The sequence below is a fragment of the Papaver somniferum genome, unplaced genomic scaffold, assembly GCF_003573695.1.
Source record: "Papaver somniferum cultivar HN1 unplaced genomic scaffold, ASM357369v1 unplaced-scaffold_125, whole genome shotgun sequence".
Taxonomy (NCBI): domain Eukaryota; kingdom Viridiplantae; phylum Streptophyta; class Magnoliopsida; order Ranunculales; family Papaveraceae; genus Papaver; species Papaver somniferum.
Window position 1 is genome coordinate 2,038,179 of NW_020621603.1, and position 72,089 is coordinate 2,110,267.

The 72,089-nt window shown below is 38.4% G+C and overlaps 3 protein-coding genes and 1 long non-coding RNA gene across 4 annotated transcripts; 2 read left to right on the forward strand and 2 right to left on the reverse strand.

Moving 5' to 3' along the window:
• The first annotated feature begins 23,913 nt into the window (after positions 1 to 23,913).
• On the forward strand, positions 23,914 to 25,348 carry LOC113331621 (metalloendoproteinase 3-MMP-like). The gene has a single exon (XM_026578311.1). The coding sequence runs from the start codon at positions 24,476 to 24,478 to the stop codon at positions 25,106 to 25,108; it is 633 nt and encodes a 210-aa protein (XP_026434096.1). The 5' UTR covers positions 23,914 to 24,475; the 3' UTR covers positions 25,109 to 25,348.
• A 2,000-nt stretch (positions 25,349 to 27,348) lies between these two features.
• Positions 27,349 to 30,191, reverse strand: LOC113331178. Its single transcript, XM_026577921.1, has 2 exons — positions 29,056 to 30,191; positions 27,349 to 27,661 (listed from the first exon to the last, which is right to left on the reverse strand). Exon 1 carries the CDS (start codon positions 30,068 to 30,070, stop codon positions 29,060 to 29,062), a length of 1,011 nt encoding a protein of 336 aa, XP_026433706.1. The 5' UTR covers positions 30,071 to 30,191; the 3' UTR covers positions 27,349 to 27,661; positions 29,056 to 29,059.
• On the forward strand, positions 27,581 to 28,870 carry LOC113331563 (metalloendoproteinase 5-MMP-like). The gene has a single exon (XM_026578258.1). It carries the CDS (start codon positions 27,581 to 27,583, stop codon positions 28,544 to 28,546), a length of 966 nt encoding a protein of 321 aa, XP_026434043.1. The 3' UTR covers positions 28,547 to 28,870.
• Positions 30,192 to 41,477: 11,286 nt separating the features above from the next.
• Positions 41,478 to 43,311, reverse strand: LOC113331237. The gene is made up of 4 exons (XR_003350841.1): positions 43,171 to 43,311; positions 42,220 to 42,398; positions 41,947 to 42,068; positions 41,478 to 41,842 (listed from the first exon to the last, which is right to left on the reverse strand). It is a non-coding gene; the product is annotated as an uncharacterized LOC113331237 (long non-coding RNA).
• Between the last annotated feature and the right edge of the window lie 28,778 nt (positions 43,312 to 72,089).

The window sequence follows — 72,089 nt, forward strand, 5'->3', positions numbered from 1 at the left end:
TATGGAAATGATACTTGTCTGGATGTGGTTTATGTTTGCAGGTACGGAATCACTACCATCATCGTGATACTTGTTTGGATATGATTTATGCTTATAATATCTCGCTTAGTGTAAAATGACTTCACTTCCACGTGGTACGCCGAATTGAAAATCACTTAAATAACTAGTCATATCCGTACTATCAAGTGAAACAGCAATCTTAGAAACTAGTCTTCTCCATATAATACCAACTGCAATAGGTCTAATCATCCCTCCAAGTTTAAGTAAAGGAGCAAGTTGTGCACTAGCAATAAACTTACCAAGTTGTGTAGGGCACTTACCAGCTAATAGGAGATTCACAATAGCAGCAAATAGATACAAGGAGCTCATCTGTTAAAGCTTTTGCAGGACCACTGAGGGCATCGAGCAAGTGTTAAAGCTTTTGCAGGACCACTGAGGGCATCGAGCAAGTGTTGAGCATGAAGACCATCCCTGCCGCAGGCTGTACCTTTAGTAAAGCTCTTAATTCTATTCAAAACCATATCATTACTAGCTATAGCAGCATCTACTTCACAAGTTGCAGAAAGGAAAACTGATGGTGGTGCCGAAGGATGCTTGAGCTGTAAATCAGATAAAGTGGCATCAGTGAAGGAAACAACAGCATTAGATGTAAGAACACGGATGACAACAATATAAGAGCTCTGACTAAGCTTTCGTCTACAAAATCTCAAATTGATCTCATCTTGATTATTCGGTAGATTGATGATGATTTTTTTAACGCATTGATATAGAATTTCTAAAGTTTCATTAGAGGGAGAGCAACATATAATATGAGGAGAGCAAAAATCATAATCGACTTACTAATTAGGTTTATTACAATTTTTTCTTTCCTCGGGTCACATTTTGCCTCCCTGCACTAAAAATCTTCCTAATAAATGCAAACAATCGGTGAGGCTATAGCATTTGCATTTTCAGGTCGGGGCAGTATTTGGACGGGTGAATTGGAACTCGCGAATAATGGGCCAAATTGCTAACTAGGAATTCGTTATGCTATTATAATGGGCCAAATTTCTAACTAGGAATTTGTTATGCTATTAAAATTATAAATATAACTAGGAATTTGTTATGCTATTGTAAATATGAGGAAACGTGTTTGCGTGTATCATGCGTGCATGCATGTGAAGGCATTGTGATCCCATTAAATGTTCATTGTGGGACAGATATTCAAGTCATTTTATAGGGGAGACTTTCTCTAATAACCGAATTGAACATAGTGAGATCTAGAACATGGTATCGAAAATAGCTCCTTGGAAATTCGATATTTTTCTAATCTTGTTTGTGGCACGAAGAAGTCGATCGTGAGTTTTTTGAAGAACAAATTTGATCTCGTAGAGCTTATTTTAGGATGTGAACTCGAATTAAATTCTATCAACACTTCATAATAATTGAAGACTTCTTCAGTAGCTGTGCCGACTCCCCCCATTCTCTAATGAACTCTTCTTCTCGCAAACCAGAACATGCACAAATAGCTGCCTAAAAATGTTGGTTTTGAAATGAGCCTGAACAGTGACACACTGCATTACATCACTTGATGGCTGTGAACGCGTAAATCACGAAGGCATCTATATGTTCACAAACAATGTTCGTACTCTATATACATACTCGCACTGATGAGACAATTGCATTGATTTTTTGGCTCAAAACCTTCGGGTTTATCATAGCCTCATCTAATATCATCACCAGAGGCGTTCACATAGAGGAAGATAAAGAAAACGAAGTATAAAAGTAAAACTCGTGGAGTATCAAATGAATGTAAAGTGCTGAAATGTAAATAAGACTGGGATTTACGTGGTTCAGCACTAAGGCCTACATCCACGGGGTTGTCGTTTCACTATGCATTTGATGATTACAGAGGTAGTCGAATGACTTTGGAGTTTACATAGGTCTGTGAATTATAAAAGGTAAACTTATACTCACAATCCTTCTCTCTCTTTTTTTCCCGATCCCCTCTCTCTTGGTGGAGAGGGGGTATTTATAGGGTTAGAGTGTGGGACCCGTTTCTGAGGGCCGTTGGAACCTTATCTTCTTGTGCTTTGTGTCCATCACGCGGAGGTCTTCGTTCATTGCTTGATCACGCAGAGTCATCCTCGTTCGTTCCACGGGTTGATCGACACGTACACTGCTCAGAGTGTTTAATGCGGGTAGTTGAGACGCATGCTCGTGTCAGACAAGTGTCTTCTGCCCCTGTCACGTCCATGTCAGTCAACCTTCTCTTCACCGTTGATCTTGGCTTCTTTTGGGGATGAGATAAAGTAAATCTTCGGGAGTTATTTGGTGCTCCGCAGTACATCGTGTTTTTGGTACATCTTTTAACTTCTGCCCTTGGATTTATTCGGGCAAAGATCCGACGTCGACGGGATGGGCTTCTTGGCTGTGGGCGTGTGTCATCATGTTTTGATGACTTGGTCCGCATGCTCTCCACGTGTTTGATGATGAAATATGTACACACAATTTGCCCCTTTTCTTCGGGCTTGAGTGTTTAGTGGGAGCATTGAAGAAAACAGACGTTACATATTCCTCCTCTCTCATAATAACTTCTCCTAGATACTTGGGCACGTTTCTTACTCGTGCATTAACTGCTCATTTAATGGGCACGTTTCCCATTCCTCCATTAACTTCCTTCTCTTTCTTTCGAGTATATTAAGGAGAAGAGAGAAAATTAATTTCATTCTCCTTGAAAATTAATTTCATTCTCCCTGTCAGACTTCATCTTTTGTTCTTCAACCACTAAATTCTCGCATTTGTCTTCTTTTTGGATTTTGCTTATGGTGGTAAGGTTTCTTTTCTTCGTTTCTGTTGTATTAAGTTTTGTGTTGATTGTGTTGATTGTAAATTTCATGCTGCTGTCGTACCTTGTTTGTGATGAAGAACATCTTTTGATGCATGTATGCTAGTTTGCCCCTGTTCTTCTTCTCAAGTCGAGGAGGCCATTGTTTCAATTGTATTGATTGAACTGTTAAGTTTAGGGTTTTAGGGTTTTAGGTTATACATGCATGTATGCATGTATGCTATTTTTAGGGTTTCTGGGCTATGTTGAGATGAACTGTTAATTTTGTGGTTTTTTGATCTTTGGTGATGCCCTCGTGTTTGCTTCTAACTTGTTTTTTGTACCTCCTCGCAGGCATGTATGACCGTCCGCGGCTTCCTTATCAAACTCCGGCTTCCAGTCTGACGAGATCCCCTCCGCGTAGAGAGTCTAATACATCTCCACATGGGGGAGATCTCTCTAAATTGTCGCAAATGGATCCCCGCGGTAGTAAAGTTTCGTCTTCTTCTGGGACGAAGACTTCTCCTCCTAGGAAGGGGGATCCATCGAAGGGTCCTTCCGGGTCTCGATACGCTGCCAGCCGTGCTCCTTCTCGTCCTCGTGATGACTCCAGGTGTACGCAGACACCTCCTCGTGATGGCGCCTTCGATATTCCCCCTCTTCGTTCTATAGTGCCCGTGCAGAACCCTCTGCCGCCGCCTCCAGTACTTTATTTCAAAGGGAAGAACTCCAAAGGTGGTGTGCCGAGAGCTGAATCATCTAAAAATCCTTCTTTCAAAAGAAAATATTCCGAAGCTTTTGTTGGTTCGTCCGAGATCGCGGAAGAAGAGGAGGCTGCCCCGGTGATACGCAGCGTTTCGGTTAGCAAGAAGAAAGTCACGTTTAAGCACATTTACCTTGAAGTTTTCAAGGAAAAGCATGAGCTTCAAGCCTTCGAGGTTCGTTTCTATGCCCCTGAGGATGATATTACTTACGAGCTCATCTCGAAGTATCAGTTTGATGAGTTTCACCTGTTGACTACGGTTGGAGCCTTCGAGGCGGGTCTTATGCTGCCGTTGTATAAGTCTGGTGATTCATTTTATTATGACGTGTTGGCTGGTCGCGAAGGCTCGTCCACCAATACTCATAGTCGTTCCATGTCGCAATTGTAGGGGAACTATCTCCGTGCACTGAGGGAATGCTATCTGCGGAGTAAGGGGGAGACGACGATGACATGTTACGTTCCAGATCCCGCTGAGAGGGAGTGGTATACTCCTAAACACTTCAACAGCTCCTTTGGGGATTATGTCAATAGTAGGAACCGTAAACCGTGGAGCGTTAGTCTTCGTAACCTCGCTGCTCCTCGGGGAGAAATTCGTCTCTTAAGTGAGGTGAGTGATGCCAAACTTAAATAAGTTCCAGGCACCGAGGGGTCGGCTCAGCGGAAACTTTTTCCTGCTCGTGAAAGGATCAAGCGTGACCATGATTATGAGTGGCATGCCACTGTCATTGAAATTATTGGTCCTTGGGCGTATGGTTGGATTCCCGGTCCGCGAGGTTGGCGTCCTTCTGAGAGTAGAAGGCCTCGTGATTCTCCTCCTGCTCGTTATGGAGATTTCTGTCCCTGACGTTTAAATTTTGAGGGCATGAACTTTCCTTATGCTCTCGACGTTGTTGATGGAGAAGAGGAAGAGGGTTCTGGTGCTATACTTCCACCGAAGAGTGCCGCTACTACCAAGGTATGGTTATTGCATATTCTGGCCGCGCCCCTCCTTTTTTGAAAATCAAACTGTGTATAAGGAAATAACTCTTTTTGTGGGACGTGTATTGATTTGCAGGTGTCGAAAAAGAAAAAGATTGGGCCCAAGCAGTCTTCTACCATCGTAACGGGTGAGGCTGAGGTTCATGAAGAAGTTACCAGTCCGGTGATCGAAGAGTTTGTCGAGGATGAGGAAATGTCTGATCGGGAAGAACGCACTGATACTTCCCCTCCTGTTGTCGAGGAAGAGGTTGGTGCGGGTTGTGATGGTGTTGATGGGGGAAATAGTACCGTGGTGGCCGAGGGAGGTGTTACCGCAGAAATGTCTGCTCCTGCTGGTGATAACCCTGGTGATCCGGAATTTATCGGAGGAGGTGAGGCTGCGGAAACTCTCCCCACCATTTCTCAAGGGTTCTCCTTTGACAGGATATATTCCTCAAGGGAACTTCTTGATGATTCCCTCGGTTTTCCCGAAGATTTTTCTTTACTTTCCCCCAATGATAATTGGGACGTGCTCGGGGATTTTGGTAAGGAAAATGCTGCTGTTCAGAGTGAGGGTGCGGATGATCCTACTGCCCGTGGTGGTGCCGAGACTTGTGCTGATGGGGAGATGACAGCAAAGGGGAAGTCTTTGGTTGACTCACCTTCCGAGGATTTCCCTCACTCGCTTATGTTTGAGGGTGAGGATGCCATAATGGATTGGCTCAAGAAAAAGAGTCTGCTGTTTGTTCCTCATCCTGCCCCGGTGGTTGCTGGCGAGAAAGATTCTGATGCTTATACTCGTCGGATGATGGAGCTATCTTCTGAGGCGCGTGTTGCCGAGATGTGGGGGAAAAGCTTGAGTGTTCCCGAGGCTACCCTCGTAGCGGACCCTCCATCTTCTGTTGCTGAAATGATGGCCATAGCCTATGGGTACCAATATGGTTTTCCCCAGCAGCGTGTCTTGGAGGTAAGTCCTCGTACATATTTCTTCGTGACACTCGAATCCTTCGGTGTAATAATGTTTGTCGTTTGATGTGTAGATGATGAAGAGTGAGCATTGTAACCATGTGTTGTATCAATTCTTTAAAGCGAAGTCTTTGAAGCTGGAGGCTAAGCTTCGTCACAGGGAAAAGGCATTATCTGCGGCTGAGGTGGAGATAGAAGAACTGAAGAATAGCCTTAAAGAGAAAGAAAGGCTGGGTGAGGCAGAGGCTGGTCTTCGCTCAGAGCTTGCCACCGTTCGCGCTGAGTTAGAGCAAACTCGCGGCAAAGTTTCAGCTTTCACAGGTTTAGTTCTTCTCCATCTTTTATCCCTCGTAATTCCTTTCTACTACTTTGTTGTTCTGTCTGAGTCTCCCCACCCTATCTTCAGTGGGTGGAGTCCCCGAGCTGATATGGCTTCGGAATGAAAGGGAACGACAAAAATCTCGTATCAAATAGTTGGTCGAAAAAATTAAGAGTGAAGCCAAAAAGTGGGACGCTCGGGCTGAGGGATGGCGCGCAAGGCATGTTCAGATGGTTGATATGCAGAATCTGTATAACCATGACCGTATTTTGTTCAATGGTACGCTGCTGTGGACACGTGAGAATCTGCGGGAATCCCGTGAGCGTACTTCGTTGTTAGAGGCTAGAATACATCTTCTGGAAGAGGAATTACGAAAGGCTCGCTCCCTTCCTTTTCCGGGAATTAAGGAGAGTATGTTGTGTCTTGCCACGGAAAGGGACGATGCCAGAGCCGAGGTTGGGGCTCTCAGCAAATCCCTTGCTGCGTCTCGCGCTGAAATATCCTGCCAGGCTGAGTCTGAGAGAAATCTCGAAGTATGTATGTACAGACTATGCAAAGGGGTAACAGAGATAAACAACGAAGTCAACCACCTTCGTCACATGGATTCAATGAAGCAGGTAGAATAGATGCAAGTCAATTTACTCTCACCAACCTTCAACTAGATTATAAGAAATTATTCGAGGAATATGACTATCTTGATGAAGCGCGAGACACGGTTGTTAATGACTATGAAGAGGCTTCGGCTTGTGTCGAAGGTATAACCTTATTTCGTCGAGTGTGATTGTGTCTTTTCTGTGCTAACTCCCTTGTGTTGTCTTTTTCAGTGCTCGAGGGACAACTCCGCGTTGCAAATGAAAAATTTGAAAAGGCTCAAACTTCCTTAGCGCAGCAGGAAGGACAGACTAATTATTTTAAGAGTATGGTGGCATCCCGCGAGGAGGCCGTTGTTGCTGCTTCTAAAGAAGTGAATCGTCTATCCTCGTTGTTATTTCAATCCCACCAGCGAACGACAGTTATTATGCATAAGGCTCGGTGTCAATTGGCGGAGGAGACAAACAAGATGCTGAAGAAGATTGAGCTTGGCCTTAAGACCGAGCATGGCCTCGTCAAGAGCTATCTGCGTCGTCCTGTACCTGCCTCCTTGCCTGGCTCCTCGGGACCCTCTTCTGGTGGGAGCGTCCCTTCAACTCTTCGGAACAACCTTGCTGATAGGGCGGCATCTTCCATGTAGAAACCACGGCATTAGCCTTCAGTTAGATTTTGATAGTATTTTGTAAAAAGAATGTTTTTGATGTGTTTTTTTCTTGAATTGGCCTTGCCGCTTTTTGTAACCAACCTTTATGAAATGGATCCTTCTTTTGATATACCTGCAATATCAGTTTGTTTTTTATTTTAAGCATTGTGAGGAAGGACATTAAAAACAAAAGAAGAATGTTTTAAGTGTTTGGGTGCGATACCGAAGGGAGGTACCTTCGTGATCATCTTGAGACCTGTCACCCCGCTAGCGAACCCTGGGACAGAGGATTCCCAGACGGTGGGGGCCGAGGAAACGTTCTAGGATATGGGGTTAAAATATTTACATACACCCATTCCGTCGACCCGTTGCCTTAAGATTGGTTGGGTATCTATTTCTGCTGGGTGCCTTCCCCCTGGTCTTACACTCGTGGACACTGATGGGGGAGCCCTGAGAGATTGTAGATTAAATACTTTCCCCAATATTGTTGATAAGTTTTGTTTACTTGAAGGTTTCATAAAGCTTGTTTGATTGATAGGTTTAGGCCTGCTACTCCTCGTCCAGAGATAAAAACATGTAGAGCGGTTACGCTGCCTTCTTCTTCTGGTATTCTTCACGCAGATGCAAAGCTGCTTTGCTCCTATGGGTAGTACGGTTTGAGCCACTTAGCATTCCAAGGATGCCGGAGGACCTCTCCTTTCAGATTGCGAAGATAGTAGGAACAGTTTCACGCAATGTCGTGTATTATAAAAGGTCCTCCCCATGTAGGTGCTAACTTTCCCCATTTCTTTTCTCGTTGATACTGTGGGATTGTTCTTAGCACATACTTCCCCTCTACAAAATTTCGAAGCTTTACCTTTTTGTTGTACTCCCTTGCTAGTCTTCGTTGATAATTTTCCATCTTCTGCAATGCTGCTTCCCTGCTTCCTTCCAGGTCGTCCAATCTCTCTAACATCATGTCTGTTGTGAGATTTTTCTCCCATGCTTCGGTCTTTGTGGTTGGCATGAGGATCTCTGTTGGGATGACTGCTTCAGCTCCATAAGTGAGGAGAAACGGGGATTCCCCAGTGGCATATCTTCGTGTTGTCCTGTATGCCCATAACATATTGTGCAACTGTTCACACCATCGCCCCTTATGTTCGTCTAATTGCTTTTTGAGGATAAGGGCGAGGGTCTTGTTAGTGGCTTCCGCTTGTCCGTTGCTTTGAGGGTATATGGGGGTAGATTTGTTCTTCCTTATTGTGAAAGTATCGAAGAGCATGTCTATATTTTTACCCTGTAATTGCTTACCATTATCGGACACGATTTCCGCTGGTATGCCGAACCTTCAAATGATGTTCTGGAATATGAAAGTAAACACATCCACCTCTCTGATCCTGGCTAAGGCTTTAGCTTCCACCCATTTACTGAAGTAGTCCGTGGCTACTATCAAAAACCGTCTTTTCCCTGATCCATCGATGAAAGGCCCAACGATATCTATGCCCCATTTTGCAAATGGCCACGGGCTATCTACATAATTTAACGTTGTTGCTGGCGCGTGTATCTTTTTGGCGAAACGCTGACATTCTTCACATCGTCGGGACATTCTTGCGGCATCCTGTATCATTGTGGCAATTAATATCCTTGCATTTTTGCTTTGTCGGCTAGTGATCTCATGCCGCTATGATTCCCTGCGTCACCATAATGGATGTCGTTTAGAATTCGATGCCCCTCTTTCCTGGACAAGCAACATAGTAACGGTCCTAGGAAGGATTTCTTGTACAGGACCCCATCCCGAAGATCATATCTTCCTACTTTGGAGAGTATTTTCCTAGCTTGTTTATGATCCGCGGGTAAGGTTCCTTCTTCGAGAAACGCATGGATCACCATTCTCCAATCATCTTCGTTGCTGAAATCTTCGTCTTGATTTGCTCTTGACAGGATATCTTCTTCGTCAAAATCGTTATGGATGTCTTCTCCTACCTGGTCTTCGATATTTTCTTCCGTTGTATCTTGATTGGTAGCGAAGGAGAATTGTGATGCAATCGAAGGCTCGTATACCCTTGTTATTTTAATAGCTTCGACGCTTTTGTCCTTCATCATGGATGATATATATGCTAGGGCATCCGCGTGCCTGAGATCCCTTCTTCCTAAGTGCCGGAACTTGATGTTCGGAATTTGTGATGCCAATGTTTGGACCAAGGCCATGTAAGCTGAGAGGGTGTCGTCGTACACATTGTACTCGAGCCCTATTTGTCGTATGACAATCTGCGAATCACTTGTCAGTCTTACATCGATTACCCCCATCTCTATTATTAAACGGAGGGCATGTACGACTGCCTCGTATTCGACGATGTTGTTAGTATGCTCTTTTAATTCTAACCTGAGTGTTGTACGATCCTTTCTCCGGTTGGGGTGGTGATGACAATGCATATTCCTGCTCCTTCCTTATTTTTGGAAACATCGACGAAGACTTCCCTTTGACTCGCGGGTTCGAGGATATACATTGGATCCTTGCTTTCTTCCTCGGCTTCTGGTATTCCCTTAATCTCTTCGTCGTTGTCCAGGGGGAGGTCTGCTAAGAAATCCGCCAAAACTTGGGATTTTCGGGAATGTTGAATTTCATGAATGATGTTGAATTGGTCCAGGTGGGTGTTGCACTTGGCTATTCTGCCTACTTTTCCCGCGCTTTTGAGGACTGCTTCCAGTGGTGCTTTGCATGGGACCCGGATGAAGTGAGTTAGGAAGTAGGTTCTCAGCTTTTGAGTAGCCCATACCAAGGCCAGGATAAGTTGTTCGATCTTCGTGTAGTTCCTTTCCGCAGAATTGGGGGTCTTACTGACATAATAGATAGGTTGTTCTATCTTCGTATTGGTTTTGACCAGCACTGCGCTAACTGCATCTTCTGTCGCTGCTATGTACAATGCCAAAACCTCATCAGGATCAGGCTTCTGCAGGGTTGGAATTGAAGCCAGGTGTTCTTTGATTTTCTGGAAGGCTTCTTCGCATTCTGCGGTCCATTCAAACTTACTCCCTTTTTTGAGAATATTGAAAAAATGTTTGCATTTGTCCGAGGATCGGGCAATAAATCTGCCCAAGGCTGCTATGGACCCATTGAGCTTCTGCACTTCTTTTAAATTCTTCAGGGATGGCATTTCTACTATGGCTTGAATCTTCGCTGGGTCTACCTCAATGCCCCTTTTTGTTACCAGATATCCGAGGAATTTCCCTGAGGTGACACCGAAAGTGCATTTCTCTGGATTTACTTTCATGTGATGCTTCCTCATTGCTTCGAAGATATCTCTCAGATCCTGATGGTGATATTTGCGCAGCTTACTTTTGACGAGCATGTCATCAATGCAGACTTCTAAGATACTACCAATCCATGGCCTGAAGATAGCATCGACCATTCTTTGGTACGTTGCCCCTGCGTTTCGAAGTCCAAAGGGCATTATAGTGTAGCAATAAAGGCCATGTGGGGTGTAGAATGTTGTGTGTAATTGATCTTCTTCTGCCAGGGCTACTTGGTTGTAGCCAGAATATCCATCCATGAATGACAGCTCTTCGTATCCTTCTACTGCTTCAACCAGCTGATCTATGCTTGGCAGGGGATAGCTGTCCTTTGGACATGCCTTGTTGAGGTTAGTAAACTCGATGTGTATCCTAACCCCTCCATTTTTATTAGGAACGACTACCATGTTGGAGATCCATGTAGGGTGCTTTACTTATTTAATGAACCCCGCTTCTAGCAGTTTCCGAAGTTCTTTTTCCACTGCCTTATGGTACTCCGGTGCAACTTTTCTTATTTTCTGCCTGAAAGGTGGCGTGCCTGGTTTGATGCGCAGCTCGTGTTGGATTATTTTCGGGTCAATCCCCGGCATATCTCCTAGCTTCCAGGCGAATACATCTGCGTATTCTTTAAGTAATTTGGTTAAGGAATCTTCTCTTTTTTCGTCCATTATGGTCCCTACTTTGATCATCTTCGGGTTTTCTTCCATTCCTATGTTGATTTCTTTTACGGGCTCTACTGGTGTGAACACCAGCTTCGGATCCCCGAGGACTGGGACGTTCTTTGATTGCTATTTGGTATGTTTCTGTCCTTTGTTGGCTGTTGAAGTACCTGTTTCTGTGTTTAGGACATTATCATCCTTTGTCAAACCCCTCCCTGTGGTTTCCTTGAGGAACAGGTCTATGGCCTTTTCTTTCGCGGCTTCTTTATTTTTAATTTTTCGGGTTTTTCGCTGCTCTTCTTGTTCGTTGTTGATACGATCCTGAGTGGCTTGGCACTCTCTTGCAGAGACCCGATCTCCCTTGATTTCCATCACTCCCTCAGGTGTAGGGAATATGAGATATTGGTAGTAAGTTGTCGCCACTCCCTTGAGTTTATGTAACCACTTTCGTCCAATAATGGCGTTGTAGGGGGATGGGGCGTCAACCACGCTGAATCGTGTTTCTACTTTCATGGGTCCGGCGTTAACCTGCAACACGATGTCTCCCAATGGATTCGTGGGTGCTCCATTGAATCCGTAGATGGTGTAATAACAGGTCATTAGTTGTTCTTCATGGAGCTTCATTCGTTTGAATGCGTCGTAGAATAGAACGTTTACTGAGCTTCCCCCGTCTATGAGGATCTTTTTGAGGTTACATCCAGCCACTGGTAGTGTTAGGACCAGGGGGTCGTTATGGTCTTCCATATCTTCTTCGATATCTTCAGCATCGAAGATAATAGGTGAGTCCATCCACTCTTCGTGCTCGTCCACCTCTACACCATTAATCTTATACAATTCGCAGCGGTCCTCGAACTGCTTCCGTAGCCTCTTTCCTATCTGTGCTGTAAGTGAGGGCCCTGTGGCTTCAGAACACGAGATGGTGTTGATTGTGCGGCTCCCCTCTGGAAGTTGGACTGGCTTGATCCGTTTGGATCTATCCTCGGCGACCTCCTTTCGTATGTAATTTTGGAGTTCGCCAGCATCAATCAGTTTTTGGATCATTATTTTGAGGTTTTTACATTTCTCGGTCTGGTGTCCGTTGAAGCAGTGATATTCACAGTAATCTTTAGAATTCTCGGTTCTTGGGGGTTGTTTTCCCTTAGACCATGGCCACTCCAAATTTTCCCTTCCTTTGATCTCTCGCAAGATCCGAGCATATCTAGCATTGAGCTTCGTGTAAACTTGATCTTCGAATTTTCGATCGTCTTTTCGTCGTTCATCCCTTCGTTCCTTCCTATCTTCGTGAGGACGTTCCACTGAGCTATTCCTTTTGGCCCCATTGGTTTGTTCTGCGGAATTGGTACGGTGAGACCTCTGCGGGTACGCCCTCGGGTTTTCACGCTGGATTTCTTCAAGACGAGCGTGCTTTTCAATAATTATTCGAAGATCTCCTTCTGTATTAGGCACGCTTCCATGAATCTCAACAAATAGTGGACTCATTTGGTCTAATCCCCACTTGTAGCAGTTGATACTTACCACTGGGTCCACACTTCCTATGGCTTGGCAGATCTGTGCCATCTGTTAGTGTATTCCCTCGAGTTTTCCTTGTAGCCAATTGCCAGCGAAAAGAGCTTATCCATTCCGGTGTTAACAGCCTTGTTGTACATGTAAGTTCTTAAGAACTTTTCTGCGAGTTGATCGTAGGAGTGGATGGAGTCCAGCGGCAAATTATCAAACCAAGAAAATGTCGATCCCTTCAGGCTTGATGGGAAGTATCTACAGAGTACGGCGTCGTTCTGACTCCATCTGGCTAAGACACGGTTATAATACCGAATATGTGTAGCGGGATCACTGGATCCGTCATAGCATTCGAAGGTCGGGACAGGGCACTTCAGCGGAATAGGGGTGTTAGCCAGGCGATGAGTTAGGGGCGTGGAGTTAGCCTCTCTCATGACCTCTTCTAACCTTCCCCCGCCTTGTCTAGTTTTTAACTGCCTGATCTCGGCCATCATTTCATCACGCAGCTCTTCCATCGCGCGGTGGTGCCCTACGCTCTTCTGCTCGTCATAGTCTGACTCTCCATCATTATAATCCGGGTCGGATGCGCTACTTCCCCTAGCCGCGTCTCCATTAGCTGCTACGATGACTCTTCGGTCTCGATTAGGTTCTGGTGCCTTTGAATTTGCTTCATCAAGTTGTTGGCTGGTCTTCCTGCTTAGGGAAATCCGGTCTTTTAAATCTTGATTTTCTCTGGCCAGCAGAGCTACGGCATCTGCGTAAACCTGCTGGCTCTTCTTCAATTCTTCAAGATCAGCCATCAATCGATGTGATTGGTTTGACCCCTGATTGGGAGTCCCAGCTCGTGCTACTACATCCATGGTGCCGCCTTCTTCTACGGTTTGAACTAAAGGTGGTAGAGGTTCATCTTCGATTGTTGGCATTTCCAAATCAGTATGAGTGCCCATCTGCGGTGTTAAAGTCGCCGGCACAGTTTGATTCTGATCGTTTGTTGATGGCATTCCGAAGGTTGGCGGGTGCGCGGGTTGATGTGTTCTGGATTCATTCACCCTTTCTTTTGGTTGATGAAATTGATTCGTAGAAAAAATTTTGCTGGCTTCTGCAGCCTTCGGGGCTGCCGCAGCCATACTGTACTTTGTCGCCGCTGCTCTGAGAGTCGCGGCTGCAACGGAGTTAGCGTTCATAGGCGAAGTGATTTCCGCAGTATCCTGCCTCTGACTAGTCATTTTGGCTTTGTCTCCTTTTTGCTTGCTTCGGGTGATGACCGGGGTTGTCCTTGGTGCTTCCTTTGACGAGGCTTTGGATTTTCCTGCTTCCTGCGTCTTTTCCATCGTGGGTCCTTTTGTCGCTTTCTTTCTGCACAAGGGAATTTCAAACAGCGAGAAACAGAAATGTCTGTGCGGATCGGGTTAGTTTGCGAAATACCTTACTCCAAGACAGGGAAAAACTGCCCGAGGGCCACAGAGAAAACTTTTAGGGAGGCTCATTTGATTAAAACATATGAGTTAAAATACATGGGTTAAAGTCTTATTAAAAGTGCGGATTCATTGAAAGTACGTGAAAACGCGAGAAGATCCCTTTGAAAATGCATGTAGATCCTTTGAAAATTTACGAAAACCCACCGAAAAGACAGGTCCGTACGAGATCTAAAAAATGTAAATCCATGGATCTAAGCAATAAATCTTTTAACCAGTTTAAACTGCTTCGATAGATACTGCCGGAGCTATTGAAGATAACGGGTGTGTTTTTGAATATGGTAAAGTTAACAAAAGATAAATATTGTCAGAGCTAATGAAGCATAGCAATCATATGCTAGTTTAAGATGAAATCACAGGATAAGATAAATCTTTTACCGGGACGAAGTCCATGTTTCTAGCGCCAAATTGTGAACATGTAAATACGAAGGCATCTATATCTTCACAAACAATGTTCACACTCTATATACATACTCGCACTGATGAGACAATTGCATTGATTCCTTGGCTCAAAACCTTCGGGTTTATCATAGCCTCATCTAATATCATCACCAGGGGCGTTCACATAGAGGAAGATAAAGAAAACGAAGTATAAAAGTAAAACTCGTGGAGTATCAAATGAATGTAAAGTGCTGAAATGTAAATAAGACTGGGATTTACGTGGTTCAGCACTAAGGCCTACATCCACGGGGTTGTCGTTTCACTATGCATTTGATGATTACAGAGGTAGTCGAATGACTTTGGAGTTTACATAGGTCTGTGAATTGTAAAAGGTAAACTTATACTCACAATCCTTCTCTCTCTCCTTCTCTCTCTTTTTTTCCCGATCCCCTCTCTCTTGGTGGAGAGGGGGTATTTATAGGGTTAGAGTGTGGTACCCGTTTCTGAGGGCCGTTGGAACCTTATCTTCTTGTGCTTTGTGTCCATCACGCGGAGGTCTTCGTTCATTGCTTGATCACGCAGAGTCATCCTCGTTCGTTCCACGGGTTGATCGACACGTACACTGCTCAGAGTGTTTAATGCGGGTAGTTGAGACGCATGCTCGTGTCAGACAAGTGTCTTCTGCCCCTGTCACGTCCATGTCAGTCAACCTTCTCTTCACCGTTGATCTTGGCTTCTTTTGGGGATGAGATAAAGTAACTCTTCGGGAGTTATTTGGTGCTCCGCAATACATCGTGTTTTTGGTACATCTTTTAACTTCTGCCCTTGGATTTGTTCGGGCAAAGATCCGACGTCGACGGGATGGGCTTCTTGGCTGTGGGCGTGTGTCATCATGTTTTGATGACTTGGTCCGCATGCTCTCCACGTGTCTTCCTACATACACGTGTTTGATGATGAAATATGTACACACAATGGCATATCAGTTGAAAATCTCTCCTAGTGCACACAATTTTTACTCGATCTTTACTAAATTAAATAATAATAACAATAATTACTTGTAATATTAACGCTGTCATGTACAAGACCCTTCGAGCAACTAATAATCCCATGTGTTAGTCCCAAGAAATCATCTATAAATTGGGAGAGTATGTCAAGCTTCTCTCATTATCAAACGGAAAAAACAGTTTTATTTCCAAATTCTTGACTTGAAAATGGCAATCGCAGTGCTTGCCATCTCCATGCTTGAATCCACTCAGGTATCAACTACGTACTCTACATTTTTCTATAATTCAATTTCATTTACCTTTTGGCTGTGTTTCACTTCAATCCTTTTGTTAATGTCTTGCAGGTCTCAGCATTAGGACTAGGGGTATGTTCTACCTCTATTTCGCTATAAAAAAATTTGTATTTTAGTTTTAGGTTTTGAATTGTAATTAACTTTTTTATTTATTTTGTGAATCACATTTTAAAAACAATCAGAGTTATCCTGATTTATTAAGGAAATATTACGGACCAGGAACCGTGACACCAGCCCGTAAGTTTTACCTTCTTGCTTTTTAGTTTGGGCAAATTAATAAAGTAACCAACTTCAACACCCCTAATTAATAAACCGGCCGTTTTCTCAAAATGTTTTATAAACTGGCCTTTCCGTTATTTATTTCATACGGTCCCACCAAGATGGTCCAACAAGTTGACTTAGTCAATTTCTATACTTAAAATGACCACCATATCCTTCATCTAACCCTTGTATCTTCTCTTTGGTTTTTACATTGTCGAGAGTCTATTTTGAAAAAAAAATTCTAAAGCCAGGAACGGAGAAGCAGCGACCTTCATCTTCTGATTTTAGTTAGAGTTTGCAACAAATGGGATGAACCACCAGAAGATTTTCTTTGTCTCAACTGTTCTTAGTCTCTCCCTTTCTCTCAATTGTTCTTAGTCTCTCTCTTTCTCTCAACTGTTCGTAATCCTTGTTAATTCAGTTAGTTGTATTTTTTGATAATACTTTAATTGAATTGATTCAGTTTGAGACAATGGGTTTGTGTTAATTCATCATATGCATGTTCGTTTGGATCTAATTTCAACAGTTAGGGTTCTGGATGTTGCATTGGGGATTCCTTAATTAGGGTTCTTCAGAAATTAGGGGATTGCGTTAATTAGGATTTTTAATTTTATCAATTAAATGGGTACTGCTGCCATCATGATTAACAGTGGTTGATAAGAAAATCATTTGGGTTTGAATCAGTAACAATTTGGTTGGATTTTGGATGAGTTTTGTTGCTGGTATGGTAAGCTTTTAATTGGGTATTTGATTTCAATTATTGTTGCAGAGATTTGATTTTCATGCACATAAGAATTGATTAGAGTTTAGTTATGTTGATTTCAAAGGGATTTGATTTCAATTGTTCACTTGTAACAGGGAAGAGATGGGGTCTGCTAAATTAAACAAGGAATAGATGAAGAGGCTCATTTATGTATGTGCATGTGTTGAAGGCATTGATTTTACAGAGAAGTTGCGCTGTTGTTGTTCTAGTGGAGTTGCAGCTGGAGTTGTAGGTGGTTTCTGGGTTGGCAAGAGTTATAGAAATGGAGATGGTGGTTAAGTTACAGATGCAGTTTTGTGGATTCAGCTACATATGAGCATTTGAAGTCAACATGGGGTCTGGTAGCTATGGTTTATACTTTATGAAGATATTAGAGGTGAGGATTTGTTGCAGCTGTTGTTCAAGAGGTGATGTTGCAGGTACTCTGGTGTTGCTGAGTATGGAGAAGGGAAGGAAGATGTGGAAAAATTTACAAATCCCATGGTTGTTTTACACACTCAACATGTATGTAGAAATGCCTACATAATGATGTTCTTCACTTGGTCCGAGTCACTGAGTTGGCTCGAAAACGACTCATGTTATTAACTCGACCTAGTCAATCCATGTGAGGGTCTAACTGTCTTTTACTGAGTAGGATAACTGACACATAAGCATTTAACTGATGTTACCCATTTTATTCAAAAAACGGGACGGAAAAAGTCAGACTCGGCCAGTTTGTAAAACAATTCAAAAAAACGGCCAGTTTCTTAATTATGACCCAAAAAGTTGGTTACTTTATTAAAAAGCCCTTTTAGTTTCAGATCATGGTTCTTTTTTTCTGAAGCAATTATAGTGTTCAATATAGTGCTCATTAATAACTAAGGACTTCAAAAATGCTCGTCACTAGAGTCAGTGTCATTTGACTGATAATATTGTCAGATATCTGACTGATAAACATTCTGTGGTTCCCTTGATGTGGTGCCTGGGTTGCACGGACGATCAATTTCTTGAGCCGTGTCCGCGTCCGACTAGCATCGGACACGGGACGCTGACATGAGCGTGTCCGACGCACCAATTTGCGCGTCCTGCGCACGTCTGGTTTGGACGCATCGATGACGCGTGTCCGACACATTTTTTTTTCATTTTCATTTAAACTTCTTCCTTTATTTTTACTATTATTAACCAAATGAAGAAAGACAAACATTTATATCAATAATTTAGGTCTTTATTAGGATTTTGTAATTAGAAATGACATCACATATACCCTTAGTTGGGCATGTGTTATTCTATGAATGCATTTTGATTGTGCCATGTGTTTAATAGTGACTGATTGTTTGACCTTCGACGTGTATAAACAAACGATATCTTTTGTTCTTTTGAAATTTATACACATGTAGCATCATTTTTTAATTTTTAGAATCGAAATAGTTGACTTTGTTGTATAAATACATGATTATATATATAATAATATATAAATAAAATATGTATATACGTGTCCGCGTCCTAGTTTTTTGAGAATTTTGCAGTGTCCGCGTCCGCGTCGTGTGGTGTCCGCGTCTACGCATCCGCGTCTATGCAACCCAGTGTGGTGCTAACAGAATGTCCTGGGAGATGTGCAACGAGGTGCAGTAAGACCAAGCACCGTTTTGATTTTTGCAATGCGGGTTGCATGAGTTGCTGCAATTCATGCAAGTGTGTGCCCCCAGGTACTACTGGCTACAGAGAGGTCTGCCCTTGCTACGACCTCAAGAAGACTAAGAAGGGAGGACCAGAATGCCCTTAAATATTAAGATTACTCTTATGAGGTGTAAGTGGTAATTTGTGTTTTGACCCATTCAGTGGTGTTGATTTGGTTCATCATCTTTGCATGCTTTCGCATTATTTGATCATCGAGTTTGAATGACCTTCATTATGTAATGGGCTAATGCCGGCCATGTCACTCCTTTGAGTACGTAAATGGTTCTGTAAAATGTATTCTCAAACGAGAGTTAGGAATGAAATTCGTCCCTATTTACATCACGACTATGGCCCAAAAATTTATCAGCGTGATCCAAATTTATTCAGCTATCATTATGACCAAATTTTCATTCAACCATCCAAAAACAAGGAAATTATGCAAGAATGATTTTTTTAGGGATCATGATTTTTTTGAGGGGACCATGATTTTATTAGGCCACCTTCCCTATATGGATAAGGGGTGTCCTAAAACGTTGAAATGACTAACCTGCCCGTAACCTAATTTAATTTAAAACCAACCTAATAACCACTTATATATATAACAACCACCTCTTCCCACCACCACCGCCGATTACCACCACCACCACCTCCGATTATCACCACCACCAACCACTGATTACCACCACCACCACCACCGCCCACCACCGCCGATTACCATCACCACCACCATCTCCGATTATCACCACCACCAACCACCGATTACCACCACCACCACCTCCTCCCACCACCACCGCCACCGCCTATTTAAGAAATGTAACAACATCAATGCAATCACAATTAAGTTCGGTTACATAATAATTTTATCGAGTATAAAAGACGCCAACCGCAATCTGATTCTGCCATAGGACCACTCCGGAGGTATTTTCCAACAAACCCTTCACTTTAATTTGATTTTGATTGCTTCAATCGAATAGAAATCATCAAAATAGGGTTTTAATAGGAGTTACAGAGCCATGTTCGGTAAGGCCGATTTTCCAAAAAACCCTAGTTTACTAACCGAACTTCTTGAAAATGAAGAACACGAAGAACAATTCGGTTCTATTGGATTTAAAACTAAGTCACCGAACTCTCTGTTCGGTTGTTTCGCAAAAAATTTTAAAACTACAAAGTAACCGAACTCCACCCTTAGAACCGAAAAAAAACAAATCCAGCCTAACCGAACTGTGTAGTTGTGGCCACTATGTTGAGTTCCAAAATAACCGAACTTAGCCAATAAAGTTCGGTTTGTTCGCAAAAACTTTTAAAACTACAAAGTAACCGAACTTAGCCAATACACGCTGGAACTTCACTTTTTTGTTTGTTTGTTAAGTTCGGTAACTTCATAATTTTATCGCAGAAACCGAACTTAGGTTCAAGTTAGGTTAGTTGTTAGGTTCAAGTTTGCAAAAGAACCGAACTTTGTAGACTTATATACTCTTATATTACGTAAAGTTCGGTTATATCAAAAGTGCATGCAGTTTGCGAACCAACCGAACTTTGTACACCAAAGTTCGATTAGTTGAGAACCAACCGAACATAACGTTGTAACTCCTAGAAATTATATTATTTGAGAGTTCGGTAACCTGCGTGTTTGGAACAAGTAACCGAACTACACTTTCACATGATTTCGGTTACTTGTTCATCTCACGGGGCAACCGAACTACAGCTTCAGATGAGTTCGGTTACTTGTTCTTCATATAAAGTAACCGAACTGTTCAAAATCCAGTTCAAATCCGGATCATTTTGAAGATTAACAAATATTCTAGGAGAGGATGGAGATGAAGAATCAGATGAGTTTTCATCATTTGAATACTCAAACTTAGTGAATTGGAAAAAAAAATTATTTTCCATGTTTTTCTCCTTCATCTTCTCTAACTCTACTCTCTCAATAATTCTACTCAACTAATAATAAACTCATCTTTTAATTTAATCTCACTAATTGTTTTTAACTAAATTATTCACTAATCATAACCTAAAATTAATTAAGAGGGTAGATTAAGTATTAAATAAATAACTAGATATGGGGTGACCTAAAATTACTTCTAATGCCTTTACCCAAATAAAACCATGGTCCCCAAGAAAACCATGGTCCCCAAAAAATCGTTCTTATGCAATAGCCTCCAGTGTTATTACGTGACCAAGGGGGTCGAGACTCGAGATACTAGTTTCAGGCCCATAATTATTTTGGATTCGAATCTCGAGTCGAGTGTGTCGGACATGCGGTTTTGGGACGGTGACGATCTTTCCAACGGAGCGCAGCAGAGCTCAAGGAAGGTGATCATCAAGACAAGCATCAGCAGCAAGGAACTCGACAAATTTTGGATATGGCAAAAAGCTGGGTTGATGCAGCTTGTGGAAGGGGTATGTCTCAAGTAGAAGGAATATCAGCGATAGAAAAGGATGATTTTTCTGGAGAGGAATGGCAGTATGTTTCAAGAAAAAATAATAGGCATCAGGCGTCATAACTCGGAAAAAGTCGAATGAGAAACGCGCCACCGAAACCGGAAAACTCGGAGAGATCACGGACGATATACAACTTATATCTATTTTTCATCAAATAACACGACACATGCTTGAGAAGAAAAGGCATTCTTTCTTATAGAAAAGAATGCACCAAACATCACCATCTCTACTATTAGGCTTACATCATGTTTGTTTTTTCCTCTATGTAGAGGCTAACCTCTATTAGCCTCTATATAGTGGTGGGTCCCATTTATTTGGTGTTTGTTTTTTTCATTACCTCTACAAAGATAGAGGCAAATCTCTATCTATATAGAGGAAATCAAATAGCACCAATGAGGTGCTATTTTTGAGCCTCTACCTCTATTAAACCTTCAAATGACAAATATATCCTCGAACAAACTTATAATGTCCAAAAATAATTCCTTAATTTAAAATCTAAAATTTTACATGTTTCAAGAAAAGTGATACTTTCGCCCGTTTCAGAAAAAGGGATATTTTCGCGCTGTTTCAGAAAAAAGTGATATTTTGCTCCGTTGCAGGAAAAAGTGACACTTTAGCCCCGTTTCAGAAAAAGTGATACTTCCCCCGTTTCAGAAAAAGTGATACTTTCACGCCGTTTCAGAAAAAGTGATATTTTCGCTCCGTTTCAGAAAAAGTGATATTTTCGCTCCGTTTCAGAAAAAGTGATATTTTTGCTCCGTTTCAGAAAAAGTGATTTTTTCCATGTTTCAGAAAAAGTGATTTTTTCCATGTTTCAGAAAAAGTGATATTTTTTCCATGTTTCAGAAAAAGTGAAATTTTTGCCCCGTTTCAGAAAAAGTGATATTTTCGTTCTGTTTCAGAAAAAGTGATATTTTCGTTCTGTTTCAGAAAAAGTTATGTTTTTGCCCCGTTTCAGAAAAAGTGATTTTTGCCCTGTTTCAGAAAAGGTGATTTTTTTTTTTCCGTTTCAGAAAAAGTGATACTTTCGCCCGTTTCAGATAAAGTGATACTTTCGCCCGTTTCAGATAAAGTGATACTTTTGCCCGTTTCAGATAAAGTGATATTTTTGATCCGTTTCAGAAAAAGTGATATTTTTACCCCGTTTCAGAAAAAAGTTATACTTTCGCTCCGCTTCAGAAAAAGTGAACATCTTTGGTTGTATTTTCTAATACATTTTTTTCCTTTTGGAATTTTTGAACATCTTTGGTTGTAATGGATATTCATGGATTTTTTGAATATTATAAGGATAAAATGAGAAATATATAAAATTGAGTACACAATATAGAGTTGCTAGATAGTGGTCAAACAAACATGATTTTAAGAGAGATTATATAGTGATATTTATATAGATATAAAGGTAAACCTCTATATAGAACACTCTACCTATATAGAGGAAAAAACAAACGTGTTGTTAGTCATACGGGCTAGATGTTTAGCTGCTAGGTTGGCCCATCCACGTCAGCATGGACAACCTTCTAAATCCTGTGAGATGACGAATCTAGCAGCAAAACGCCGATGAGTGCACCGATGGGCGCTCAACGGTACGGCGTTAAATGAAAATTTTCCTTTGACTGAATCAAACAGCGCTTGATCCAGTCAACATCACTGTTTAGTTGTCACTTCTTGCATCTAGGACAAGACGTCATCTACGATTTTAGTTGTCACTTCTTACAACAACCCAAAACAACAGTAGGACAAGACGTCATCTACTGTTAGTTGTCACCTCCCAAAACAACAAGATTAGGTATGGGCCCGCCAAATAATCTTTTACTTTTACACGGACGATCCAAAATTATTTTGAGATGTAATCTCGTGTCCATGTGCGCCACATGTACATAGATATTCAGAGATTGTTCTCATTCTTCAAATTCCATATCTTTGACTTCAATCAAATTCCACATGAACGCCGAACTGTTTAGCTTTGATTCCATGCAATATTCGCACAACGCTGAATTGTTCAGCGTTTATATCACTTTTTGAGCGCTGAACAGTTCAGCATTTCAATTTCGTTGATAGTTAAACTGCGAGCAGTTGCTAGGAGAGAGAAGTAGCCAGATAGAGTGTTAAATTTTTTTTCCCACACTTTTTTCTTGATCTGCAACATTTTTTGGCCAATCTAGCATCTCAATCTAGCCCATAAGAGTTAGTCTTATGCATTACCAAACTACCGACAACAAACTGCCTGTTTCTATTTCAATTGATTAATGAGCAAGTAATTTCTGCTTGCATAAAAGATAATGCACACATACTACATTCACAACTGCATGTATTGGTCCGAGAGAATAGTTATGCTAAATTGAGAAAACTCTAAATACATTTTCACTGAAGATATATTACCAACAAATGGATGGAGGACCTCTGCGCAGTCCTCAACTTGAGAGAAGCATGTAATTCCTGTTAAAAGAAAATGTACAATAGTGCATCTCCAATTTGAATGGAATCCTCTAAGAGGATTATTACACCAAATTGAAAAAAAACTACAAATATCTCCCTTCTGTCAACAAAAGATGATATGCCGTTGGAGGACTTTACACAGTCCTCGACACACAAGAGGGAGACATTACCAAGTGCATAATACTATTGATGTATTAAGCTCATCAAGGTACATTAATATTATAAATAAGAAAACTAGATATACACAACAAACTCTGACAAAGAATCCTCAAGCAAAGCATACTAGCTCATAACCAAATGGGCGATCAACCTAAAAATATCAAAACTAATTATCACAACCATATTGTCAGCAGTTAATGATGGCTGCTCATAAGGGCTGCCAACTGGGGCTGCTAAACCTTCACCCTTTAAATGGACAAAAGGACCCATACAACCACCACGTTCCCCTGCAAATGAAAATCATTCTCTAATTTCTTCCTTCCTTCAGTAGTATAGTCAAAATGCAGTCATCTGAACTTAAATTTTACTGGCTAATTAACACTAACTATACAAATTTTCATTTACCCAGCTTTCAAGCAGATGAATCTCACTTAATTTCTAAATTGTTTCTAATTAGTAATTAGTTAATTGAAATGCTTTAACTAATAACCTTATCTAGTAAATAAATGATTGACAAAGAAGTCGTCTTACCGAAGTCCTTTGACGCCTTGCCTTGTTAAAAGGGTATGAACTTTGAAGAAGTCTATTCGACAAAAAATGGAAGCCCTGAACCACCAAGGACCGTAAACATGTAGATGGGTCGGCTGGTCTCACCGAATTCATAGTTCAGAAGAGGTCTTTCTGAAATCATCTCCATGTTGGAATACATCTCATCTAAGTTCCAAGATTTACCGTTTAACTAGATCAATATTATGGAGATCAATACTATAAATAGAAGAAACAGTTAGGGTACCTCATCATCAAAACCTTCTTCCTTCTTTTACACTTTCATCATTTTGAAGCCACAATGACAAACCACAAAGCTGCCACTTCCCTTCTTCAGATTGTATCCTTTCTTTCTTTCTTCTTGCTAGCCACTTTTCCACACCCAATTCTGTCCACAAAAAGTTCAAAAGGCTTCGAGTTCCTAAAAAATCTAGAGGGATGCCAGAAAGGTCAGACAGTTAAAGGCCTGCGTGAACTCAAACTGTATCTCAAAAAATTTGGGTAGGCAGATGTCCATAAAAACCATAGACAGTATGAAAATTCTGACCGATTTGATGACATTTTAGCTTTGATGCCACGGTGAAACAGATGACTGTACCCAGATGTGGAATCCCGGACATCGTCAAGGGAAAAACTCCCATGAAATCAGGCAAGGAGGGGCATATTAGTGGAGGTAAAAGCAGCTCTCTCCAAACTGCTAAACCATTTATCTTCTTCCCAGGAATCCCTAAGTGGCCACTTTCTAAATCCCACCTCACCTATCGATTCAACTCTAGCATCCTAGTTACTGACACCAAGACTTTGAAAGCTGTCTGCTCAAGTGCTTTTGCAAGATGGGCAGAAGTGTCCCATTTTACATTTTCTGAAGCTGTTCATCCTCATCAGAAGCCTGATATTGTGATTGGATTTCACCGCGGTCATCATGGTGACATGAGCAGCTTTGATGGTGCTGGTGGAGTACTTGCTCATGCTTTTTCACCCAGAGATGGACGGTTTCATTACGATGCAGAAGAGAATTGGAGCACTTATCCGGTTCCAGGGCAATGCACAATGGACCTGGAAACAGTTGTGTTACATGAAATTGGGCATCTTCTAGGGCTTGGCCACAGCACAGAACCAAATGCAGTCATGTTCCCTAGCATCAGAGCTGGATCCCTAAAACGGAAACTGGATGTAGCCGATATTCGAGGTATACGTGCCTTGTATCGTATCCACCCATAATTATGATTACCATACATAGTAAAGATACAAAAGCAAAAGAAGTTTTGCAGATACATAAACTAGGTAAGTATATATGGTGGTGATCAGAGCAAATTCATTGGTCAATACTACTTGTCATGTTATCAATCTTTTACTTAACAGTTTACATAATAAGAGGGATGTACGTGTAAGAAACAACTTTCACAAAGAATTGTTTTATTTGGTTGTATTTCCTAAGAAAAGTAAAGAGAATTTTTAGTATGTTTTGAAATACTTGTTTCACAACTACAAACAGTCAATAATAACATGAACAACTAACCATGCAAAGTTACCGATATATCGAATCAGTAACATCATTCGACTGAAATCAAAATACTTTAAATCTCCATTTAGAACAATCTTTTCTACATTCAAAACAGCTTAGAAGTAAATCAGTTGAAGTCCACCAATTCTACAAACTAAGCAATTCAAAAATTACCTCACTAATGATTTCTAAATCCATTAACCTCAGACGACATGGGAACAATTACTAATTAGACCGCTAAATCAGTTTCCGGGCATAGAAAAATTGTCTACCAGTAACCTTTATTCCAGCATATAAAGGAAGGAAGAAGAATAAGAATATGTTGCAGTAGCAATGAGTCCAACAACAAGAGAAGGAGATATTCATAACAAAAAAGTAACACATAGTATGTTAGATTTCTTTTTTTACATAGATAGATTTCTCGTTTTACTAATCAGGTAGAATTAGTACTTGCCATACATAGAGAATAACTAGGTAGTTATAAGCTTTCACATTTTGCAGGAGTTGATGAAGACCAGTTCACACTAACTCAATTTTCTCTTTGATTTGAAGGGGTAGCAAAATTGGGGATGTAAGGCTATTTCATATTTATGATGTTGAAACTACCATAATAACCTTACCTTGCTCTACTGGGCCGGGTCAAACGATAACCTCACTACAATTGGAGATCTCGTCTCACTTCACATTTGAGACCGAGAAACTCGGCGAGATCACGGCCGAGATACAACTTGAAAAGAAAATACATCCTTACTTATACAAGTGAATGCATCAAACATCACTATCTCTACAACCATTAGGCATTCCCAAACTATTGAGAACAAACTGCATGTTTCTATTTCAATTGATTAATGAGCATGTAATAATCTGGTTGCGTGAAAGATATTGCCCACACACTACATTCACAAATGCATGTATTCCTCTAAGAGAATAGTTAGTTACGCCAAAATGAGAAAACTCCAAATACGTTTTACTAGAAAAATTTTACTAACAAATGGATGGGGGACCTCTATGCAGTCATCGTCTTTAAGTGAGCATATAATTCCTGTTTGAGAAACACAAAATGTACAACACTACCTCTACAATTGCACGTAATCCTCTAAGACAATGATTTACACCATATTGGCAAAACAGCAAATACATTCTCAGTCAAGAAAAGATAATGTACTAACAAAGGGTTGAAGGACTGTGTAAGTTATCCACACAAAAAAGGGAGACATTATCAAGTGCATAATATTACTGATGTATTAAGTTCATCCAGGAACATATATCATTACAAATAAGAAACTAGACATACAGAACAAACTCTGGCAGATAAATTTTACTGAAGGTCAAGCATACTAGCACATAGTGAATTGGGAGAGAACTCCGATTACCCAAAGCCTTTTGTCCCGGAGCAAGTCCAGGGTAGGCTAGAGATCGAAGTGATTCTATCTCATAGAAGTATAGCAGATTTTTACGCCGGCTTGCCAGAGCCTCGCCACAACCCACATAAGTGGCATATCACAACCATATTTTCAACAGTTAATAATGGCTGCTCAAAAAGGATGCCCACTGGGGCTGCTAAACCTTAACCCTTTAAATGGAAAAAAGGACCTACACAACCACCACTTAAATTCAGTTCGGCCAGATATGATATTATTCTCTAATTTCTTCCTTCAGTAGAATACTCAAAATGCAGACATTTAAACTTAATTTTTACTCGCTAATTAAGACTAAGTATATACAAGTTTTGCTTTACTCAGATTTAAAGCAAAGTATTATACTTAATCTCTAGATTGTTTCTAATTAGTTGACCGAAATATGTTAAAAAATAATCTATATATTTCTTAGCTATGATAACTGATTGACAAAGAAATCAATCTACTCAATTTAGTAGTCTCCTTTTCTTAAGACCTTTGATGACTTACCATGCTAAAAGGGTTGGAAGAAGTCTACATGACAAAAGATTGAAGTCCTGAACCACTAAAGACTGTAAACATGCATGATGGGGTCAGTTGGTGTCACTGAATTCATAGGTTTGAAGAGGTCTTTGCAAACATGTTGGAATACATCTCATCTAAGTTCCAAGAATTACCATTTGACTAGATGACTATAATCAAGATCAATACTATAAATATCGGAAATAGTTAGGGTACCTCATCATCAAAACCTTCTTCCTTCGTTTACACTTTCACCATTTTGAAGTCACAATGAGAAACCGCAGAGCTCCCACTTCCCTTCTTCAGATTGTATCTTTTCTTTTCTTGCTAGCCATTTCTCCACTCTCTATTCTGTCCACAAAAAGTTCGAAAGGCTTTGAGTTCTTAAAAAATCTGGAGGGGTGCCAGATAGGTCAGACAGTTAAAGGCCTGCGCGAACTCAAACTGTATCTCAAAAAATTTGGGTATGCAGATGTCCATAAAAACCATACAGAGTATGAAAATTCTGACCAATTTGATGACATTTTAAAAAAAAAAATCACAACTTACCAGCTCTATTATCATCTGAAAGCTACTGGAACCCTAGATGCTGAGACAGTGAAACAAATGACGATACCTAGATGCGGACTCCCAGACAGTGTCAAGGGAAAAACTCCCATGAGATCAGGCAAGAAAGAGCATATTAGTAGAGGTAAAAGCAGCTCTCTCCACACAGTTTCACACTATAGTTATACCTTCTTCCCGGGAATGCCTAAATGGCCACTTTATAAATCCCACCTCACCTATCGATTCAGCTCTAGCATCCCTATTACTGACATCAAGACTTTGAAAGCTTTCTGCTCAAGTGCTTTTGCGAGATGGGCAGAGGTGAGCCATTTTACATTTTCTGAAGCGGTTCATCCTCTTCATAAGGCCGACATTGTGATTGGATTTCACCGTGGTGATCATGGTGATAGGAACAGCTTTGATGGTCCTGGCGGAACAATTGCTCATGCTTTTTCACCAACAAATGGAAGGTTTCATTACGATGTAGAAGAGAACTGGAGCACTTATCCAGCGCGAGGCACTATGGATCTGGAATCAGTTGTTTTACATGAAATTGGGCATCTTCTTGGGCTTGGGCACAGCAGAGAACCAAATGCAATCATCCCAAGAATCCCAGCTGGATTCCTAAAGCGGCAACTGTACGTAGATGATATTCAAGGTATACGTGCCTTGTATCGTCTCCACCCATAACTATGATTTACCATACATAATAAAGATACAAAAGCAAAAGAAATTTTGCAGATAAGTGATGCAACTAGGTAAGTATAAATGGTGTTCATCAGAGCAAACTCATTGTTCAATACTATCTGTCATGTTATCTATCTTCTACTTAACAGTTTACGCGAGAAGGGGGATGGACGTGTATAAGAACCCACTTCCACAGAGAGTAAATTGTTCTATTTGGTTGTACTTCATAAGAGAAAACAAAGAGAATTTGTAATATGCTTCTAAGTACTTGTTTCACAACCACAAACAGTCAATAATAACATAAAACAAACAAAAATCATCTTCCGATATCAGAAGAAGTTTCACTATGCAAAGTCAACAAATACGTTGACTCAGTAACATCATTTAGATTGAAATGAAAATACTTCAAGTCTCCAATTAGTAAATGAACAATCTTTTCTGCATTCAAAACAGATTACAAGTAAATCAGTTCAAGTCCACTCACTCTACAAATTAAGCAATTCAAAAATTACCTCACTAATGATTTCCAAATCCATTAACCTCAGACGACACAGGAACAATACTCGAACTCGTCTTCTGTTGTGCAACATTTTCTTCCAAAATACTCTCTTCATCATCAGAATCTAATGTAAACTGAGTTTGACTACCCAACTGATGTAATTCTGCATTAAGAGGCTTGTAATTTGAATAATCACCACCAGGAAATCCAAACTTATTACCAATAAATGAATAAACCCCAACAATCAAAATCACAAGCAAAGCAAGATGACAATTGAATTGAAGTGTAGCAATTGCTTTCCCTCTATGAGATTCCATATGCCCTTTACATTTCACTGTAAAATTCCCTCTACTTGCTTCATGCAAAGCACACCCATGGACCATTATATCAGTATAAAAGGAAAAACCCATTTGAATAAACCATGTTCCATGAAGAATTAAACCAAACCCACGACCCAAACCTGGTAAATTAGATTTAGGCAAACCCATTTCGAGAAGAGTACTAAGAATACAAATCGTGATAGGAACAAGTAACATATCAAAATACCTATTCTCAATTCCATTTGGATCTTTTCTCTGAACATAAAAGAAAACAAGTTCTTGCCCAAACCCAAATAAACCAATTAGATTCAACAATGATGCAGGTATTGGTAGAAAATTAGTTGAATTACTCAATAAACCTGCAACAGAGTAGAGAAAAAACAATGAAGAGATAGAGAAGATGTCTAGTTGTAGAGAGAATCCAACTTGATCTTTAATATTAAGAGCGTCAGACGATGAGATTACAGAATCAAGAATGAAGAATAATGATAGAAAACCAACAGAAACATATCTAACATTAATGAACATTGAATCTGGTCTTCTGTTCTTTCTTCTTGTTGTTTGTTGATTTGAAGAAGAACGAGGAGGAGAAACAGGAGGAGAAACAAAAGATGATGAGTTTAAGCGAAGGTAAGATGAAAACAAAGCCTCCCAAATACCAATCATCACAAACCCTCCCCCTGCGAAACAGAAGGAAAACAAACCCATTTTTTCCTCTTTCTCTCTGTGAACACACAGAAAAAGGGTTTTCTTTGTTCTTCAAATTTCAGATTTTGATTTTGGTTTTGTTTTTCAGGGTTCAAAACCAAGAGGAGTTTAAGTGAGATTTGATTTGATGAGGTTGACTGGTAGTAAATTCTGTTTGTTTATTTATGTGTGTATGTTATGGGTATTAACTATTAATGACCTTTAGATGATGCGACGGTGAATATTTTTGATCGCTGATTAAAGATAGACGGTTTGGATTATCTAGTGAAGGTATTTGTTGAATTACTGATGTTGATTAATAGTAGACTGTTATCTAGTGCAGCTTCTAATGGATGTAGCCAAATTAGATTTCCGAATAAGACATGAGTTGGTTAACATTGCTGTTTGACATTCCAAATGTCAACGGATCGAGATAAACTCTGACGATTTACATGGTGACAAAAAAATCCACTACAGGGATATCCAAACAAAACAAAAAGTCTGGATTGTTTTTGAAGCTGCTGCTCTGGGCAATTCCAATGGCAATCACCAAACGTGATTTTTTGCCAAGCCAGGTGCATGGTCAAACACGACTTTGCATTATAGGAAAAATATGGAGCGGAGGGAGATGAAATGCGCGGACCAAAATAACTCGTCAGCGGGTGATCAAAATATGCCATGGGCGCACAAGACTTGCGGGCGGATGTAGAGAAATCGTCAACGGGTAAAAGTCTAACGACTCTTTTCTCAACGGCTATAACTTTCTAATGCTATAAAATCCTTCGTTGTATTCATTTTCACTCACGCCACTCCACTCTCTTCTTTCTATTCTTCTAAAAAAATCTTGCTACAAAATGAGCAATCTGGTAAGAGCTGTCGTCAACAGTTGGAGGCATAAAAAAAGATCGAAATCATGAAAAAATACCGAGGCCAGTCACATGTGTAGATTTTAATCAGAATTGTGAAACCAAGTTTGCTTCGCCGAATGTCGTTGCTGCTCCAGGATTAGTTGAAGGTCATGTGTCGATGAATCAAGAGCGATCTGAGAATTATTATAAAATGAGAGGTGGATTTAAAAAATTAAATGTTTAAGCCAGAAAACAGAACAAAAAATTATGAAAATACTGGTAGAAAGGTGGCGGCCGACCATGCACACGTTCCATTTCATATATATTATAATTGGTAAGTCTGTTTAACTAAAACTAATATTTTAAGAAATTATTAAATAATCTAAACTAATTAATTATAGTTGATATTATTCTAGTAAATATGAATTACGCGCCTTGATTATTTGCATTTCATTTGCAAGATTCCAAATGAAGTGGGAGAGCCTGTACCGTTAAACCAAAACGAATGGATGTCAAATGATAAATGGAGGAATCTTCTTACCTCTTTTTTGAAATCACATGTACGTGAAGATCTAAAGATTTGAAAGGAGGTGGAATACATTGTTCGGTGTTGGAGCGTCTCCTTTTATACAAGAAAAACTAAACAGATGAAAATGAATATCCTGAACTCGAAAGAGTGTAAATCTTATGGTTGATGGGTCAGACGTTCTATACAAACTCAACCACTGTTTCTCTTATTGGTTAGCCTGAAGCGTTAGAAGATCTTAAAAAGCACCACATTATGATTTGGGGTCTGCAATTTTAGGAGAAATTTACTGTAGGGTGGATCAAGCGTCCATACGTATACCTAACTTCACTGGTTTACGGGGTTTCAGAGAGGTAAATCTCTAAATTATTGTTTTTAAATCTAAAGGATTTTTATGAACAAAGAAATAGACATGGTCAAATATACTAATTTATGGATTAATTTGCAGTATTGGAGATATACTTATTTTCGTGTTGATAAACCAGTTCTTAAAAACAATACACGTAGAATTCCAATACTTGACATGTCTTACAAGACTAACTGGGTGAAGGACCCTGGTGACAGCGGCTCGGCTTCCAGTTTTTTTCAGAGGTATCAACAGATGACTCGGAGCGACAAGAATCTTGTTGTCTACCCTTACGTTAATTTTGTTGAATCTCAAAATAAGGAGGTACGATCTTTGTCAAAACGAAAAACCATAATTTTCCATATTTGTCATTCATCTAAAGACATTCTTACCATTTCAGCATCAGTTTCAACCCTCAGTCTTAATTGATTGGTTATCATGGTTAAAGCTACAAACTCACTTACTTCTTTCTTAATTGTTTGAATACGATTTTCTATGTCGCGTATAGCACGACAACTCGGGTTACGCGTGTCGATGCAGAACCCGTCATGAATAACTGCCCCGAAATTCACATCAAGATAGTGAGCTTAAGCAAGTTGTTATTGTAACAAAACATAGTTTCTGCAAATAACTTCATCCTCTTCTGCAGTAAACGGAGCTTGCCGAATTAACAAGGGTCGAGACATCTTTCGGCAAATTTGTTGAAGTGAGGAGTTTTTGTTTTTTAGCTCAAAGAAGAGTAAAGAGACTAGAGTGTGTAGAATGTGTGAATTTGTAGTTGAAGTGAGGAGTTTTTATAGAGCTCAAAATTTCTAGTCGTTGGATGATGAGATTTTTCAGTCATTCAGATGTAGCTGTTAGCATTTGATGATCGCCCACTGGCGGATTGACATTAACCGCTAGCGGGTTATCACAGTCGCCGCAGTTTTGCTTCACCCGGTGGCGAGTTTTATTCGCCCGCAAGTTTGTAAATGAGACACGCTTATAGCAGTTCATACGGAATGAACAAACCTGATGGTTTGTTCATTTTTGCTCCCACTATGGACTCAACAAACATGAAAAACAGGTGGCAAAACCAACGAATTTGATGGTTAGTTCACTATAGACCAACATGAGACGCATGTCTCATTTAAAACCTCACGGACCAACCAATTCCGTGCGGGTGAACCAAATCCTCGGGAGGATCGCGGGTCTTCCATAACCGCCAAGTAAAATTTTCATTTCCCAAATATTATTTTATTATTCTTTATCTTATTTTATTTCACTTTATATCTTATTTTATCTCACATAAATATTATATTTTAATTTTATTCTATAAAATATTTTATATTAAAAAGAAATAGTAGTGGGACCTAAAAAACCAGATTTGTTCATTTTGCTCTGATTTTTCATAGTGAAAAATCGTGTTTGTTCATCCACGTGGCTCACAAACATTTTCTATTTGGTAATCATCATAGGAATTGCCATTATGCTTAGTCCTATTAGTGAATGTTTTCGGAAAAAAAAAAGTGGAGAATAATCATTACCTCTCCCAATTTTGATTTTTGTCTGGGTTTTGTTATTTCGTGCACCCATACACAAAATAACAACCGATAGCACTGAAAAATTCAAAAAATAATTAAGAAATATGTTACGTGATGTTATTTTTCATTGGAGAATGCAATCTCTATAAATACAAATTTGAAAAATCTATTATTAATATTTGCAATATCCAATGCAAATTAACACCATTTTTATGTGTTTCAATCTTCTTTTATGTAATAATTTGACTATCATAACAAAATCCTTATTTGCAGTGCTAACTATTGTAATTTATTTTGTTTTTTAATTTAAAAAATTCATTGATAAAATTGCACATAAATAGCTTGTAAATCCTTATAAATCCAGACTTGAATGGCATGAAGGAAGTTATTATAAAACTCAAGCTCAATACTGCTAGCCTTAGTTTTCTTAGCTAATTTATTTATTGCACCAAATATAGTCAATATCTGATTTTAGTTTGTCTCGTTCGGGACCAAGAACTTGTACAAATTTATATCGGGGAGATTATCGGTGAACTCTTGGTTCCAAGTTTTATACATATAATTATTATATCAAACGTTTTCCACATAAACGTCTATTAATATATAAAACTAGTACTCATTTTTCTAAAGTACTACCAAACAAACTCAGAATATCACCAAAAACCGGACATTTGTATGAAACGGATAAAACTGACATTCAAAATCAGAATTGCAAAGCTCAAATCTAAAAGAGTTGTTGATTTTGATGCAAATTTTCAGAATTGCAAAGCTCAAACCTCAGCGAATTGTCATCATATCATCGATTACTGAACATGACACAGTAAGACATAAAATTGAGATGAAACCCAAAAAAAAATGAGCAACAATTGGAAGCTCTAGAATAAGGATTTCTTTTTAGTCCCTATATTAATATCAACCATCTTAGCTAACTCGTCTAGGTCTATCTCGGCCGAGATTATCGGCCAAATACCTTAACGGAGATATATCATGTCTCGTCTCGGGTGAGTGGGCATTATCGGTGATATCTCGACCGAGATTGTCTGTAATGGTTGCACCGTTGTTTTGTTCCTTAATAAACTTACAAGACCTAAATGTTTTATTTTGCAAAACAAATTTAATTTATAAAATAACACTATGATTTAGCCAGCGAACATAAGGCAGACCACCATTAACTTATTTAATTAACAGTTCGTTATCATATTCAAGCACTACGCTTTCATAGTCCATATCAACAAGCCCATAAGATAGCTTCCTTTAAAGTTGCGCGCTCTAGCTGCTCCGCCTCCATATTAGGTATCAACCCTCCATCAACAAATCTCTCCTTTGCTCCAGAAAAAGACCCTGAAAAATGTCTAATGAGTAGTTTTATACCGGCTAGACCTGTCTCTTTACAAATTAAGCATCAATAATGATTTTCTGGAAGTTTCAACCAGGGGTATCCAACAAGAGTTACTAGTGACTATGTTAGTTACATGAGAGGAATAATTATCTCGAAAATTACTGCATCGATTTATAAGAAGTAAGATCCTCTCGATGGTTAGTATTTTGTTCGGTTTGGTTCCTTGGATTATAGGAGAACACTTGTCCTTCCAAATCATCTACCCTATGACAATAAAAAGATACATGCTCAGGAGCACTCATATGTCCCACACATACAACACCTGCGGAAAAGACCGACTCACTAACCACTTCAAAAAAGAGTTACTAGAAGTTAGAACGTCATTGACGCAAACATTTATCCCGGACCATATAAATCTAGCAAAAGGGTGGTCAATAAAAAAATATCTAGCGGTTTCTATAGGAGTAATGCATAGACTACAGGGGACCTTAATATTATTCTTATATTTTACAATCTTGTCTCTGGATAGGACCATACTTCATAGGCATTTCCAACTAAATAGTTTTTTTATATGAGGAAGCTTAGTCTTCCAGAGGGTTTCACATACATTGGTGAAAACAGTTGCAATATGATGATTGTGTTCTTTCATGTTTCTCATAAGAGTATTATAAGCACTCTTTACTAGAAAGCATCTTCTTTTATCAGGCTTTAAAATCAAAGAATCCTCGTCTATTATAAGAAGCTTTTGGGGTGCATAATCGGTAGGATGGTAGGGTTTGGTCTCACGCGCCACCTTACCTGCTTATGGTGGGTGATTAAATTTATTACCCACACTCTACCCGCCTTCTAACGGGTCGAGTTATCATTAAGTCGAGTCGGGCGGATATGATGCACCCGGTTTTTTTCCCCTTACCAAATAATATGCATGACCTTAGAGTAAAAACGCGGGGTACCAAAATACACCACCAACTTTTTCTTAAGAAATATGTATGGACAAACTCAACACAATTCCGAGAGTTCAACTCAATCAAAGAATATATCTAGAGTTATATCTCTCTCTTGCAATTAGAACGTTTACAGAACCAAGTCCTTGAACCTAATTACAAAGAGATTACTTGGACGGTAACAAAGACCAATGTCCAATAATCAATCAAGTTGTATCCAACAAGCAAGGTCGGATGTATCTATTATGATTGATTAACGCACAACTTGTGATATTTTAATTATAAAGATAAACAATATAATGTGGAAAAAGAAATAACACAGACACCAGAAGTTTTGTTAACGAGGAAACCACAAATGCATTAAAACCTCGGGACCTAGTCCAGATTGAACACCAAACTGTATTAAGCCGCTACAGACATAAGCCTACTACCAATTAACTTCGAACCAGAATGTAGTTGATCCCTAACCAAGTCTCCCACTGATTAAGGTATAGTCACGCTCCTTACGCCTCTTGAATCTTAGAATGACTCCGTGCAATTGATTCCTTAGCTGACGTCATACCAACTAAGAGTTGCTTCAACTCAATTGAAGACTTTAAGCCAATCTGCCTCCCACAAATTAAGCTTTTATGTGATTTCCCTTACGATCAAAAATTTTGATCAAGGTGATGGAAATCGATAAAAATAGACAAAGTCTAGCTAACCTCAAATTCCGGACTTATGCAACCCGAAGTGCATCCTAGATTATTATTCACCTCATAAGTATAAAACTTGTGGAATCAACAAAGTCTGAGACGAATAAAACTTTGATGATTTCTATCTATCTTGATCAAGTGAGCATCTCAACAATCGATCAAGATCAGGATACTCGAGTTATCAAAGAAAGATAACTGGACCTGGATTCACGAATCCCAATGAAGTCTTGGTAGTCGTTAAACCCTAAAAAGGGTTAGGAAGAGGACGACGCTAGTTACAACTAGGACACATCTAGAAAAGTAATGTCGGGATTCAAAGATCCTAATTGCTTGAAGTTCCCTTTTTATAGACATTCAAACCATGGGTTGATTTAGGTTTAAGCTAAGATAACTTTGAAACCAAACAATCAATATCCACTGTTAGATGAATCTTTGAATCCGATTTACATAAACAAGATATACACTCTGGTTAGATGAAACCGTAACCGAGTATAAGACTATGTTCAAGGTGGTTAGCCGAAACTAGTCGATTTGAACTTATAAGCTTAATATTCATTTATATAAACACTTAAGACTTTAACCTTGAGTCACAACCATGTGATCAAATAAGTCTATAATGTTTTTAGAGATTTGATCAAATGCTAATTATCTTGTAGAAATAATTTTATTGCATTTAAAAATAATCGACATGGTTAGTAGTTGTACAAAGTACAAATATCATAGTTGTTCGTGAGTCAGGTAAGTCACAGTATGTTTACCAGTTTGTATACTATTAAGCACAACCAAGTTTCGAAGTTCACAGAACTATTTTGGTATGCGTACCAGTATGTGTACTTTAAGACTATAACCAGCTCCAGAGAACAAAAAAGTATTTTGGTGAGCGTACCGCTATGGATACACAAACCAAGTTCTGAAATACATAACTTTTATGGTACGCGTACTGATGTGGATACCAAACCGGTATGACCATAGTTCCTTTTCGGTTTGTTTATGGGTATGCCGATCCGGTTCACGAGTTAACAGACTTTTAGCCGATGTGCATAAATATGTTTGTCAACATATAACGACTCTGCTACGTGTTCGATTACATGTAATACGACTTCAAACTTATTACAGTTTTCCCAGTTTGTAAGACTGATAACACTGTCTTACATACAAATCTATAATAGTTCTATATTTCTCTCTAAATTGATTCGAAACATTCCCGAATAATATCAATGACACATATCACTGTTTCAGGCTATTTTCAATTGATAAAACTTGAATCGTGATTTTGATTGCGAACAATAAATTATCCTTAACTGAAATTCATCAAGTATGAACAAATATTCATTAAGCTTAGTCATTATATTTCGAGAACTAATTACCAAGATAAACTTGACTCGAAATTCTTGTATATCCATGGTAGTCTAATTAGTTACGCGACAACGTCTCAAAGATAAAAAAGTGAATATAACATGAGAAAAAGGTGGTTCAGTCTTCACTTACCTTTTGTTGATGAAGTTATCCAAAAGCTTCGGTTCATCTTTGTTGATACATGAAAATTATTACCCCTTAACAGGACTAGGGAGCCCCTAAAGGGAAGCCAAACCCAACATAAACATGGGGACTTGGGAGCTAAAGCCCAAGTCCACTGAGAAGTACCCATGGGGAAGATAGGATAAGGAGGGAATTAATGGGAAAGGATAAGGTTATTGAGAAAGTGGGGTTACAACAACCTCACCCAATATTTCGCTTAGCAATCTGTATGGACTAACTCCAATATACTTTTAAGAGAATCAACTAGACAGTCAGACTCAATCTTAATAAAAAGCATATCAAAGAGTTATATCTCTTATTTCTCGATTCAATCCCAACTCAAACAAATAGAAATCTGCGAGTATGATTGAATACAAGAGAAATAACTTGAACGGCACCAAAGACCAATGTTCAAGGATCAATCAATTTTAATCAACAACCAAAAGGTTGTTGATTAAAATTGATTGATACAACACACAACCTGTGATATTTCAATTATATAACAAAATATAATGCGGAAAAGAAATAACACAGACACCAGAAGTTTTGTTAACGAGGAAACTGCAAATGCAGAAAAACCCCGTGACTTAGTCCAGATTGAACACACACTGTATTAAGCCGCTACAGACACTAGCCTACTACAAACTAACTTCGGTCCGGACTGTAGTTGAACCCAAATCAATCTCACACTAATCCAAGGTACAGTTGCTCTCCTTACGTCTCTGATCCCAGCAGGATACTACGCACTTGATTCCATTAGTTGATCTTACCCCAACTAAGAGTTGGTACAACCCAAAGTCGAAGACTTTAATAAACAAATCTGTATCACTCAGAAAAGTCTACAGGAATAGATGAATCTATCTCCCACAGAAATACTTACGAGTTTTGTTCCGTCTTGATAAATCAAGGTGAACATGAACCAATTGATATACCAGACTTATATTCCCGAAGAACAACCTAGAAATATCAATCACCTCACAATAATCTTAATCGACTAGTGAAACAAGATATTGTGGAATCAAAAACGATGAGACAAAGATGTTTGTGACTACTTTTATATCTTTCCTATCGGAGAAATTAACCTCAAGCCAATCTTACGATTGCACTCAATCACGATAGAAACAACAAAATCAGATCACGAAACTACAAAGAAAATAGTTGGGTCTGGCTTCACAATCCCGGTGAAGTCTTCAAGTCGTTAACCTATAGGGTCTCGGTAGAAACCTAAGGTTAAAGGAGAATCGACTCTAGCTTATACAACTAGTATCACAAAGGAGGTGTGGGGATTAGGTTTCCCGGTTGCTAGATTTCTCCTTTATATAGTCTCCAAATCAGGGTTTGCAATCTAAGTTACCTTGGTAACAAAGCATTCAATATTCACCGTTAGATGAAAACCTGATTATATTCAAGCTAATATCTTTCAACCGTTAGATCGAACTTAGCTTGTTATACATAAATGAAATGCACGTTCAATTTAGGTTTATGTAACCGTACCTAAACGTGTACACCTAGTTGGTTCAACAGTAGTTAACCAATGGTTAGCCATATGAGCACTTTCATATCAACCTTATTCATCTTCACCATAACTAGTTCAAATGACTTAAAAGAATTAGTTAGAGAATTGTTCAATTGCTTAGATCTCATAGAAGTATATAAGACACAATCGAAGCAAAAACGATTTTGATTCACTCGAATCGATTCATGAACATTATAGCCACGGTTTGCAAATATGCATTCCTTAGTTTATATATGTGACAGACCAGAGAATCTGGACTTCCAAGGAACCGGGTTTCGGCCCGCTTGACAACCTCCGACTCCCTGATACGCCACTCAAGAAACCGGACTTCCAAATTTTTGGAACCAATTCGCATTTAACCTGCAAAATGTTCATTGAATTATCCCAAGAACAATATACTTGAGATCCTGATAAACAAAAAATCTTATTGGTCTCAAAGTTGGAATTCTATGAGCATATGTCCCATATCATAATACTCATAAAATTCCATGAGGGATCCAATCTCCAAAAAAAATAAAATATAAGAGTCAACCAATTGCCTGAAATAAAATTTGGCTAGTTGCCAACCCAATAACTTATACGGCCAGTTGCCAAAATTAACACGGGCCAATTGCCCGAAAATAACGGAAGGCCAATTTCCAAATTAACACGGGCCAATTACCCAAAAATAACAGATGGCCAGTTGCCAAATTAACACGGGCCAATTGCCCAAAAATAACAGATGATCAGTTGCCAAATTAACACGGGCCAATTGCCCAAAATAACAGATGGCCAGTTGCCAAACTAACACAGGCCAATTGCCCAAAAATAACAGACGGCCAGTTGCCAAACTAACACGGGCCAATTGCCCAAACATAACAGACGACCAGTTGCCAAACAACCACGAGCCAATTGTCCAAAATAATAGACGGCCAGTTGCCAGATTATGGTAGTTCTGGTTACCAGCCATCATTGGCCAGTTGCCAATGATACATACTTGCAAGGTTGCAATCATCTCTGAATAGATAGTATGAACTGCCAAGCAGCAACCAACACTTTCAGATGATATGAACAACCTTGCTTAGTTGTGCTGAACCGCAAAGCGGCTGCCTACGTACCCTCTCCGTTGCTCGAAGGGATCAAGCACGATCGTAGTTCGTCATGAATTTATTAGATAATATGAACTACCCTTGATGGCAGCAGTTATCTCTACTGTGGATGGTATGAATTGCATAGCAACAACCACCCCTTGACCTGCAGTTCAATTCTTCCATCCCAAACTCACCATCATATATTCTCCACTGTCTACAGCAGTTATCTCTACTGTGGATGGTATGAATTGCATAGCAACAACCACCCCTTGACCTGCAGTTCAATTCTTCCATCCCAAACTCACCATCATATATTCTCCACTGTCTACGCCAAAATTTAGTTTACGAAAACGATAGTAATATTTAAACTATAAAAGAAATGGGTATACCGAGCATCCACAGATCAAATATAAACTAAATCTTAACTAGTAATTTTATTTACCCCTTCAACAGTAGTGCACATTTAGGATTGTGCACAAATTGCCATAACTGAAAGACCACATAAATAGTTTAAGATCGCATTAAGTCCAATCTCAATGCGACACTTTGTATCATTAATCCGATACAGAATGATGCACAGTATTATCTTCATTTTCAAACCAATACACAGCTAATAAATTCAGAAGTATGATTAAAGGAGTTAACTATTCTAGCACTCTGAAATTGGGAGGCATTCAATCCATATACTTTAAGGAGAAATTCATTTCTCACGACCTCACCAAACAACCATACCAGTACATGTCGCACACACGACTCCACCAAAAGATACCAGCTACCAGTGCCTAGTCCAGAATCATCCTTTATATAAGATCTATCCAAAATTAAAGCAACATTACCCAGTGACAGCACCATCTCATAAGTTACTAAACTAAACACCAACTACACCAGGATATCGAAATAGATACCACTAGTATTCACCACTAACACTCCCAAGTGCTACAAAATACAAAACAGTAATAAACAAATTCACTTAATCTGTAATTCATGTGGGTATTTCTCCACTTACATAGTTCTACTAACACATAATCCAAGTCTTAATTCATGACGACTTTAGATATATAGTTCACCTTAATTTTCATACTCAATGGTTACTGTCAAACACCTCAAAAGGAATTTTAGATAGTAATTGATCACCTTCCACTTTTACACACAAATCCTTCATCAACTCAAACACCACCAAATGATATATTCAATAGAGCATGAAAATTGAATTGTATCCGTTAATACGCTAATGTAATATCACCGTAAATGAATTGACAGATAAAACGACATGGCTTACATTAATTAATAACTACAGAGGATTTTAGTTCTTAGTCCCATGGTATCATTCCATCCTTAAATGTGTTTGTCTTTAGCAACCTGTTGCTGCTGCAACTCTCCTTAGAAATGTTGTTGAAGTCAACACGGAAGCAAATGATGCCGACATACACTAAGATCTATCCGGTACCACCAAAGTCCACCTATTATTCTTTAGCATGGAGTCGAAGTAAGGTTTACAACTACTACATGGTGGATAGAAAAACATTTTCATAAAAGTGTAAAGCAGCAATAATAACCAAGCAACATGAATACCTTTGCATAGTAACTCGATCGAGTTCAGCTGTTTTAGTGTATTCGGTGCCACTTTAATCATAAACCAGAAGACAACAATCCCTTGATCGGATCGTAACGAGATTTTAACCATATGTTCAAAACTGTAACAAAGACATTATACATAAATTTTATAGAAAAGTAACGGTTAGCCATCAAGCCACGACTGATTTTATATGGCATAACATGACTGATTTCTGACAGACCTCACTGTAGCAAATAACCTACTTGGGGTACTTAACGTGATCCATTTACCTTGAAATTTTTACAGCTTGTTAATCACAAAAATGGGTTCTTCATATCCAAAAATCAACAAAATCCGTGCAGTCTAGGTGCCTCATTTCAACCTCAAAAACTCTGCCAGGTTGTGCAAATTCTGCAGTATGGTACTCTGTAGTACAGCAGTTTCTGCCACTTCCCCATGTCTGATAATTCTGAAAATTTAGACGAGTTTTCCTGAAATATCTAAGAATAACATATCCGAAAATCACTAAATTCTAACGGTTGGATCTCAACTTATAGTTCTAATGATGCGTATGCCTTATATGTCAAAAAGACAAGTTTGAATTTCATAAATAAGGTTTCATTGCCTCAACTAAGCTTCCAAGAGTCAGTGATAGTAAAATGATAATTTCATTAAGAGAAGGTATTCACAGATTCTTAAAACACAATTTAAATGGAATCCTCCCATTGAATATCAGGGTGACAAGAAAAGAAGGGTTAGGTTCCAATCCAACCCCACACAAACAACCATTAAAAAGGAATTGAGAAACAATCTCAATCAAAACATGAATATAGGAATTAACACAGACCCATATGATTTACTTGTGCAAGTTAAAGGAGTAACATTGAGTTAGAAGAAAACCCCAAATTCCAACATGAGCCCTAGTTTCATTCAATCGTGTCAAGTATATTTGAGCATGAAATTAAAAGCATGCATTAGACGAAATTGAGCTAATCACTATAACATGCCATGAATCAAAGAAAATAACACCACATGGAGCAAAATCCCCGATTTCCATCAAGAACCCTAAATTACCTAAAGTTCCAAATTTACTTAGCAAAACATGAAATCGATTATGTTTGCAAACTACCCAATGTTCCAAATCCAAGTAACTTCAAGAATACAAGCTCACTTTGATCAAAACATCTCAAAATATAGTTAGGTCATAATTGAGTAGAACTAAAACAAGGAAGCTCTCATACCTTTCATTCCTCTTTCATTAAACGCTGATAGCAACAATCCATTATCAATTCCAAGTTCGACCTCTTTGATTTCTCACACAAATATTCTAGAGTTCCTTCGTTAGAAAATTCCAGAGAAAACAAAACTAGGAAGAGAAGAGAAAGTGTTGAAAGGGATTAAAAACCAAAGCCTTTTCTATTTCTCTTTTTATTTTCTTTTTCATTAATTTTGGTCCATTGACCAAATTGCCCTTGACTGCTTCCTTACATGGGTACACCTTGTATGGAGATATATTAAGGCACCTATATTTAAGATTGAGGCAAGATTGAATTTCAAACTCTTTTGAATAAACCCATAAATTGCTAAAGCCACACAAATATTAAATTTTCATTCTTACTTTTAGCACACCTAGTGCAGAATTTGGCTTTTACTCTAACAGGTTTAGTTAAAGGGAAAATTAGGCTAAGGCCCAATCCATGGGTAACCCATAATATGAGGTCCTTAATTAAAAGAAGTTTAAATCTAGGTCCCGAGTTATTAAAAGACATCCATGCCCTTTTATATATTGTCAAGCCCCAAATTTAAACAAAATTTAAATTTAAGCCCAAAATTATTAAATCTAGGCCCAAAATTATTAAATTATAGTGTGAATGTGTAAACAGAAGTTACACATGCATATGGCATGTGTATCCAGAAGTTACACATGCTTATGACATGTGTAATGCATAGTTACACATCAAAAAAATAGACATAAAAAAACGCATACAAAAAAGACATGTATTACTTTAATATTCATTTACAATAATTTCGTAGCATATGTAACTAGAAATTACACATGCATCTGTCTAGTGCAATTGAGAGTTACATATGCATCTATCTAGTGTAATTGAGAGTTACACATGCATCTGATTTGTGTATTCAGCGTCAAGTCCAATTCCAGCGAGACCATTACCACATTTAAGCAATTAGCATGAAGTTATCTGAAACCTGAAATATAACAACAAGCAATCAGAAGTGCTTTCATCTGATAATCTCAAATATCTCGATCTATAAAAAAATAAATATTATAGAACAATTGTAAGGCAAAATTATAGAACAGTTGTAAGGCAAAATTATTTTAGCATGTGTAACTGGGAGTTACACATGCAGCCGTCGTGTGTAATTGACAGTTACACATGCATATGACTTGGATACCTAGCAAGAGGAATTTTTTGGCTGCAAGTTTTTTCATTTTAGCATGTGTAACTAGGAGTTACACATGCATCTGTCTAGTGTAAAGAGGAGTTACACATGCATATATCATGTGTAACTAGGAGTTACACCTACGTATGACTTGTGTACTCAGCTTACTGACTTTACTTGTGATATTCACAGTTGTAACGCATATGTTACAACTAAGTACCAATTAGTTCTTTTGCTAATTCTGATTTATTGGCAGACAAGGTTTCAAACATGAAATAAATTCGCAGAACACACATTCAATGCTTGGAGCCCAACTACATAAAACTAAAGTACATCATTAAAAAAACATATTTTCAAGATGATGATTCCTTAATAGGTAAAGAAGCAACAATGTTCAGGCAAGTGTTGGACTTAAAGAATTTAAATAGTATCTAGCATTTGTGGGTAAGAAGTACCTGCAATTGAAGAGTCTCACATACGGAGTAATATTCTAAATATGGTTTTGTTTGTTCAGCCTCAACAGTCAAACTGTGCCCCTCCTCTCGTTATTCAAGAGCCTCACTGACACCAGCAATCACCTTAAATCCTTGAAAACGTGCATATGCAACTTTCTTTCCAAAGAACTACAAAACCATATTTCAAAAGCATCCAATCAATGTTACGGAACTGTATAAAAATTAAGAAAAACCAAAGCAAAAAATGTTGTGCCACAAGAGTTGTACATAACAATAGCAATTAAGCTTTTGTGCAAAAAAAAAAACAAACTAATTACTTCATTTGATTCATTTAACAAAGCCCTTCTTTCAGAGAGGTTGAGAATAACCCAGGGGATGTTCAAACTGGAAAGCATCTCAGTACTGCATAAACAAAGGACGCAAGTTTTATTTATTCATACATGCCTGAGTAGTATTCCAATATCAGACCAGGACATAGAACACATAAATGCATGATGTGAGAAGATTAACTACTGTAAATAGGAGTTACACATGCATTTAAATAGTGTAACTAGGATTTACAGATGCATTTGAATACTGTAACTGAGAGTTACAGATGCACCTGACTTGTGTAACTGAGAGTTACACATCCATGCACCTGACTTGTGTAACTGAGAGTTACACATCCATATAATGCAATAAAATGTCTAATGTCTTACACCTAACTCGTACGAAACAGTAGCATTGCAAAAATTTGTACCACCGAAAATCCCTTTTGCATAAAAGTGCTACCTCTACAGTACTAGTGTGCATATCAATAGTGCAACAATTTTTTTCAGCAAATCAAATTCAATAAAGATAAAAGTGAAGGTGCAAAACCATACATGTGAGGGATGTATTTGAGGCATCCCCAAGTCACCTTGCCTCCCATAGAAAATCCAATTACATAGAATTTTGATCCTAGACCCAACTGGTCAGCAAGCTCTTCTACATCTAAAGCTCTTATCTGTAGGTTTCGATTCAGATCATTTTCTCCAAACCTAGCTCTATCAAAAGACACCATATATATCCCTAAGTCTTCAGCCAATTCAACGCTAGGCTGTTGATAAGGACATCAATTGCAAACCACAAAACCCAAAGTAAGCAAATTTACATTATTTTCCTTTTGAAATGTACAGTTTAAGAGAAAAATCATCTATGCATGGCAGATATACATCCCTAAATGCATGTGTAATCTGCAATTACACATCCAAAATGCAAGTGTAACCATCAATTACACATCCTAAAAGCATGTGTAACTAGCAGATACACATGCTAGAAAGTATGTGTAACTAGTAGATACACATGATTATAGCAACATAAATTTCATCAAAGATAGGTTCCTACCAACAGAAGGTTCCATACTTTTCCTATAATTCAATAACAATTAGCATATAGTGACATAAATAGTTACATATGATAAGACACTCAAAGTTCTTAGAGTTCAGTTTTTACCTTCAATAGTTGTACTGCAGTAACTGGAACCCAACACCTTAAAACGTCTAGTGCCAACAATCTCCAAATGTAAAGCAACGTCTTGTCACCCCCAACAGAAGGTAGAACTTGTTCCAAAATAGTAATTGTATAATACGTATCTTTAAGTAACAATGAGTATTTTTCCCAGTACTAACAAATTTCTCAAAAGTGTTTTTCTATATACAGACTTATGAAATGATGAGACACACTTGGAAACAACTTAAAAAGTTTGAGATTGGAAAAGAATCAGATATGCTGGCAGCGATTCGACCAGATAAACTTCATACACAACGAGCAACCATAGAAAACATTTGATTGTGACACTAGCAGGCCCAACCAAACTTACAACGAAGCTTGTAGAAAAGAACACTATAATATAAAAATATATTTCGAACTTACCATGGAACATGCGATCAGAATGTAAAAATTAACAACAAGCATTTTGAAATACTACCGAATGCAATAGAGAAATTTCTCACCTTTTTTTCTCAAGATCGAAGATATATATATCACCAAAACAATTAACAGCTAACAACCGATGTCCGTCTGAACTGGCGAACATCCTTGTTACGGGTGGCTCACTAGGTGGTAAATTGATGTTAGGGTCCCGAGAAGGTGTGAAAGTATGCAAAAGTTTCCTACTTTTAACTTTAACAACCTGCAAAAGCACAAGAACTGATTAAAAAATAAATCAATCTCGTGATAAACCCTATACAGCTAACTAAATCTCTATCAACCACTCTTTAAAGAGAATTCGTAATTTAATTATGTGCAGATTTTTTACTATGCAAGTGTCACTTCATTTGTAAGACCCTATAAACCAACATTATAGGCATTTAACTCCTCTTTCTCACAGCTTGAGCTTTAGTTATTTCTTGCCAATTAATGAGCATAAAGTATGCTCACTAACAGCAAAAGGCTTAAGTACTTCAAAATCAACAGAAAAAGATATTGAAGAGATAGATTTATTTGAAATACTTACATAAATCTTTCTATCATGTCCTGCAATAATCAACTTTGAAGAATCGATACTGAAAACCATGGAATGAGCAAATGAAAGTTCAGAGGGTAACTCCTTTTTGGCAAGTGTAGAAGCATTTTTTCTAGGTTTGGAATATTTAAAAAGGTGTGGTTTCTCATGGTCGGAATACGCAAACAACATTCCACTACAAGACATGGTGCTGCATATTATCTTCGATCAACTCTTAATGCTAGTAAACAATGATGTCCTTGCACCTTTTCTAGAGTCCTTGCCACTCTTTAAGTGAACAAGTGAAACATCCAAAGAGTTGGAGTTCTTAACTAATATCATAGAAGCACCATCTATCAGTGTATTCTGCACCAACTCAATGAGAACTCTTTGTGGTGCAGGGCAAATATCATGTGGGGAAAAGTTGGTGAAATCCTGAGCAGAATATGCAAACAGCTTTGCATCGTCACCAGCAGAGAATAGCATGGGGACTCGCAAGTTTGGGCACTTCCAATAACTGAAATCATTAGGTTCCCGACGACGACGATGTTCTCTTTTTAGCTTTTTATCAGGTGATGGGTCTGTCAATAAAGAAGTCCTTTACTAAATCATAACTGGAGTATGTTAAAGAATTAAGGAGGTCAACTTCAATGAACTAGCTATACAGATGTTATGTAATGTGATAATATGTTAGATGATCAAATCATAATTGAATTACCGTGGCATGTTATGGGAGAATAAGCCCTACAGGTTTAAGCCAACGATCTCTGGCAGTAATTACACTACCCAGCATACTCTACAAAGAAAAAGAACAATAATTCAGATGACATGAAAGAATATGCACCGACATGGTAATGTTAGAAACCAGTTGGGATAAAACAGAAAGTTGATGGGATAAAAACAGAAAGTTGATGGACAAAGGGCATTCTAACATCAGGAAAAAACATAGAAACATCTTTGGAGCACTTATTTAAGAGACCGACATACCTGTCATATTTATACTAGTAGGTATTATTCCCCATGAAAATTAAGTCATTACAAACCTCATATAAGAGCATGTATCCCATCCATTCCTAAATGATAACATCAACCCCCTCCGGGATTTTGACATCCTGCATTTAAAAGCATCAGAAAAAGCACAGGCACATGAAGCTCTTTCACATTATTCAAATGAAGGTAAAGAGACATGAGGTCCTGAGCTAGAAAAATAAGACTTCCATGTATCTTAAATGGATACACTTATATAGTTGATAGTTTTACTGGTGACCATATGCAATTATTCCAAATATCCAACTAAACTTGCTCTTTCACATTATACAACTAAACTTGTATCATTTTAAGAGCAACAACAAAATGATACAATGTTTAATATCTAGTTTGCAACTATTTCATGCATATATGCAAACTAGTAAACTGAACTATGTATCATTCCGGGTTTACTCAAACTTTCACACATTCCATTACCATGTGTAACTAGAAGTTACACATCCAATTAGACATGTGTAACTAGCAGCTACACATCAAATTGTCATGTGTCACTGGAGGTTACACATTCTCACTGTTGTACGACAAATCAAACCCACAACTCCAACCAGTTGTTTTATAGTGTATCTTTCAAATTACACCAGCAAAAGGATTTACTAATGCAATCAAGAATGGACAAACATATCCAACTTGTCATATCACTGGCTCTGTTGTATATAATTGATAAAAAAGACAACATATCAAACACATGGCATGAAGGATAGGTTTTCTGATAGCTAGTGTACAATTGGTATCAGTCAAATGATATATGCAGCATACTGCACACTATTCAAACTACAAACAAACCAAGAAAGTGAAATTACCATGGCTAACCCGCAACTTCAGATCCAACAGACGTTGCTTCCTGTCATCCTCCTCCGCCCGCTTCCACATTCGTTCAATTCCATCCATGTGAGCCATCCCAACCACTGCTACAACTTTTCCTTGAAAACTTCGAAGGTTCGTTAACATAAAGTTGTCTCTATCTTCAAGCATCACCTTAGACTGTGCCATTTAAGGTAGATTCAACAATTTATTATTGTTATCTCTCTCCAAAAGGAACAAGAGTTGAGCAGAAACTACTGTATATTGTATTGGAGGCAGAAAAGTAAAAACAAATGGCATTGGTCTGTCCTCGAGTATAATCATACAGTAAAGGAGGAAGGAGGAAAAACTAGTGTTTCTTTCATAATATGGATGCATATTAGAAACCTTAACATAGACTAGAGTGACACAGAAACTTACAAACTCTGGCTAAAATTTCTTTTGGTAGCTACACATCAAATTAGCTTCCAGGTATCTTCATTCATTGAGATTTCATCTTCAAGACAATGTACTGAACGTAGCAAATACATATTGAACTTTAAACAATCTGCGAAGAGAAAATAACATCAAGGATGAGCTCAAATCAGTTCGAAAATCAAAGTAAAATGAAATTCGTATCAAATAGATAGGTAAAACGGATAATGATTCAAAATTTTCGAATCTGAAAACCAATTTTAGATCGAGATAAGAGATTAAATGATAGATCGAATTTTGTTCAGAAACCCTAGAAATTTTTCTTTGAAATTTCTTTGAAAAATTTCTCTCAAAAGTAAAATTGAGGTGAGATTATAACAAATCCAACTCTGATTATTATTTCAGTAACATATTTGAACTGAAATCAAACTATTAAAGTTTCCCAAATAATTTTTCAAAAATTAAAAATCGAAATCTAAGAATTAAATCAACCGATTGAGTTGAAATTTTACCTGTTCGATTTGATTTTCTAGGAGAATCTTCAGATTCAGTTCCTGCTGATGATGATTATCCATTGATTTTCATTGAATCTCCAAAGAACAACTGATGTTGATTTCGAATTTATGATTTGATAATCAGGATCTTTGTTTGTAAAGCTTAGATCTAAGTTCTGAAATCATTTCTCACTGAAAATTTCGACTAGAAATCGGGTTCTCGGCTTGTTTCTTCGTCCAAGAGAGAGAGCAATAGAAAATGAGAGAGAGAAAGAGAGAGAAAGTGAAAAAGAAAATGAAACTGAAAATGAAAACTAAACCCAGTTTTATTAACTATATATATACTAAAGGGCCTTTCTGGAATTATTGAAAATATGCTTTACTAATAAGCCCTGAAATCTAAAGTTTTGGGCCTAGAAATATCAAAATGTGAAAGAATGGAGTTGACAGTGAAGGATCCATTTAGTGGGGCTTCTATATATTGAACCCATATAGTAGGGGGTTCTAGTATTTTTCACTTAGTTAAATCCGAGAAAAGGTTTGTACTGTCACAATATATGTCTTCGTTCACGAATAAACCGTTTTTAGAAAATAACCCACTCAAATATGCATACCGATACGCATACGTAAGTACCCGGATTGAGTTCGTTTTCGGTTCACAAACTCCAGCAGAAATTCACGGGATGTGAACTTCCGGCAGTACGCGTACGCATACGCGTACTTAGCTTCCGTACATCCTGAACCAGTAAAGTACGCATACTTTAGTTCAAGGATTTTGGACTTACACAAGTATGAGTTCACATACAATGTTTATATCCGTTCAAGGTTATATATTCTAAACTCTCATTTCAATCATTGAAACATTCTTATAGGATGCTAAATAGAGGTTATTCACACACTATTTTTCATCAAAGCGATTTTCAAGATATTGAAATAATCAACATGACTTTCGGCACTTGTAAAGATGAACTTGGCCAAAGCGAAAGCTTACCAACACATATTTCGAGAAATAGATAAGCGAGATAAACTCGGCTCGAAATAGCAAATGTGTATAATCGAAGTCTATAACAATACGACTTTTTTCTCAAGATAAGAGATATAGTAGATATACTTTTGAGTGATAGATAAGTTCGAGTCTCCACATACCTTTTAGTCGATGAAGATCCACCAGTTCCTTGAGTAGTTCTTCGTCTTTGCATGATGAACGCCGTGGAGTCTAAAGCTCAACTACACTTTCTATCCTAGTCCGAAACTTAGCTATAAGTAGACTAGAAATCAAGACTTATAGTTTTGGCAACTAAACTTGACAAAAAAGCTTGAGATAGCAAAGCTTGCGAGTTCGACCGAGCAGTGCTCTAACAGTTATATTAGAAAGAATGACATTAGTGGTAATTAAGGAGGTTTAGGACATATAGCATGATGTCATAAAAGGAAGGGCTTTTGGGAAAGTCTATAAAAGGAGGTACGTTGTACAATGGAAAAAAAAGGTTCTATCTCATACCACTCCTATAAAGTGTTGTCATTTGGTGTGACTAGGATGGGTAGAATCAAAATCATATTCACCCCTCAAGCAGCTAACATATCCGTAATCAAGTAGACCACTCTTGTCTTTTCTTCTCGATCTCCACACGAACTTTCTCCTCTGCAATCTCCGCCTGCTGGGTTGCAACGGTCGTTGCCCCCACAGTGGCGGTAAGCTGGTTTAACGCTACCTTCTTGTAAGAAGCTACCTTGGAAAGGTGAACTAACTCCTTCTCCAACTTAGCAATATGACCCGGGAGGTGCACGCGTGGGTCATTACGATCCTTCACCTTCGTCAGCAACTCGTCCAACCATTTTACTTAAAATTCGAGGTTTACCGCGGCACGAATGGTAGTCTCTCAACAATTCAACACACTAGTGTCAATAAGACCATCCTTCATGCACATGATTTGGTCAGCTACCTCGAGGAGATTTTTATTCATATAACATAAAGTCTGCATATCGAGGAGACCCTCATTTACCATCTGACCACCCTTGCGCTCCACAATATCCCTATAAGTGGCAGCCAGGGAAGATGGCATCCATGAACCATCTTAGAAGTGGTAGGATCAACACCAGACTCGGTGACATCTACCACTTTCGAAAAGAGAAACTTCGCATCCTCAGGGATCGATAACGGTTCAGAAGTGTTGGGGTGCTTTTCCGGATGATCAACTAATGCATAGTTATTACCATCTAACCGAGCGAGCTTTATAGGCCCATTACCATCAGGGTTCACACGCCTCCCACCTTCGATACTAGATCCCTCATATTTTCCAGTTTCTTTACGTTTGTTACCCATATCCTGAAAATCGGTACATACGCAAGAACGATTAAAAAAATGATGTTGATGGGTAAGCTCTGATAAACATGTAAGAGCGCAGCGTATAAGGGAAGCACTAATGATAAATAAAAACAAGTAAAAAGAAAAACAGGCAAAGAAGAGACCAACCTCAAAACTAAGTGGGGGATCACAAGGCTTCGGACGAGACGCTGGGAACCAGAAGAAGACCCGGAATCACTCGTAGAACCTACAAAACAAATAATAAGTAACATTGCGAAGAGAAACTCAGATATATAAGTTAAAAAAAAAGAAGAAGAAAGGCAAAAAAGATGACATTAAATAAAGGTACATGGGTCAAGCAGAGAATGAGTAACCACCTCCAAAATGATCTGGCTGGGATGCCACGTGAGTTGAGAACCCACCTAAAACCGACCGATTCGACCCAGAAGGACTTGGCGAATGTAGCACGTCACTAGGAGACTCTAAAGCTTTGGCCCCAACACGAAGGGTTTCCTCCCACAAAGGATTAACATATAATATATGAAGGCGCTGAGATACCCAACCAGCCCCTTTAGAAAATTTAGCGTCGAGATTTTGCACAAGATCCACGAATGAAGGGGGCGGGATACCACCAGTACCTCGCTGGGACCGTGACGCACTACTCTGCCGAGCCTGTATGGGACGCAGATGCAAAACATTAGCAGAAGAACAAGGACGGGAAATAAACAACTTAGTCACTTGCCGTTTAGCCTTCTTAGCAAGGCTCTTCTCAGAACAATCATTCATAGGAATGTTGAGATACTTCTCCATCAAATAAGAGGACGCCTTCTACCCCAAGGGATTGGATAAAGGATCTTCCTGAGAACGTACGATTCACCCATTTTTACCAAAAAAAAACAAACAAAAACAACAAAACAAAGAAAATGAAATATAACAAAAGCAAAATAAATACCTGTGGCGTTGGTAAACTAGCAGCAGGCTTAAGGACCTGAAGTCTAGGATGCTTCTGTAAGGATGAAGGCTTTGCCCTCTTATTCTTCCTTATGGGCTCGTGACCCCCAGGGGGATCCTAGGAGGTCACCAGCGGATCCAGAAAGAAACCCGTAGTACCTGATGTGTTAGAGCATTGCTCGGTCGAACTCGCATGCGTTGCTATATCAAGCATGTTTGTCAATGTTAGTGATCAAAACTATATGTCTTGATTTCTAGTATAGTTATGACTAAGTCTCGGTCTAGGATGGTTAGGAATAGTTGAGCTCCAGACTCCATGTCGATTATCTTGCAAAGACGAAGAACTACTCAAGGAACTGGTGGAATTTCATCCGACCAAAACGTATGTGGAGACTTGAAATCATCTTGTCACTCAAAAGTCTATCTACTCTATCTCCTACTCTTGAGACAACAATCGTATAAGTATGATAGTTTTCATACATACACATTTGCTATTTCGAGCCGAGTTTACTCCCCTATCTTTTTCTCGAAATACGTGTTGGTAAGTTTTTGCTTTAACCATTTTCATCTTTACCCGTGACGAAGGTCATGATGACGTTTCAATATTGAAAATAGCTTTGATGACGATAGTCGATTCTTTATGTCTAACGACTGTTATAACATTATAGAAGAATGTTTCAATAATTGAAATGTAGAGTTGAGAATATGTAACCACCCATGGATGTAAGCATTTAGTGTGTTCGCACATTTGTGTATAAATCCATGTGCCGGAAACCAAGTGCGTGCATATGTGTGCATGTGGTATTGGTGAAGGAGACATGTTGGGTATGCGTACCCGTACGCATACTAGCGAAAGTTCAAGTCCGTGAAATTCTGCTGAGTTTGAAGTTTACGAACTCAAAAACCAGTCACCTTAGGTACGTGAACCGTACGCGTACTGGCGGACCTTTTTTACCCGAAAAAGTCTACTGAGTTTGGAAACTAAAACCAACTCAAATCCGGTAGCTAAGGTATGCATACCTGTACGCGTACCCAAGATGGTTATTTCTCAAATCGGTAGTTCATGGAATTAAAACAATAAATTATAAGGAATGCAATATTTGCAAACCGTGGGTATATTGTTCATGAATTGATTCAAATGAATCAAACCGATTTTGTTTCAATTGTGTCTATGCATAAAGATCTAAGCAATTGAACAACTCTTGAACTAGTTCTTATGAGTCATTTGAACTAGTTATGAGAAAGATGAATACGGTTGATATGAAAGCACTCATATGGATAACCATTGGTCAACCATTTGTGAACCAACCAATGTACACGTTTAGGTACGGTTATGTTAGAGCATTGCTCGGTTGAACCCACCAAGCGTTGGTATGTCAAGTTTGGTTGTCATATTTTAGTGAACCAAAACTCATGTTAAGAGTCGCTTGATTATGTACTAGAGTTAAACTTCGTATAGGTTAGCTTGAAAGCATTAGGATATGAGACATTACAAGTATTGCGAAGTCTTGAAGATGTGAAGAAGCGAGGAGCTACAACAACTACAATCATCCTTCCACTTGAGGTTAGTGATATTTGACTTGAACTGATTCATTCCCTAACATATCTTTCAAGTCGTGCATATTGAAAACATAACTGCGAAGCATGTTTGAACTCTAGATAGACATAGTATTAAGGAATGCAATACGAGGTTTATTGCTTAACCATTAAACTTTGTAGATAAGACATCGCCATAATCATTTGAATGCTATCGAGATTATGTATGGGTATAAGGTGAGGATTTCATCCTAGGGTACAATGTTTACATGTGTTCTAAGGAAGTAAGTTTATAAACTTGTTTTGTGAACCGAAAAGGAAATTGCCGGGAATTATTGGTTTTGTTATTCATTGCATATCTTATGAACAACCAATATGTGTGATAGAGTAGAACCGCTTACAACTTGTTGTGTTCTTGGTAGAACTAATTCACAAAGGCCTGACTTTTGTATTGGTAGAACTTTTATTAGTAAAACCAATCTTAAGTAATCACCTTGGTATGTATTGGTTTTGTGACTGCCAATGGAAGAGGGGAACCGATCCTTGTAAGGGGCGAAGGGAACCGATCCTAGTAAGGGGTGCAGTGCAATAAGGGAACCGATCCTTGTATGGGGTGCAACAAATTTAAAGTAGAAAGGGGAACCGATACTCTGAAGGGGTGCAACACATATAAGTTAGATACCATATATATGTGGGGAACCGATCCTAGTACCTAGTCAACCATATCTTTGGTAAGCTAGTGTGACTATGCTTAGTACTCACATGGAGGTAGAACCGAAACTTGTTTTGGTAGAACCGCAAACCCATGAGTGTGATTGAATGTTTGGTTTGATCAATCACATAGTTCTTGAAAGTCAGATGAACCAATTCTAAACTCGTTTGGAAGTGTGGAAAATCGGTTTCAAGGTTGTAAGTGTGAAAGAGAACTTACAAAGTAAAGATATCGACAAACTTTGAACACGTGCTGAGAATGTTTATTTCTATAATTGTTCAAAGATATTCCTTAAAGGATAAATGGAAGAGAATCCCATAATCGAAACATAAGTAAGTTAAGAATATTTTAATTAAGGTTATTAATTTATCTTGGAAGGAAATTATGGAATTAGTAATGTGCATTTGCTAATTAAGATTTTCCAAGAGATTTCGATTATATTTTTGGACAGAGCATTTCCAGGAATTATGAAAACCGAATCTGTGCTTTTATGAATATCTTGAGAATATTTTCGGTATTTGAAATTCATTGGTATCCAAACTTCCTTGTCTATAAATACACGGAGTTTACCTTTCTAGCAAACTAATCCTTTGTAACAATAGACTTCCTCTTTTGTCTTTGTTACTGGTGTAGCGGCCTATCGGAGAGGAGAGTAATCTAATTAGGTGAAATCTCTTACGGCCGCTCGTTTTAAAGTCTTATTTGGGATTGAGAAGCTCTAGCGCGACCCGTTGGTGGGAAACTAGATAATTGCGGTTTATCTTTGTTTTCGATTAATTTGATTGACTAACGGTGGTTGAAATATGATTGCACCTAGTTTGTTTATGCTTGAGAATCTTCTCTTCTGATATAAGATTCACTCAAACTAGTTCAGAGTTTCGACAGGGGTCTTTAGACTGTTTTTAGTTTTAAAGACGATCTTGTGATAATCCATTGTTAACAGACTCCGTTCTGTGCGTGATTGATCACAAGAGATTCAAGTGATTGTGTGCAGGTTTTTATTGAAGATTATAGAAGATCTGAAGACAAAGAAGATATTGAAGATCTGACTTGGGTTTTATAATCTTTGATGTGCACAATACTTGTTTGGGAAAAGTGGATCCAATTAATAATCGGTTTATCCTTATGGTAGATTGGATTGATTAATTGAGTTGATCGGCATCAACACGGTTCTTTTGGGATTAAAGGTGTTGTTTGCTTAATCTTAACCGATTACCTTCGGGTGATTGAACATAAGATAGATCTAGACCTGAGGAAGGATTTTATGTTAAGATAAACAGAAGAGCCTTTGTCTGACTCATATCACTTGGTTGAATAGAGTTGTTACCAAACAGATTTCTTGTTCCTTTTACTATTTGGAATACGAACCAAAGGGATTGTTCGAAGTACGTGACTTATTCATATATCGGAGGCGTGGGAATACAGACGGAACTAGGTGAACTATAGGGTTAGTTACTTGGTCTCAATTATACGAAGTTAGGTGTAATTTTGTGTAGCGGCTTAATCCTGAGAGTATTCAATTCTGGAAAAGGTCCCAGGGTTTTTCTGCATTTGCGGTTTCCTCGTTAACAAAATCTTGCCATGTCATTTACTTTATATTTCCGCATTATAATTATTTTTATTATAATTAAAGTAAATCACACAAACGTTAATCTCCTATTACTTGATAAGTGAATCCTATTGTGTTTGGTTAAGTGCGAACCTTTTTATCAAGTAACACACTTTGTTGTCGTATTGTCTCGATCTCGTATCCATAGACGATCACACGAAGTGTGAACCGATTAGTTGTATTGTCTTGATCTCGTATTCATAGACAATCACTTTCGGGGAAAGGACTTATAGGTCGGAAAAGTTTTAGCTTGAGGTATATTTGGGTACCCTCGCCTTTTCAGGTTACTCAAACCTAAATGAATAAATTTCATTTGTGTGTATGACAAGCTAGGTTTCGATCTAACGGTTGAAAGATATTAGCTTGGATAAATCAGGTTTTTCATTTAACGGTGACTATTGAATGCTTTGTTACCAAGGTAACTAAGATTGCAAACCCTGATTTGAAAACTATATAAGGAGAAGTCTAGCAACTGTGCAAAACTAATCCCCACACCTCCTGTGTGATACTAGTTGGTTTGCTAGAGTCGATTCTCCTTTAATCGTATATTTCTTCTCGAGACCCTGTCGATTAACGACTGAAAGACTTCATTGGGATTGTGAATCCAGACGAAACTACTTCTCTTGTAGTTGAGCGATCTGATCTTTCCATTTTCTATCGTACGAGTTCAATAGGAATAATTGACTTGATATTATATCTCCGATAGGGAAAGATAAAAAGAAATCACAAACATCTTCGTCTCATTGTTTGTGATTCCGCAATATCTAGTTTCGCTACCATACGATTTAGATTATTGTGAGGTGACTGATAATACTAGGATGTTCTTCGGGAATATAAGTCCAGTTTATCAATTGGTTCTTGTTCACCTTGATTTTTATCAAAAGACAGAACAAAACTTTTAGGTTTATCTGTGGGAGACAGATTTATCTATCCTTGTAGACTTTTCTGTGTGATACATATTTGTTTATTAAAGTCTTCGACTTTGGGTCGTAGCAACTCTTGGTTGTGGGTGATATCAGCTAAGGGAATCAAGTGCGTAGTATCCTGTTGGGATCAGAGACGTAAGGAGCGCAACTATACCTTGAATCAGTGTGAGATTGATTAGGGTTTAGCTACAGTCGAGACCGAAGTTAGTTTGTAGTAGGCTAGCATCTGTAGCGGCTTAATACAATGTGTTGTTTAATCTAGACTAGGTCCTGGGGTCTTTCTGCATTTGCGGTTTCCTCGTTAACAAAACTTCTGGTGTCTGTGTTATTTCTATTCCGCGTTATATTTTGTTATATAATTGAAATATCACAGGTTGTGCGTTGTATCGATCAATAGTGAAATCCAACTTTTGGTTGTTGATTGGAAATTGATTGATCCTTGGACATTTGTCTTTGGTACCGTCCAGGTTTATTATCCTTGTATTTGATAAAGACTCGCAGATTTGCTTGAGTAATCAAATCAAGAGATTGAGATATTAACTCCTCGATATACATTCTATTAAGATTGAGTCTGACTGTCTAGTTGATTCTCTTGAAAAGTATATTGGAGTTAGTCCATACAAATTGCTAATCGAAATATTGGGTGAGGTTGTTGTACCCCCACATTTTTAATTGGTATCAGAGCAGGAAAACACGTTCAAGACCTCAAAAATCTGTGTTTGTAGCGATCTGACTGTATGGATAAAGGTGTTATCTCTATTAACGTACCACCAGTCTTCGATGGCTCGAATTACTTATGGTGGAAAAATGCTATGCGTGCATTTCTTCAAGCGCGTGATTTTCAATCATGGGTATATGTTGTTAATGGCTATGATGCTCCCGTTGTTGCAGTAGGTAACGTCAATGTTCCAAAAAATATTGGCGAATACGATGCTCCTGAGATACTTGCTGCAAAGCAAAAATACGACGGTTTGAATACCATCATACATGCCATTACCCCAAATCTTCAGCACCATGTGTCAATTTGCACTAGGTATAAAGATACGTGTGATATCTTAGAAACCGTATTCGAAGGTAATACCAGTGAAAAGGAAGCTAGGCTTCAAAACCTTAATTCCGATTGGGAAAACCTTCGTATGGCAGATGAGGATTCATTTGATGAGTTTAATCACAGAGTGTCTGAAATTGTTAATGCATCATTTGCATTGGGTAAGACTATTCCTGAAAAGGACATTGTGATGAAAATTCTCAGATCGCAGCCATCTAGATACGATTCTAAGAAGCATGTCATCATTGAAGGAAATAACCTTGATATACTATCCAGAAATACCCTAGATGGAAAGTTGAAAATATTCGATCTTGAACTTGAACAAAGAGAGAAAAGTCACCAGTTTAGCAATCATATTGCTGCATCTGACCGTAAGTCTCGGCGTTCTAAATTGACTGATAAAAGTAACGAGAATTGCTTTAATTCGACTTTGTCACTGTTTATACAACATCTTAAGAAATCTCTTAGACAGAGAAAAATAAAGTCTCAAAAGAAAGCTCAGTCAATCAATAAAAAAGTTCAGAAAAACTATGTTAACAATTCTAGCTTCAAGTGTTATAGAAGTATTCACAATACTTCTAAATGTCCTGAAACGGATATGAGTGAGATAACTAAGGCATGTATGGCTACTCTTGACTATTGTCCTGAGGATAACGTCGATGATGGTTCCCTTAATTTGTTTGCTGATAATCACACATGTCCTCCTAACAGCCCTGATTATTCCATGATAAACAATCTTACTTCCTCAGAAATATTTCAACCTGAAAAGGAAGCTTTAATTAAAAGGATTGAAAATATGGAATATCAACTGTCTAGTTTAAAACTGGAGTTGATCAATCGTGATTCTTACAAAACATATCGAACCTCTTCGACTCTAGATTGTCAGCAAATTCCTCCTGATTGTATATGATCCTTAAGTCACCTTGACAACAAGGATCATATAGAAAATCACAAGAATTTATCTATTCCTGTGATTTCTTCACATGTTCATCAGGATCATCTTAAAACTTGTGGCACCTTGAAACATGAAAAGTTCTCTCCTGTCAAACGTTGTTTACAGAAGAAGAAAAAGAAATCTCATACAAAACCCTCTTCCTTTGTAAAAGAGATTTCCAACAAAATGCATAGTTTACGAAAATCAACAGTCAAGGTATTCAAATCTGTTCTAAAAGAAAGAAAGAATGATGAAGATAACTCTTCTTTCTTAAAAAAAAAAAACAGAAACAAGGTATAATACTCAATTCATCCCCTCGAAAGAAGTTACCCAATCCTGCAGAGGATTGAAACAAATACAGTTTGTAATACTGTATTGATGATTTTTTTCTATCCCTCTTAGACAAAATCATAACCTTCAAGAGGGTTGTGATGAAACCTTTTTGAGTTCAAACGTATTTCTTAAGACTTTTTCTGAGGATTTTTTTTAGGGTTTTGGTCAAAGGTCATTTTGGATATTTATATCCTATCCTCAGTTGCTTTTAAAATGAATTTTATCTCCTTAGCATAAATATTTCTTCTATATTCTCTATCATGTCCTTCTCAAGTCTTTCAAGTAAAGAAAGTGATGTTTGGACAGTTCTCTTCCCTTCTAAGAAGATACGATTCGATTCTTCTGATAATGTGATGAGCCCTGATATTCAAGGTTCCTCCCTGGATGGGAACATCTCTGTTTCTCAGTTTGATAAGCTCTCTTTAACCATGAATCTCATCTTGGAACAAGTTCGTGTCCTGAAAAGTGAACTTGAAGCTTCTTCCAAGAGACTCGAAGAAAAGATGGACAATCTGGAATCAAGGATTGATCTGATTGAAGATGAGCTTGATGAATACAGAGAGTCTGAGAAGAGTACTCAAAGTTTAACATAGCCATTATTGTGACTACACATAGCTATGTCCTTTATTTTCATCTTTATTTTTTAGGTTTATTTATTTAAATTCTAAAAATTGGTTTGGAAGATGATTTTTTGCAGTATTAATATTTATGGTATTATATATTGCAATATGTTATCGGGTATGTGTGTTCGCGTCGGTGAACTATTATTGTCCCATATGACGTCAAAAGTTATCTCCTTTATATGTCGATATTCATGTGTTGATAAAAGAAGGAATGAACTTTTGACAAACAAAAGTTAAACCTATTATGTCAATTATTGATGTAAGATAGGTTAAAATCTTTTGTTTACAAGGATTATGTCTATTGTATGTCATTGTGCAAATAGTGATGGAAAATAGAATGAATCCTTGTATATGCCGCAGTATTGATCATTCCCTGATCCATATCTTATGTGTATACTGCAATGCTCCATAAGTTTTTCTTTTGTTGAGCATATAGACGATTGAGTTAATCATTCTTTTATGGTGAACTTAGTCATAGCTCCGTAAGTTCTCTTATGTCGAGAATTTCCAGCTAGATTAATCATAGATTCGTTTGTGGTTATTTTAGTTGTGTATTCCGATTAAATTAATCATGGGTTCTCTTGTGGTTAGTTTAATTGAGAATTTTGGATATAGGAAATCATTTTCTTATAGTTTTTGGTGTCCAATAAAATCCTTCTTTTCTTGTAAAAGTAAGGTCGCTCTTGCTGTTCTCTTGGGAATGACATCAAATGGGGGAGAATTCTTTTGAACTCGCGCTTAATTTACATATCTTTGTGGGGAGTGCGGCTGTGGAATATTTTAGGGGTTATCTTGTATCTTTATAAACTCCTTGATGAATGCATTTAGCTTCGGCTTTATGATTGCATCTAAACAAGTTGGTATGTACTTTTCTTTGGTCTTGAAGTGTCTCCATGAAAGTTTTCATTAGGATCCTGTTTTCGTACCTTTGCCAATTTTATTGACAAAAATGGGGAGAATTAATGTGTAGTTCACACTACAAATACATATGATTTACATGCTTTACGTGTCATTATGTAAGGGGGAGTGGTTTTCATGTTGAGACGAAGTATTGACTAAGGGGGAGTGATACATATCACCATAGTATTATTGTCGAAGTTGTGATATGAGAACTTTGATGTTGTGTAATAATACTATGACAGTATAACAATGATCGAGAGCTTTTGTTTTCTTATTGTTATGGCTACGGAACTTCAACAACTATGATGCGGAACTTACAACCTTTGGAATCATGGGAGTACTTGGATAAGACGAAGTTTTCGAGTAACGTTGAAGCGCCAAGGAGATCAAGCATGTGGATGAGAAGCTACAAAGTTTTATTTATTTTGTAATTCATATATATTGATAGTTTTGTCACTAAAATTGATAAAGGGGGAGATTGTTAGAGCATTGCTCGGCCGAACTCGCATGCGTTGCTATATCAAGCATGTTTGTCAATGTTAGTGATCAAAACTATATGTATTGATTTCTAGTATAGTTATGACTAAGTCTCGGTCTAGGATGGTTAGGAATAGTTGAGCTCCAGACTCCATGACGATTATCTTGCAAAGACGAAGAACTACTCAAGGAATCGGTGGAAATTCATCCGACCAAAAGGTATGTGGAGACTTGAACTCTTCTTGTCACTCAAAAGTATATCTACTCTATCTCCTACTCTTGATACAACAGTCGTATAAGTATGATAGTTTTCATATATACACATTTGCTATTTCGAGTCGAGTTTACTCGCCTATCTTTTTCTCGAAATACGTGTTGGGAAGATTTTGCTTTAACCATTTTCATCTTTACCCGTGACGAAGGTCATGATGACATTTCAATCTTGAAAATAGCTTTGATGTCGATAGTCGATTCTTTATATCTAACGACTGTTATAACATTACAAAAGAATGTTTCAATAATTGAAATGTAGAGTTGAGAATATGTAACCACCTATATATGTAAGCATTTAGTGTGTTCGCACATTTGTGTATAAATCCATGTGCCGGAAACCAAGTGCGTGCATATGTGTGCATGCGGTATTGGTGAAGGAGACATGTTGGGTATGCGTACCCGTATGCATACTGGCGGAAGTTTACGTCCGTGAAATTCTGCCGAGTTTGAAGTTTACGAACTCAAAAACCAGTCACCTTAGGTACGTGTACCCATACACGTACTGGCGGAACTTTTTCACCCGAAAAAGTCTGTTGAGTTTGGAAACTAAAACCAACTCAAATCGAGTAGCTAAGGTATGCATACATGTACGCGTACCCAAGCTGGTTATTTCTCAAATCGGTAGTTCATGGACTTAAAACAATAAATTATAAGGAATGCAATATTTACAAACCGTGGGTATATTTTTCATGAATTGATTGAAATGAATCAAACCGATTTTGTTTCATTTGTGTCTATGTTTAAAGACCTGAGCAATTGAACAACTCTTGAACTAGTTTTTATGAGTCATTTGAACTAGTTATGAGAAAGATGAATACGGTTGATATGAAAGCACTCATATGGCTAACCATTGGTCAACCATTTGTGAACCAACCAATGTACACGTTTAGGTACGGTTACTCAAATCTAAATGAATAAATTTCATTTGTGTGTATGACAAGCTAAGTTTCGATCTAACGGTTGAAAGATATTAACTTGGATAAATCAGGTTTTTCATCTAACGGTGATTATTGAATACTTTGTTACCAAGGTAACTAAGATTGCAAACCATGATTTGAAAACTATATAAGGAGGCGTCTAGCAACCATGCAAAACTAATCCCCACACCTCCTGTGTGATACTACTTGTTTTGCTAGAGTCGATTCTCCTTTAATCGTAGGTTTCTTCTCGAGTCCCTGTCGATTAACGACTGAAAGACTTCATTGAGATTGTGAAGCCATACGAAACTACTTGTCTTATAGTTGAGCGATCTGATCTTGCCATTTTCTATCGTACAAGTTCAATTGGAATAATTGACTTGAGATTATATCTCTGATAGGGAAAGATAAAAAAAAATCACAAACATCTTCGTCTCATTGTTTGTGATTTCGCAATATCTAGTTTCGCTACCATACAATTTAGATTATTGTGAGGTGATTGATAATACTAGGATGTTCTTCGGGAATATAAGTCTGGTTTATCAATTGGTTCTTGGTCACCTTGATTTTTATCAAAAGACAGAACAAAACTTTTAGGTTTATCTGTGGGAGACGGATTTATCTATCCTTGTAAACTTTTCTGTGTGATACAAATTTGTTTATTAAAGTCTTCGACTTTGGATCATAGCAACTCTTGGTTGTGGGTGAGATCATCTAAGGGAATGAAGTGCATAATATCTTGCTGGGATCAGAGACGTAAGGAGCGCAACTGTACCTTGAATCATTGTGAGATTGATTAGGGTTCAACTACAGTACAGACCGAAGTTAGTTTGTAGTAGGATAATGTCTGTAGCGGCTTAATACACTGTGGTGCTTAATCTGGACTAGGTCCCGGGCTTTTTCTGCATTTGCGGTTTCCTCGTTAACAAAACTTCTGGTGTCTGTGTTATTTCTATTCCACATGATATTTTGTTATATAATTGAAATATCACAGGTTGTGCGTTGTATCGATCAATAGTGAAATCCAACCTTTGGTTGTTGATTGTAAATTGATTGATCCTTGGACATTGGTCTTTGGTACCGTCCATGTTTATTATCCTTGTATTTGAGTGATTTGCTTGAGTAATCAAATCAAGAGATTGAGATATTAACTCCTCGATATACTTTCTATTAAGATTGAGTCGGACTGTCTAGTTGATTCTCTTGAAAAGTATATTGGAGTTAGTCTATACAGATTGCTAATCGAAATATTGGGTGAGGTTGTTGTACCCCCGCATTTTCATGATGTAAGACCATTTTTCTCGGCTATCGCCTCATCAATCTTAACCCGACCAGACGCGTGTAAAATACGGAGGTCCGTGGAAGATAAGTCAGGAGGGGGAGCTGGGTCCTGCAAGAGAAAATTTAAGGCTCGGCGACGAATGAGAAGCTGATACTCATGAGCCAGCTCAGTGACCCCGGGGCCTTATCCAGAATTGAATACTCTCAGGATTAAGCCGATATACAAAATCTAAACCAACTTCGTATAGTTGATACCAAGCAACTAAACCTATAGTTCAGCTAGTTCCGTCTGTAACCCCGCGCCTCCAACTTGCAATAAGTCACGCACTTGGAACAATTCCTTTGGTTCGTATTCCAAACAGTAAAGGAACTACAAATCTGTTCGGTAACAACTCTTTTCAAACAAGTGATATGAGTTTGACAAAGGCTCTTCTGTTTATCTCAATAAACTCCTTTGTCAGGTTCTTAGATCAATTTATTAACAACTACCAAAGCAATTGTCTAGATTATGCAATCAATACTCTTAATCACAAAGAAACGTATTGATGCCGATCTACTCAACTAAATCAATCAACAAAGATAAACTGATTATAGTTGGATCCCCAGCCGATCAAGTTTTATGCACACCAAAGATTATGAACTCAAATAAGAAATCTTCTTTGTCTTCAAATCTTCTTAGATCTTCAATAAACACCTGCACATAATCAACTTGAATCTCTTGTGATCACTCACACGCAGAACGGAGTCTGTTAATGATGGATTATAACAAGACGTCTTTAGATCTACAAACAGCTTAAAGATCCCCGTCGATACTTCGATCTAGTTTGATTGAATCTTATATCAGAAGAGAATATTCTCAAGCATAAACAAACTAGGTGCAATCAAAGTTCAACAACCGTTAGTCAATCAAATCAATCGAAAACTAATAATAAACTACAATTATTTAGTTTCCCACTAACGGTACCCGTAGAGCTTCCCAATCCCAAAGAAGTCTTTAAAACGAGTGGTCGTAAGAGATTTCCCCTAATTAGGGTACTTTCCTCTCTGAATAGACGGCTCCACCAGTAACAACACAACTAGGTATTTTGGGGTAAAAACTGGTTCTGCTGGAAATGGTAAATTTGGGTGTGCCGCCGAGAAACGAATCTAAACCCTAAACAAATGCACTGCATGGGAGTACTTTAGATTCGAGAGATAAATCTGTACAAGACTGGCCTAAACCGAGAAATGTCCGTTCCAGCCTTGCTTCGGTCACAAAGTGAAGAAGAATGGTTGATCTTAGGGAGGGAAGCGAAGAAGGTGTTGAGATCAAAAATGTTGAATTTTTGAAGGTGTGGCCGTTTTTTATGACTTGTATCAGAATCTGGTTTCTGGTTACTTGTGTTGACAACACTTGCCCCCCTGTCGAAATAGGTTGAAAACCTATTTATACAAGTCATGATTGAGCACACCCTAATCTCGTAGGAAGTGGAGACAGTTAAGTAGTGGAGAAGTGGGGTTGTGTAAAAAGTGGTGACCATCATGTTTCCATCATGAGGGAAAACTGGTCAGCCTTACACCCACTACTCTCTTACTGCTATTAACTGTCTGCCCTTTTCTGACAAGTTTCTCGTAATGGGTGCGTTGCACGCCACACGCTGTAAACCGCCAGACCAATACCCTGATGAACATCCCCCAGTTTGTGACATGTTTGATGTCTCGAGTATTTTCGTGGAAAATATGCAGCATGTTGCTGAGTGGGTCTTATGTGCAAGACCTAGTTATTCTGACCAATCACGTGCAATCTAGGCGGTAGGCGGTCATATTTGAGCATCTTCTAGGAGCTATCCATGTACATTAAAGATGTGGCGGTCGGTCCGTATAGTAGAATGATGGCTGGTAGCCATTTTGACATCCTATTGGTTGTCCTAAATTAAATCTAAACTGGTTAAATTGGCTAGACAAGTTGGATGGTTGATATGATTTGCAGAAGTTTGTTTTAATTCATGAAATTCTGTAATCAGAAAATTCAGATGTGAGACCCTCACTAAAATTGATGTAGAATTCTCATACGAACTCGGATTTTGATGATCCGCCCCCTCCATTCTTATCAGAAAAGAATTTCCTATCTTCCCACGAGGGAATATTTGGGTTTTGAGCTCGTTTAGGAGGTGAAAACATCCCGACAGTAAAAAATTAGGAAGAATTCAGGAGGAATTTTGTCATTTTTCATCCATGACCTAGCTCGCCTTTTAAGCTGTATCTTTTAGCTCGTTAATCCGATTGATGTGTTTTTTTAGTATGTTATATTAGAAATATATACGAAACTTTTGGCATGTAGCTCATACTCAAATTATTTACCAAATGTTCCCAGCTATTCGTCTAATCTTTGGTGACCTTTTGGATGTCGTCCGATCAAGTTGAAGAGATATGATTGGTCAAAACCAAAGACGGGCCGCCAGACACCTTTAACTGGAAGTGTAGGCTGCGGCTTTGGATTGATTTGATTGGCTTATGGGAAAGAGGAGCCCGCTGGTGTGTACCACGGAGCTTGTCCGGTCGTGTTAAGAAGTGGCTAGACTTGATAAATGGACTGGCCAAAACGTACGCCCGTGATCGTTTTAAGACTGACATGGGCAGCCTATATTAGATTCCTTAAGGAATTAGGCGAGTCGACCAACCAACTTCCAATTTTATTTAAAAGTGCGTGTGGCGCATTTAAAGCGATATGATTGGTCGATGGAAAGGGGGCCGATAAGGGAAACATGGAGTGTGGCTGATCATCCACGGGTGGCGCCTGCTGGAGCAGATCGGTTGGCCAAGTGGCATGGCCACGCCTCCCTTTGCTCCTACTTTTACTTGCTGCAGTTCCTCTTTATTTCTTGTTTTCTGATTTTTAATATGATCTTGCTCCTACTAGCTCCATAATGGATCAATTTCATGGTTTTCCTAGGTTTAGTTTCGACCAATAGGGTTCGAAATATCGCGCAGGGGACAAAAAACCTATTTTTTTGCAAATAGGTAAAATTAGGTTAGAAAATTGAATTTCGTGAGCTGACACAAAATTAAACAATTTTAGATAAATTATCTGTGCGTTGGCACAAGAAACCTCTGAAAAAGCGAGGGTACCCAAATATACCTCAAGCTAAAACTTTTCTTACCTATAAGTCCTTTCTCCGAAAGTGATTGTCTATGGACTGAGTCGAGATAATACAACTAACCGGTTCACACTTTGTGTGATCGTCTATGGATACGAGATCGAGACAATACAACAACGAAGTATGTTTACTTGAACAAAGGTTCGGACTTAACCAAACACAATAGGATTTCTTAAAAAGTAAATAGGAATTAACGTTTGTGTAATTTACTTTAATTAAAATAAAACAATTATAATGCGGAAAATAAAAGTAAATGACAAAGCAAGATTTTGTTAACGAGGAAACCGCAAATGCAGAAAAACCTCGGGACCTAGTCCAGAATTGAATACTCTCAGGATTAAGTCGCTACGCAAAATTACACTTAACTTCGTATAGTTGAGACAAAGTAACTAACCCTATAGTTCACCTAGTTCCGTCTGTATTCCCACGCCTCCAACTTATAAATAAATCACGTACTTGGAACAATTCCTTTGGTTCGTATTCCAAACAGTAAAGGAACAAGAAATCTGTTTGGTATGAACTCTATTCAACCAAGTGATATGAGTTTGACAAAGGCTCTTCCGTTTATCTTAACATAAACTCTTTCGTCGGGTCTAGATCTATCTTATGTTCAATCACCCAAAGGTAATCGGTTAAGATTAAGCCAACAATACCTTTAATCACAAGGAAACGTGTTGATGCCGATCTACTCAATTAATCAATCTAATCTACCACAAGGATAAACCGATTATTAATTGGATCCTCTTTTCCCAAACAAGTATTGTGCACACCAAAGATTATAAAACCCAAGTCAGATCTTCAATATCTTCTTTGTCTTCAAATCTTCTTAAAAATATTCAATAAACACCTGCACACAATCACTTGAATCTCTTGTGATCAATCACGCACAGAACAGAGTCTGTTAAAAATGGATTATCACAAGATCGTCTTTAGAACTAAAAACAGTCTAAAGACCCCTGTCGAAACTCTGAACTAGTTTGAGTGAATCTTATATCAGAAGAGAAGATTCTCAAGCATAAACAAACTAGGTGCAATCAGATTTCAACCACCGTTAGTCAATCAAATTAATCAAAAACAAAGATAAACTGCAATTATCTAGTTTCCCACCAGCGGGTCGCGCTAGATCTTCTCAATCCCAAATAAGACTTTAAAACGAGCGGCCGTAAGAGATTTCACCTAATTAGATTACTCTCCTCTCCGATAGGCGGCTACACCAGTAACAAAGACAAAAGAGGAAGTCTATTGTTACAAAGGATTAGTTTGCTAGAAAGGTAAACTCCGTGTATTTATAGACAAGGAAGTTTGGACACCAATGAATTTCAAATACCGAAAATATTCTCAAGATATTCATAAAAGCACAAATTCGGTTTTCATAATTCCTGGAAATGCTCTGTCCAAAAATAACGATCGAAATCTCTCGGAAAATCTAATTAGTAAATGCACATTACTAATTCTGGAATTTCCTATAAAATGAAATTAATAACCTTAATTAAAATATTCTTAACTTACTTATGTTTCGATCCTGGGATTCTCTTCCCTTAGCCGTTAAGGAATATCTTTGAACAATTATAGAAATAAACATTCTCAACACGTGTTCAAAGTTTGTCGACATCTTTACTTTGTAAGTTCTCTTTCACACTTACAACCTTGAAACCGATTTGTCACACTTCCAAACAAGTTTAGAATTGGTTCATCTGACTTTCAAGAACTATGTGATTGATCAAACCAATATTCAATCACAATCACGGGTTTAACGGTTCTACCAAAACAAGTTTCGGTTCTACCTCCATGTGAGTACTACGCATAGTCACACTAGCTTACCAAAGATTGGTTGACTAGGTACTAGGATCGGTTCCCCACATATATATGGTATCTCACTTATATGTGTTGCACATGTCCATAGGATCGGTTCCCCTTTATTCTATAAACCTTGCTGCACCCCATACAAGGATCGGTTCCCCTTGATGCACTGCACACCTTAGGATCGGTTCCCTTTCCCTTACTAGGATCGGTTCCCTTTCCCTTACAAGGATCGGTTCCCTTCCCCTTACTAGGATCGGTTTCCTTTCCCCATGGAAGACATAATCCGATCATACAACAGGTGATTACTTAAGATTGGTTTTACTAATAAAAGTTCTACCAATACATAAGTCAGGCCTTTGTGAATAGTTCTACCAAGAACACAACAAGTTATGAGCGGTTATACACTCTATCACACATATTGGTTCTTCATAAGATATGCAATGAATAACAAAACCAATAACACCTAGCAATTTCCTTTTCGGTTCACAAACAAGTTTATGAACTTACTTCCTTAGAACACATGTAAACATTGTTCCCTAGGATGAAATCCTCACCTCATACCCATACATAATCACAATAGCATTCAAATGATTATGGCGATGTCTTATCTACAAAGTTTAATGGTTAATCAATAAACCTCGTATTGTGTTCCTTAATACTATGTCCATCTAGAGTTCAAATATGCTTCGCAGTTATGTTTTCAATATGCACGACTTGAAAGATACGTTAGGGAATTAAACAGTTCAAGTCAAATACACTAACCTCGAGTGGAAGGATGATTGTTGTTGTTGTATCTCCGTACTTCTTCAGATCTTCAAGTCTTCGCAATACTTGTAATGTCTCATATCCTAATGCTTTCAAGCTAACCTATACGAAGTTCACTCTAGTACATAATCAAGCGACTCTTAACATGAGTTTTGATTCACTAAAATATGAAAACCAAACTTGACATACCAATGCTTGGTGGGTTCAACCGAGCAATGCTCTAACAACCTCTTTATCAGAGAGCGGTGTAACTTGCGTGTTCTTGAGTATTTTTCATGCATATCTTAATACTGACACTTCGGGAAATTCATGCTACTCCGCTGCGAGTGAACAGTAATTGTCATGTCAAATAATGTAAGCTGGAGTTTAATAAAATTTATAGAATATTTGGGATTATTGCTACATGCACCATTCTGGATAAATTTCATATAAATATACTGAGTTGCTCAATACATACTATAAGTGAAGAGACCTGGGCTCTAGACACTTTTAAATGGCTCTGTTTCTCGACAGAATGAAAGCATATTAAGCACAGGGTTTCACAAATTTAGCCCTGAACCAAAAACCACCATCAACATTAAGTCTCCTACTTAACACGTAACAGTGACATTGTTGCGGGGTAAGCACTAGATGGTGATAGATGAAAATAAAATTCATCAAAGTAAGCAAACGTTACCAGTAGAGAAAGGCCGGCTTGGCCTTTGAGCAGAACATGTTTAATGAAACGTCTAGGAAAGTAGTAATCACCCTCTTAGTACATTAATGCCGAGAACATTAAAATGATGTATTTAAGTAGTGGAGCCTCGATTGATGAGTGTTAAGGAAGTTGATCCGTCGGCACTATGATGTGTTGAGGAAGTGACGCCTGACAACACGAGTGAGTGATGAGGAGATAAAGCGTCTCAATACTAAGATGAAGATGTGTTGAGGCAGTAATGCCTGACAACACATTAGTGAGTCTTGAGGAATTGCTTCGTCTCAACACTAAGGTGAGGATATGTTGAGGAAGTATGCCTGGCAACAGAGTGTTGAGGAATTTGCACGTCTCAACACTCAGAGGAGGATGTGTTGAGGCAGTATGCCTGACAATACAGTAGTGAGTGTTGAGGAATTTGTACGTCTCAACACTAAGAGGAAGGATGTGTTAAGGCAGTATGCCTGGCAACACAGTAGTGAGTGTCTGAGGAATTTGCACGTCTCAACACTAAGAGGAAGGATGTGTGGATGCAGTATGCCTGGCAACACAGTAATGAGTATTGAGGAATTTGCACGTCTCAACACTAAGAGAAAGGATGTGTTGAGGAAGTATACCTGGCGACACAATAGTGAGTGTTGAGTCAGTATGCCTGGCAATACAGTAGTGAGTGTTGAGGAATTTGCACGTCTCAACACTAAGAGGAAGGATGTGTTGATTCAGTATGCCTGGAAACACAGTAGTGAGTGTTGAGGAATTTGCACGTCTTAACACTAAGAGGAAGGGTGTGTTCAGGCAGTATGCCTGGCAATACAGTAGTGAGTGTTAAGGAATTTGCACGTCTCAACACTAGGAGGA

Bases quoted from the DNA above. Each gene is read 5' to 3' on its own strand.
- LOC113331563 (XM_026578258.1), top strand. From the start codon at position 27,581: ATGAGAAACCGCAGAGCTCCCACTTCCCTTCTTCAGATTGTATCTTTT.
- LOC113331178 (XM_026577921.1), bottom strand. From the start codon at position 30,070: ATGGGTTTGTTTTCCTTCTGTTTCGCAGGGGGAGGGTTTGTGATGATT.
- LOC113331621 (XM_026578311.1), top strand. From the start codon at position 24,476: ATGACTGTACCCAGATGTGGAATCCCGGACATCGTCAAGGGAAAAACT.